The sequence below is a fragment of the Erythrolamprus reginae genome, chromosome 3 (genome assembly GCF_031021105.1).
Source record: "Erythrolamprus reginae isolate rEryReg1 chromosome 3, rEryReg1.hap1, whole genome shotgun sequence".
NCBI classification, from domain to species: domain Eukaryota; kingdom Metazoa; phylum Chordata; class Lepidosauria; order Squamata; family Dipsadidae; genus Erythrolamprus; species Erythrolamprus reginae.
This window is the reverse complement of record NC_091952.1, coordinates 22562191-22634279: the sequence shown is the minus strand read 5'-3', so window position 1 is coordinate 22634279 and position 72089 is coordinate 22562191.

Sequence of the window (72089 nt, the reverse complement as noted above, 5' to 3'; positions counted from 1 at the left end):
AGTTGGTTCCAGAGAGTCGGGGCCGCCACAGAGAAGGCTCTTCCCCTGGGGCCCGCCAACCGAAATTGTTTAGTTGACGGGACCCGGAGAAGGCCCACTCTGTGGGACCTAATCGGTCGCTGGGATTCGTGCGGCAGGAGGCGGTCTCGGAGGTATTCTGGTCCAATGCCATGAAGGGCTTTAAAGGTCATAACCAACACTTTGAATTGTGACCGGAAATTGATCGGCAACCAGTCTTGCAGATGTCTATGTTAGCTCCTATACTGCTTTATAATATGATAATTCTATTTAACAATAAACCTATTGGTGGTTCTATTTAACAATGAGGATATTTTAAAATAATACATTTTGTGGCAATGAACTATGAATAAAATGTTTGTGTCAGCTCTAAAGAAATTACAAATTAATACACAGTGGTACCTCTACTTACAAACTTAATTTGTTCCCTGACCAGGTTCTTAAGTAGAAAAGTTTGTAAGAAAAAGCAATTGGGGCCTTGTTTCCTCCCAGGAGATTCCTAGAGAAGCCCCACAGAGGCTTCTCCCCACCTTTTCTGGCCATGTTTCCACCCAGGAGATTCCTAGAGAGGCCCTACGGAGGCTTCTCCTTGCCTTTTCTGGTTACAGTTTCAGAGAGTCGGATTTGTAAGTGGAAAATGGTTCTCAAGATGAGGCAAAAAAATCTTAAACACCCTGTTCTTATCAAGAAAGGTTCATAAGTAGAGGCATTCTTAGGTAGAGGCATCACTGTATTGGATGGATTCCCCCAGACTCCTACCTGATAGCTGCTCTACATTGGCAAAGATGGTCACAATTTGGGCAAGGAAGTACAAGATCTATTTTCCTATTTCCGACTCAGAAATTTTCCAGAATTGTTTGTGATGAAAAGGGAGGGGAAAACCTTCTCTGTGTTAAATGTATTTCTGGTGAAAGTGTCCTGGGTATTTATTTATGTTTATATTTAAGATTTTCCCTATTAAACAAAATCAATTTATAATTAACTATTTTAACATGTAACAAAATTATATAAGTATATCTGAAGAGCTAAAAAAAAAAACACCATTATCATCAAAGTCCTCTTCCTAACAGTTTTTTATCTTCCATCAGAAAATAGGAACTGGTCTATGTTGATAACACCTTTTTTGTCCTTTTGGCATACCAAATGTGTGTTACAGCATTGATCCCCTCTCTTGAAATGTCACTTGCAGTGCTAAACGTTCACACATATCTCAAACAAATTGCCTATGGTTATAATAGACAGATTGAATACACATGGAAAAGGAATGCACTTCTGGTAGTCTTTTATAAAGCCCACCAGTTTACATTGTTTTACCCCCTCCCATGCACACACAGACTCTTATATTCATTTCTTAAAACTGCATGTCTGTGGTATGTGTGTGAGTAGGAGAAGGAAGGAAGGAAGGAAGGAAGGAAGGAAGGAAGGAAGGAAGGAAGGAAGGAAGGATGAAGGTGGTGCCGTGGATATTGCCTGTCTGGAAGGAAGGAGGGAGGGAGGGAGAAGAGGGAGGGAGGGAAGGAAGGAGATGGAAGAGGGAAGAAGGGAAGGAAGGAAGGGTAAAGGAGAAGGAGAAGGAGTGAAGAGGGAAAAGGAAGGAAGGAAGGAAGGAAGGAAGGAAGGTGGAAGAAGGAAGGAAGGAGCTGGTCCCATGGATATTGCATATCTGGGAGGAAGGAGGGAGGGAGAGAGGGAGGGAGGGAAGGAAGGAAGGAAGGAGATGGAAGAGGGAAGAAGGGAAGGAAGGAAGGGTAAAGGAGAAGGAAAAGGAGTGAAGAAGGAAAAGGAAGGAAGGAAGGAAAGAGAGGGGAATGGAGGGAATGGTCTAGGAAATAGATCTTGTGTCTTTTTTTAATCAATATACAGAGAACCATTTGGTCCAGCAGGGTGCTGCTTTGGTCAATCTGTTCTCAGACTGTTTTTCCTAGTGGTGATGATATTGGTACAGTCTTTTTGCCCTCTATTAAGTCTCCCTGCCCTTACTTGCCCACCAAGGGCTGCTACAGAGACACTGGATGCTCTATTCAAACTCCAGTTCCCCTCCCTCCCTGGAACAAAAGCACCTGCTTTCCTGGCAGCGACCTCATCATCTCTATCTCTGCAACCCACCTCCCTACCCACCCACCCACCCCCACCGGCTTCTTCCATTTCCAATCTTTCCCTTTCAGGAAAACAAATGGTCAGCTGAAAACTGCCGCAGCTGATCACTGGCTGGGGTGGGGTGGAGAGTGAGAAAAAAAGGGGGGGCAGTCTGCTTTAGGCAACGACAACAACAAAAAATGCTTCTCCTAATGCCAACAAATAGTCTCCGCTTTTTAAAAAATGAGCTTCACATTTCGAGTGGCACTTCTTCTGTCATCACCACAGCTGCCTTCAACTTTTGAACTCTTGTCAGCAGCTGCATTTGCAGCTCTGGGGTTGGGTGGGAGGGAGGGGTGTCGTGGGAAGGGGAGAAAAGAGAGGGGCGGGCAGAACCGCGGAGAGAGCAGCGCACCCCTTTTGCCGGTGGTGGAGAAAGAAATAAACAAACCCCCAGATCCACACACACACACCACAAAGAAAAAGAGAGGGGAGTAATGAAGTGGTTAGCATCCTCACAAGGACAAGTCACCACCGTTGGGCCCTGCTGCAGTCCTACTTTATGCTTTGCCACAGCTCCCGAGCCCTGCATCGTCGCAGCATCACGGTGACAGAAGCAGGAACATGTGCCGTAATTAGGACAGTTGTTTTGTCATGTGTAACCATCTGAGCAGGGGAAAGGGGGAAAAAAGAGTCGAATGTGCATTAATCTGCACATCTGCAGCATCAGGAAGACAAACTAGGTGCAAGGGCGGAGGGAGTGGGTGGGAAAGAGAGAGAGAAATCCACAGAACAACTCAGAAGGATTCCCCCCCCCTCCAGAAGATGCATAAATGCCTGCTAAAGTGGAACCAGTTGTATATGACTAAAGGTGATTATTTTTTTCTTCTTCTCTTCCCCTCCCCTCCCCTCCCCCTCCCTTCCCCTTCTGCTTCCACTTCCTCCTCCTCCTCCTCTTCCTCCTTGAAATGATACAAGGAAATCTTTGGGCAAAGTTGATCCTCAGAAAAAGGCAGAACACACCTCCACCAAAATAAATATCCCCCCTCTGCTGTGCCAATTTCCTCCTGGTTTGATTGTGAGAATTCTCTTGTGGAATGCAAAGTTTCCAAAGAGGCCCCTCGATTTTCGCAGATTCAAACTTCGCAAATAGCCTATACCACTGTTTTTTTTAAAAAATATTAATTAAAAAATACTTCATGGTTTTTTTCTATACCACGGTTTTTCCCGCCCAATGACGTCATACATCATCGCCAAACTTTCGCCTCCCATTGCTGGTTGGCAGAAATCTCAGGCAACCAGCATTGTTATTGCAAAAAAAATAATTATTGTTAATAAATAATTATGTTTATAAATATCAGGATTACTAAGTGTCTTATTCAATGGTAAGTACCAGTAATAATGGTGAGTAAATAGTTGTTAAGGGAATGGGAAATGGTAATTTAGGGGTTTAAAGTGTTAAGGGATGGCTTGTGACACTGTTCATAGCCAAAAATGGTGTATTTACTGCCATGTCTCTCCTTCGCGGAAATTCGACTTTCGTGGGTGGTCTCGGAACGCATCCCCCGCAAAAATCGAGGGAACACTGTACAAGGGAAGGGAAGGGAAGGAGTGAGACATCAACCTGGAGTGAGACTGCAGATTGCAGGCAACTGTCAAATTGCAGGCAACCGGCAGTCAATAGAAATAGCACTCTAACCACTATGCCACAGCAGAAGAGAAAGAGAAGAGAAAGAGAAGAGAAGAGAATTCTTTATTGGCCAAGTATGATTGGACACACAAGGAATTCATTTTTTGGTGCATATGCTCTCAGTATACATAAAAGAAAAGATATATTTGTCAAGAATCATGATGATGTGATGATTCTTGACAAATAATGATTGCCATAGAGTAAAAATAAACAATCATGAAACAATCAATATTAATATAAATCATAAGGATACAAGCAACAAGTTATAGTCATAAAGTCTAAAGTGAGAGGAGATGGGTGATAGGAACCATGAGAAGACTAATAATGCAGACTTAGTGAATAATTTGACAAGTGGTGAGATAATTATTTCTTTAGCAGAGTGATGGCATTTTGGAAAAAAAACTGTTCTTGTGTCTAGTCATCAAGAATGGAGTATATACTGTAAATAAGTATATCAATAAAGAAAATGGCACTTTAATATTCCTTGCTAACCAAAAGCAGACCAACAGCAGGTCCATCTGCTCTTGGCTGGTAATGATATTCTACCCAAGCCCCACACCACTGTGACATCACAACGCTGGCATAGAAAAAAAGAAAAGGTTTGCATGGTGATGTCACTACAGGACAAAGCTTAACCCTCCCTGATCACAGATGCACATATGGGCATTAATTCACCTTTAAGTAATTGGAAAGATAAGCTTGTTAAACACTCCTATTCCTGATTATTGCTTCTTCCCTGCTAATGGTAGCAGAGAAGCAATGATCCTCAGGAAATTCATGGGGAGGGATAGTCTAACTTCTCCACCCTGCTGCTCCCAACTGCTGTTTCTTTGTGGCTGATTGCAACATGGAAACTGCAATCTGTTGCAATCCATCAATCATTAGGTTGATGAGCGGACAGTCAGAAAAGAAACTCTTCTCCTTCTGAAGGCCAGAAGGATTAAAAAAAAAAACACTGTTAATTATTGTCCAATTTTTTTTAAAAAAATAACGTGATAATTCTCACCCAAACTCTTTTTCTTACATAATTTTTCTCTTTAAGAAAAAAATAAAACACATTTCTTTGATTCTCATGAACTCAAGATTTATAAATTATGAGTTCTGTCTTTCTAAGGATGGCTGGGGTGAGTCAGGGCCCCAAAGACAGGCTACAAAAATGGTGGAAGGTCTTAAGCTTAAAACTTATCAGGAAAGACTTAATGAACCCAATCTGTATACAGTGATCCCCCTAGTTTCGCGATCCCGATCATTGCGAATCGCTATATCGCGATTTTTCCACCCGATGATGTCACTCCCTTCCTTTCTCATCTTTCTTTCTCTCTCTCTTTCTCTATCTTGCTTCTTCCTCTCTCACACTCTCTTCCTCCCTCTCTCATCTCTTTCTTTCCTTCTCTCTCTTTCTCTATCTCTCCCCCTCTTGCTCTTGAGCGGCAAGTGAGCAGCCGGGCGGGCGAACGGGCAAGCGGCAAGCGGCAAGCGAGCAGCCGGGCGGGCGGGCGAACGGGCAAGCGGCAAGCGGCAAGCGATCTTGGGGTTTCCCCTTTGCCTGGGCGGCGGGAAGACCCAGGGAAGGTTCCTTCGGCCGCCCAACAGCTGATCTGCTCCGCAGCGCGGGAGCAGCGAGGAGCCAAAGATGGGGTTTCCCCGTTGCCTGGGCAACGGGGAAACCCCATCTTCGGCTCCTCGCTGCTGCTGCGCTGCGGAGCAGATCAGCTGTTGGGCGGCCGAAGGGTCTTCCCCGCCGCCCACACGCAAAGTCCACCATCTGCGCATGTGCGGCCATGGAAAAAGGCGCACGCATGCGCAGATGGTGTTTTTACTTCCGTGTCGCTACATCGCGAGTTATCGATTATCGTGAGGAGTCTTGGAACGGAACCCTCGCGATAATCGGGGGATCACTGTAGTCTGGAGGACAAAATGGAAAGGGGGGACGTGATCGAAACATTTAAATATGTTAAAGGGTTAAATAAGGTTCAAGAGGAAAGTGTTTTTAATAGGAAAGTGAACACAAGAACAAGGGGGCACAATCTGAAGTTAGTTGGGGGAAAGATCAGAAGCAATGTGAGAAAATATTATTTTACTGAAATAGTAGTAGATGCTTGGAACAAACTTCCAGCAGACTTGGTTGGTAAATTCACAGTAACTGAATTTAAACATGCCTGGGATACACGTATTTTATTTTATCCTAAGATAAAATATAAGAAATAGTATAAGGGCAGACTAGATGTACCATGAGGTCTTTTTCTGCCGTCAATCTTCTATGTTTCAATGTCATCTGAGAATTTGCAGGGACAATAAAGAAAGTGGGGACATGATGGCTCAGCAGCTAAGACACTTGTCGATCAGAAAGGTCGGCAGTTAGTTAGTTAGTTAGTTAGTTAGTTAGTTAGTTAGTTAGTTAGTTAGTTAGTTAGTTAGTTTGTTTGTTTGTTTGTTTCTTCATTCATTCATTCATTCATTCATTCATTCATTCATTCATTCATTCATTCATTTAGTCCAATACACAATGAGAGTTTTAGTGGGTATATATCTACTATACACATAGTAAAATACATTATGCTGGTTCTAATCAGTGATGGACTCCTATGGGTACAGTCAAGTACTCAGAATCAGTAGAAAAATTTTGTCTAGGTATGCAGAACTGGTAGAAAAAGTTTGTTCAGGTAGGCAGAACTGGTAGAAAAAAATTGAATTTTTTTCCTTTTTTTCCCTTCTGGGCTTTGGGTATGTTTTTTCCCATCAAAGTAAATGAGATTGAAGGTGTATAATTTTAGAAGAGCTGTGCGTACAAGTGTGTACATACATTTTATATAGTAGATAATGTGTATTTTTGTCTGCCTGTGTGTAATATGTATGTACACACATGGCCTATATACATCGAATTAAATAGTATATTTTGGATGTTCAGTAATAGTAAAGAAAATTGTATCTCTTTGAGGCGAGGAGAGGGCAGGTACCCTAACCCTAACGTAACCCGAACCCTTGACGTGAGTGACATCAAGTTGGCCACCTTTAAACCAGTTATGTGACCCTGATCATCATGATAATCAAGCCACTACCACCTGGTCACCACACCCACAAAATAAGCCACGCCCACAGTGTGGTAGTAAAAAAAATTCAGCCCCTCATTGGTTCAAATCTCTATCATCATATAATGGAGTGAGCTCCCGTTACTTGTCCCAGCTTCTGCCAACCTATCAGTTTGAAAGCATGTAAAAAATGCAAGTAGAAAAACAGGGACCGTCTTGGTGGGAAGGTAACAGTGTTCCGTGCATCTTCAGCATTTAGTCACACTGGCCACATGACCACAGAATCATCATCAGACAGCACTGGCTCTTTGGCTTAGAAGCAGAGATAAGCACTGCCCCCTAGAGTCGGGAACGACTAGCACATATGTGCAAAGGAAACCTTTACATTTTACAAAGAAAGTAATTGATTCTCATGTACGATCTATGGACTTTTTTCCTGTTACATTAAAAACTGTTTTTAAACAAAAAAGCAACATTTTTATATGATGAAGTGTATCTCTGTCTGATTCCCAAAAGTAAGCCAGCAAAATTAGCAATACAGTGGCACCTCTACATACAAACGCCTCTACTTATGAACTTTTCTAGATAAGAACAGGGTGTTCAAGGGGTTTTTTTTTGCCTCTTCTCAAAAATCATTTTCCACTTACAAACCCGAGCCTCCAAAACTGTAACCGGAAAAGGCAGGGAGAAGCCTCCGTGGGGCCTCTCTAGGAATCTTCTGGGGGGAAACAGGGCCCAAAAAGGTGGGGAGAAGCCTCTGTGGGGCCTCTCTAGGAATCTCCTGGGAGGAAACAGGGCCGGAAAATGCAGGGGAAAGCCTCTATGGGGCTTCTCTAGGAATCTCCTGGGAGGAAACAGGGCCTCCACCCTCCGTATGGTTTTTCCAATTGCACACATTATTTGCTTTTACATTGATTCCTATGGGAAAAATTGCTTCTTCTTACAAACTTTTCTACTTAATAACCTGATCACGGAACAAATTAAGTTTGTAAGTAGAGGTGCCACTGTATTCATTTAGGAAATGTTTAAGAGGGTTAAATTCAAACTTCACTCATACTATGAAGTGCCTATCCTATTTTACCATGTTTTTCCCCTCCACCCCAGGCTTTTTTCTTTCACTTTTTCTTCTTTCAACAGGGACTAGAAAGCTGTATTTTGACTCCTGTCTGTGAGCTGTCTGTATATTCCATTTTACAGGCATTGCTACTGATTTAACAGTACCTTGTAAAGAATCCAAAGATCACCTTTTGAGAGAACGGAAAGCTTGCAAAGCAACAATAGCATAGCAATTTGCTTTGCTTGTAGCAAATGGATGTTTTTGTGGAACAGAAAGACTTGCAATAAATAAGACTAGAAAGACTTCCAAATGCTATTGTGCACCATAATACCACTGTGATCTGCATTGACTTTTGAATGGTGGAGGTCTAAAAAAACAGAGTCCCATAAAAACCTACACTTCAAACAGAACAATGAATGACAAAGATAGCTTTCTGAGTGGTCTTGAGCCAGAATCAAGAGTGCCTGCATTAAAAGGAGGGGGAGCTTTGTGACTGTTGACAAGAGAGGTTGCGAGATTGGCTGCTGAAATTGAGTTAAAATGTGAACTGCAGGCAAAAGACGGCAATTTCTAATTTGTTTCCTGAAAAAGAATCTTGCAAGCCTTGAATTAAAAAAGGTTCAAAAGATTATTCTTCTTCTTTTCTTTTTTTTTTTGCATGAAGGTCTGGCCTTACCTTGCTTGCGATCTAAAACAACATCTTGATCTGGACTCACAATAATTTCCTAAACTCCACCAGGAGCTTGAATTTCTTTGCTTTGTAGTAAATTATTCATTTCTTCCAGAAACTCAATTGCTTATATAGCACTCCTTCCTCCAATCTTTCTCAATATCCCTGGAGGCTAGGAAGGCTCAAACTCATCATCATCATCATCATCATCATCATCATCATCATCATCATTATTATTTTACCCACCTCAGAAGGATCGAAGGCTGACTCAACTTTGAGCCGGTGATGAGATTTGAACCGCTGACCTACAGATCTACAATCAGCTTCCGTGGCCTGCAGTACAGCACTCTACCTGCTGCGCCACCCCGGTACTTTCCCAATAGATGTGCAAGGGTGCAGTACATAGTATATGCCTGTGATGCATGCAGATGTGGGGCACTGACATGGGAACACAGAACATACATTCACAGCAACACCAAGGCAACCACTATTCCCATCACTGCTGCTGGCTTTTAAGCAAATCAGTGATGAATAACACATTATGGATAATTATACTACTATCAATATTTCAGTGCCCCACTTCTGCTTATCTACCATCCTCCTTAATGATAACAACTTTGAACAATCTTCTCCATAAGGTTATGCTGTACAAGCTCTCACTCTTGCTGTACAAGTGTCACTCTTGCTGAGGACAATGAGAATTGTTGCCCTGGTCAAAACTTGGAATACATTTTACGAATGGTTAGAAACAAGAAAAGAACAAAATTAATATATAATTATGAATTAAATATAAAATAAAAAGGATAACTATTTAACTAATAACACTTCAAAGATTAATTTTGAGCCATTTGATTTGTATGAATAGAGACATTGTAATATTTATTGATCTAAGGCAGTTAAAAGCAAAACAATCATGTGTATAAATCAAATAACCGGAATTAGTTTTGGTTTTTTTTTTTTCAATATTATCATCTGTAATAGACGTAAAATGACTAAGAAGATATTGTGTTTAATGGACGTTAATAATTTAATTGAATATTCTTTTTTCCCTCTTTTTTTGTGTGTATAATTGTATGTCTTAACTGTTTATATGTTTTGTTTTTAAAGTACAGTAGTACCTCTTCCTAAGGATGCCTCTACTTAAGAACTTTTCTAGATAAGAACCTGGTGTTCAAGATTTTTTTGCCTCTTCTTAAGAATCATTTTCTACTTAAGAGCCCAGAAAAATTTCCCAGGAAATTTGAGAGCGGCACAAAGGTCCAGCCACTTTCCTGTCATTCTCCCTTTAATCCCGCCCATCTCGGGTTTTTCTGGGCTGCCAGAGGAGCCTTTCGGTGGTGCTTAATGAGGCTTTGGCAATCCAGAGCGAATGAAGTATTTTCCTTTCTCTGGGTGCTTGGAGAGGGAATAAACCTCTGCCAGCGTCCAGAGAAAAGAAACGCTCCCTTCGCTCTGGACAGCGACAGTCCCCATCCTCTTCTTCCTCCTCCTCCCACCCAAATTCTGAGCTTTTATTTCTTTCCTAATGGGTTTGCACACATTATTTGCTTTTACATTGAATCCTATGGGAAAAATTGCTTCTACTTTGTTGTGGTTAGCTCTGGCCCAGCTCCTGCCCCAAGGAATGTGCAGGTGGGTGTGGGGAAAACATCCACATTCTGCAGGCTTGTTTTGCTCCTGATGGAATCTCCCGCGAAGCCTCCTCTGACCAAGGAAGCGTGAGTGATAGGGAAGAGGGGAGTTTGGCAGACAGCCCAGGAGAAGATCAATCATCTGTATCATCCTTGGATTCTGAACAATAATTAAAGACACATCCACGCATGTGTAGAGTGATGCATAGGAGACAACAACTGAAGGATTATTACAAGAGAAAATGAGGCCACCTGTGGTTGGGTGGGGCTGCTGTAATTAGTGCTACAGATAAAAGTGCAGCTTGGTGTTTTAGCTTCATGGCAGTTTATCTGATTCATTGTTTCATCAAGGTTGTGGTTTTTGTGCTGTTCAAGATTGTGTGTGGACTCTCTGGACTTTAGAATTGGACTCAATTTCCCAGTTATTGGGTGAGCAATTGGATTGTATTTAACCTGTGCCTTGTGTGTACCAGAGAATCCCTTTGACATTTAAAAAGGGAGCTGTTTCTGTTTTTTTGTTTATAAAAATTTTTGGGTTTTCCTTTTATCGTGTGGTGTGTGTCTTCCTGGACTAATTACCCTGTAATTACGGGCAGTTGAAACACGCCGGCAGAACATACTTACAAACTTTTCTACTTAAGAATCTGGTCATGGAATGAATTACGTTCTTATGTAGAGGTACCACTGTATATATTTCAATAAAAAATATTTTTTAAAAAAAATAGAGAGAGAGAATTGTTGCCCTGGTCCAACACATCTGGAGAATGCCAAGGAGGGAAAGATTGCTGTGGTAGAATGTACCAGCAGAATATGCTGGCTTCCTTGAATTATATGTTTGCAGCCATACTTCTTGACAACAAGGGCAAAGCGCCATCATAAGCCGCAGCTCAGTACAACGAATATCCCTGAATATTTCTTGGCGTGACTATGTAAGGCTAATGTGATGGAGTGTGGCGTTGTGCTCGTGTTAATTTTGCTCTTGTTTTTCTCCATTTCTCTTCTTGTTTCTTCTTCAATGAAAGCAACATCCAATTAACAAATGGATTTATCCCATTCTTCTCTCCTTCGCCTGCCCTAATCACATTTTTAATGTACAGTATCTAGGTGTAGCAGCTGGAAGGAAGAGGATGCCACATGGCCTCCCTCATTCTCTGCTGCCTGATTACCCAGTGAAAAAAAATTGTTTGCTGTAAAATAGACAGTGTTGGATACTCTTCCAGAGGAACAATAAGATAATTGCACTTGCTCAGTTAAACTATTTTCTTTCTATATCATTGACTTTCTCTTATTATTTCTATTTTATTTTAATATTAGCAAACCATAGAAAGGCATTGACCTTTTTTGCATTATAACTAGTCAACATATATGTTCAGGGAATTGGACTAAATTTCCAAGGTCCTTTCCAACTGTGTTATTCTGTTAACAGTTGATATAAGACTTTACCAAACATAGATTTCTCATTTACTGGATGGGAAATCTCAGCACAAATGTCAGGAAAATAGGGGTGATTCAGTAGGAATTCCAGTGACTTGTTTTTCAGAATCCTCCAAAAATAAAGAGTTCAGCCAAGGGCTGTCAGAAAGACATTTTTCCATGTCAGGTTAAGGATGTTCAAAGAATTAAAAATTCCATCCACTTTACTCTCTTGCTCAGTAGGTCAATATTCCAGTAGGATTCACTGGAATATAAGAAAAGTTCCTATAGACTTTTTAACAAATCAGAGAAAACTTGATATGTTTGTTTATGTTTATGTTTATTAGATTTGTATGCCGCCCTTCTCCGTAGACTCGGGTCGGCTCACAACACAATAAAAAACAGTTTATAACAAATCTAATAAATTTACAATTTAAAATATTTTTTAAAAAACCATTATTAAGCAGACATACACACAAGCATACCATATATAAATTGTATAGGCCCAGGGGAGATATTTCAGTTCCCCCATGCCTGATGACAAAGGTAGGTTTTAAGGAGTTTACGAAAGGCCAGGAGGGTAGGGGCAGTTCTAATATCTGTGGGGAGCTGGTTCCAGAGAGTCGGGGCCGCCACAGAGAAGGCTCTTCCCCTGGGGCCCGCCAACCGACATTGTTTAGTTGACAGGACCAGGAGAAGGCCCACTCTGTGGGACCTAATCGGTCGCTGGGATTCGTGCGGCAGGAGGCGGTCTCAGAGATATTCTGGTCCAATGCCATGAAGGTCTTTAAAGGTCATAACCAACACTTGGTCAACACTTGATATTTATATGTATAATGAGAATCAGTGTTCATAACTGGTAAATTATCCAATAATCAATTTGCTTTTGACATCAACACTTCCATGATGCGGGTTTTTAAAATGCAGATTTCCCAAATTTTAATCTTTTATTTCCAATAGAACTGATGCTTTGCATGTAAGTTTTAATAGCATAGTTTAAAAAAAAAAAGTGGATGGATTTCAATCCAGGAAATACAGTGTTGAATAAGTACTGTTATCTGACTCACTACACAAACTAATGGGAGAGAAACATTCAAGCTAATTTCCCATCTATCTTGTGATGTTCTTCCTAACCATGAGTAATATTGAGCCAAATCTTTGCTTTCCAGAATATCCTCCCACTTCCCTGCTTTGAAAATGAGTGTTTACAACCTTCTTCCAGTCACTATTTATGACCTCATTTGTTACCAAAATCCTTCCCTTGTCCTTCGAATGCTAGAAAAGCAGCCATTCAAGAGTGAAACAGAATGCAACAAAGAAAACAAGATTAAGGGTTGATTAGACAAACCTCCATGATGAATTCTCTCTCCACCTCCCAAGTAATTTCTTAGCAATGAGGAAATATTCAACACTGCTTGATTAAGTTTACCTCAGGGTTTCTCAACCTTGGCAACCTGAAGAGGCGTGGACTTCAACTCCCAGAATTCTTCAGAACTCCAAATACGAACTGAATAATCAAATTATCACAGATAATCCCCACTCGGTTAAAGATCTTGGTATACTAGTAACAAAAGATTTAAGTGCCAAAGCCCACTGCAACAATATAGCCAAGAAGGCTTCAAGAGTTGTAAACCTAATCCTACGTAGCTTCTGCTCTGGCAATCTCACACTACTTACCAGAGCTTACAAAACTTTTGCCAGACCCATCCTCGAATACAGCTCATCTGTTTGGAACCCATATCGCATCTCAGACATTAACACCCTTGAAAATGTCCAAAAATACTTCACCAGAAGAGCCCTTCACTCCTCCACTCGAAATAGAATACCCTATGAGGCTAGGCTTTCAATCCTGGGTCTAGAAAGTTTAGAACTAAGACGCCTTAAACAAGATCTAAGTATTGCCCACAAGATCATATGCTGCAATGTCCTGCCTGTCGATGACTACTTCAGCTTCAACCACAACAACACAAGAGCACACAACAGATTTAAACTTAATATTAACCGCTCCAAACCTGACTGTAAAAAATATGACTTCAGTAACCGAGTTGTCGAAGTGTGGAACTCATTACCAGACTCCATAGTGTCATCCCCAAACCCCCAACACTTTACCCTTAGATTATCAACAGTTGACCTATCCAGATTCAGTAAGGGGCGAGTACAAGTGCACTAGAGTGCCTTCCGTCCCCTGTCCTATTGCTCTCCTATATTTCCTATACCTTTCTTCTATTCCTATATCACTTCTTCTATTCTTTCATTGATATGTTCTATTACTATATCTTCTTTTCTATTATTTCATAGATATATTTTACTATGAGTATCTCCTCTATAACCTTCATCATGTATTTCACTATGTGTATATAGATATATACCCACTAAAATCCTCATTGTGTATTGGACAAAATAAATAAAGAAAGAAAGAAAGAAAGAAAGAAAGAAAAATAAATAAAGTCAGGTTTTGACATGCTTAAACCAGCATTCTCCATTTCATTCATTTGTTTGTTCATTCAATTTCTTGGCCACTCACCTCACTAATACACAAAGTTTACAATATAATACAATTTATCAAAGATCATGGCCCATATAACACAAGATTATTCTGGGCAGTGTACGATGAAAATTTGGCGTCTCTATATTTACGGTCTCTACTTTGGTTCTGTAAACCAGAGTTATAAACTAGGACAATCCTAGTCAAACTGGAATGGGTGGTAAGCCTATCCTTGATTAATCAAAGGACTTTCTGGTCCTGCATTTGTTTTCACTGGAGTCAAACTGATGCTATAACCAGGAAATTGGATTCATATACAGTGATCCCTCGTTTTTCGCGGGGGATGCGTTCCAAGACCACCCATGAAAAATAAATTTCTGTGAAGTAGAGGAAAGATATTTTTTAATGTATTTAACGAGTATTTGGACTTTTAAAACCCACCCTTTGCATTAAACATTCATTCTATAATGTTACTCAGCTGGAACTACCTACATGTGATATCCTACCAGTTTCTTTAATAGAGTAATTAATGAATTTAATGGATTTAAATTTTTTAATGGATTTAATGGATTTAAGCCCCCTTTGAAAACCTGTGAAGTAACGAATCCGTGAAAGATGAACCACGAAATAGCGAGGGATTACTGTATATCTTACCTTCCTTACAACTGGAGTAGAATTTGAAAACATAATGATTTTATAAATCCACATTAACCTTGACTTTGTCATGGCACAAATATCTATGGCACCTAAATCTCATGTCCCAAAATCTTCTATTTCTCAGCAACATCCACTCTTCCATCCAAATTAAACAGAAAGCTGCAAAATTCAATTTCAAATCAGGTAGACCCTATCCTCCGCTTTCTTTTGCATTCTGTAACACATTCTGTTCCTTTCCCTGCCACACAAATTTAGGTGTATCTTTTTGTCACTGTTTAAACGATTCATCAGTTGTCAAAACAGCTATTGTCTCCAACAAAAACATCATTCTAAGTAAGACATTCATTTTTTACTACAGAAATTCTCCCCAGCAATGACAATTGTAGTTCCTCCCATCTTAACACATCTTTTAAAACTTAATTCCATGTCTTAGCACAGTATTTGAAATAACATACAATTCTTGTTTGTCATAGTGATACCCAGATATTTTACTTTCTTCTTAACCTTAAAACTCTTTTTGTTCATCAATTGTTTTTCGATCTTCTATTTTCATGTTTTTGTTAACGTTTCATCTTCTGCTTGTTGCCTTGAAACCTGCTGGTGCACCAAAATATTTTAGTTTTCCCATTAACATTTCCCTTTAAAGGGTTTTAAAAATAACAGAGTTGGAAGGGATCTTGGAAGTCTTCTATCCAGCCCCCTGTTTACGCAGGAAACCTACACCATTTCAAATGGTTATCCAACATATACCTGGAATTCAGCAAAGCATTTGACAAAGTAGACCACAACCTACTTCTTCATGAGCTAGAAAAAAACAGAATAGACAGCTACACAACCTGATGGATTGACAACTGGCTAAAAAAGAGCCGGGGTGGCACAGCAGGTAGAGTGCTGTACTGCAGGCCACTGAAGCTGACTGTAGATCTGAAGGTCAGCGGTTCAAATCTCATCACCGGCTCAAGGTTGACTCAGCCTTCCATCCTTCCAAGGTGGGTAAAATGAGGACCCAGATTGTGGGGGCAATATGCTGGCTCCGTTAAAAAGTGCTATTGCTAACATATTGCTAACTATTGCAGATGATATCAAGTTGGCAGGAGTAGCAAACACCTCAGAGGACAGGGGTGGAATACAGTTCTACCAGGGGAGATGAAGATGTGTGCGCAGCTCCAGCTGATCGGCGGCTGTCACTTACCTACACTATATCATGAGATAAACAGAATCCTGCTTAAACAAATCCCACTCCATGCACAGGCATTGAATCAAACTTTTTTTCCCTGTTGCTGCTGCATCTGAACTCCTTGCTTTTTTCCTCTTTCCTCCTTCCTGGCCTTGGATAAGCTTCCCTCTCTCCTGCCCGGCTCCCCTCCAACCTCACGCGGCCACCTCCCACCTGAGGTGGGAGCAGAAGACATGGGTGGAAGCAGCGCTGGCAGCACTTATGCTTCTGGCAGCACCTGTTCACCTAGCTACCTAGTCTGAGGCAGGGGGGCGACCCAGGAAGGAGAGCACAGGAAACGCAAAGCAAATTGTCACCCCAATGAGCAATATTGGTAAGGTTGTAAGTCGAGGACTTAACAGTTCACTTGAACGATGATGATCATTCAAGCCATTCCCACCTGATCACATGGCCAGCAAGCCACTCCTGCCCAGTCACATGACCATTAATTCACACCCACAAAATAAGCCACACCCACAGTGTGGCAGTAAAAATTTTGGCTGCCCATTACTGTACATGTGTGTATGTGTATGTATATGTATATATATTCTAGTTCTAAAAAGAACAACTACTGTAAACTGGTTGTCAGTTCTTTTCTTCGGAGACTAGTTGGGGACATGGATGAAACTAGCACTCTCTTGTCATCAGTCTTTCTATTATACAAGGTATGAATTCTGCAGCATTAATCAATTCTATTTAATAACCTGCCTTTGTTTTTTTTTAAAAACCCTCTACAATCTGTCTATAAATAAAATTTCAACCACCGCAGTGTTACAGGGCCTTTAAAAAGGGATGTGTTCTTAAAGGGTCATTGTTCAAAGGCCCCTCTGATGATTTCAATGAAATTTGACAAGCTCGATCACCTCATAAAGGTCTAACAAGACTGTAAATTGTATACCATTCTGCCAAAGAAGAAGTTTATAGCCTATTGTGTTTTACCTACACTATATCATGAGATAAACAGAATCCTGCTTAAACAAATCCCACTCCACGTGCAGGCATTGAATCAAACTGCAGAATTTGTGGTTCAGTCCGAAGAGAATTGAGCCAGTCTCAAAATAATCTGGTTTGGAGTCCAAAGTAGAATCTTTTGGTCAGTCTGCATATAAACCTCAGTGCTGACATTTCTTCCTGCTATGAAATGTGGAAAATGGTGTTAATGTTGCATTTGAGAGGCAGAATTTCCAGGAAGTTTTGATAATGCTAAACTTCAAGAGGCAAGCAGCCTAAAGGGGGAGAAAATATAAAAACTGAATCATTAATGTTTGCATTAATGGTGAGTTAATCATTGCCTATACAAAATTGTTGCCTTGAGTTTAAGTAAGATCTCCTAACGATTCAACTCAAGTCTTTGTAACTTCAAGGATATGTCCATTCATTTTTTGTAATTGCATGGTGCTTTTACATCGGTTTCTTCAACCTTTGGATCTAGCATTCCTTCTTATACAAATCTAGCCAGGACTTATCTTTCCTACCTTCTGAGCCCAGGTAAAACCTAATCCTACATAGCTTCTGCTCTGGCAATCTCACACTACTTACCAGAGCTTACAAAACTTTTGCCAGACCCATCCCCGAATACAGCTCATCTGTTTGGAACCCATATCGCATCTCAGACATTAACACCCTTGAAAATGTCCAAAGATACTTCACCAGAAGAGCCCTTCACTCCTCCACTCGAAATAGAATACCCTACGAGACTAGACTTTCAATCCTGGGCCTAGAAAGTTTAGAACTAAGACGCCTTAAACAAGATCTAAGTATTGCCCACAAGATCATATGCTGCAACGTCCTGCCTGTCGACAACTACTTCAGCTTCAACCACAACAACACAAGAGCACACAACAGATTTAAACTTAATATTAACCGTTCAAAACTGACTGTAAAAAATATGACTTCAGTAACCGAGTCAAAGGGTGGAACTCATTACCGGACTCCATAGTGTCATCCCCAAACCCCCAACAATTTACCCTTAGATTATCTACAGTTCACCTATCCAGATTCCTAAGAGGTCAGTAAGGGGTGAGTACAAGTGCACTAGAGTGCCTTCCGTCCCCTGTCCTATTGCTCTCCTATATCTCCTATACTTTTCTTCTATTCCTATATCTCTTCTTCTATTCTTTCATTGATATGTTCTATTACTATACCTTCTTTTCTATTATTTCTTAGATATATTTTACTATGAGTATATCCTCTATAACCTTCATTATGTATTTTACTATGTGTGTATATATATATTAGTGGGTATATATGAAAATATGAACAAGCGGGATGATACCTCCCACCTACCAGACATCTGGAAACCAGCCCTCAAACGTAACCCAGCCATAAAAACTGAAACTAGACTCAGAACACACATTGCAAAACAATCAAGTAGCCTGCAAGCTCCAACTACTCAGGATATCACGCCTAATCAACAACCATTAACTAATCAGCATACTTCAGCTACATCAACGACCCCAGATGTTACCCCACTGACTCACCAGGAAGTTTCTACACAGCAGGCAATTGCTGAGCCATCAAACCACACCCAGCCACCAGTATTTATAGAAGGAAGGCAGCTCAGGTCTCGCAGTGTTCACCTTAGAACAAGGACAGAAACACCAGCCTGAAGATGATGAGTGGGACGTCGTCGAAACATCACCAGAAATTTTCAAATCCTACACGAGAAGAAACCCGAGTATACCAAGACCATCATATATATATATATATATATATATACCCACTAAAACCCTCATTGTGTATTGGAATAAATAAGTAAGTAAGTAAGTAAGTAAGTAAGTAAGTAAGTAAGTAAGTAAATAAATAAATAAATATTTGGATACTGTCACCTGCTGAGTCAATGCAATGTTTTAAAGTCCCATTTTTTCAGTTAATCCATACTATCACATTATGCAAATAAATGCCCAGTTCTGTCATTTGAGGAGATCTCCAATGACAGTTAGTCCTTATTTATGACTGAGATGGTTGTAAGTTGTGATGATCATCAAGTGACCAAGTGAATTTTACAAACTTTTAGGGGATGGTTTTTAAGCGAATGCCACATTTGTTATGCAAATACCATAGTTGTTTACAAGTTGTAAAGTAAAGGCCAGTTTCTGGCAAAGCCATCATATACCACAGTCAGTGGTCAGGGAGTGCAGCAAATAGATTTAAATGGGGCTAGTTCCCAAATGCAGAAAAAGAGGTCAAGAAGTCAGGGAGCAGTGTAAAAACTTTGAAACTGGGCCACAAAATAGCTTTTAAAGGGGGTCATTGTAACCTGGTATGAACTCTAAGCAATTGGTCATATATCCAGGTCTACCTGTAACATGCTTATTAGGAATTAGTTTTAATTAATTTAAATTTAATTAAGAGCCGAGGTGGCACAGCAGGTAGAGTGCTGTACTGCAGGCCACTGAAGCTGACTGTAGATCTGTAGGTCAGCAACTCAAATCTCATCACCGGTTCAAGGTTGACTCAGCCTTCCATCCTTCCGAGGTGGGTAAAATGCAGACCCGGATTGTGGGGGCAATATGCTGGCTCTGTAAAAAAGTGCTATTACTAACATGCTGTAAGCCGCACTGACTCTAAGGAGAAGGGCGGCATAAAGATTGAATAAATAAATAAATAAAATAAGTAATTCCTATCTTTCAAACAGAAACATATTTTTGTTCCAACATGCATTTGGTCAAAATGGTACGTTATTGGGAAAAGAAATCTTCATATTTTTTTCATTTGTCTTTTCATATTATTTTCAACTCTTATTTTATTTTTGTTTGTTTGTGTGTTTGTTTGTTTGTTTGTTTGTTTGTTTGTTTACTTACTTATTAGATTTGTACGCCGCCCTTCTCCGAGGACTTGGGGCAGCTCACAGCATATCATACAACAATACAGTACAACAACAAATCTAATTAAATTTAAAATTACAATCTAAAAATCCAATATTTAAAAACAATCATACCACTTCAATCATACAACATATATCTCATTTCATTGGCCAGGGGGCTGAGATCTAATTGCCCCAAGCCTGAAGACATAGTTGAGTCTTAAGACTCTTACAGAAGGCAATGAGGATGGGGGCAGTGCAAATCTCCAGGAGGAGCTGATTCCAGAGGGCCGGGCCCCCCACAGAGAAGGCTCTTTCCCTAGGCCCCGCCAAGCGACATTGTCTGGTTGACATGACCTGGAGAAGGCCAACTCTGTGGAACCTAATCTGTTGCTGGAACTCATATGGCAGAAGGTAGTCCTGCAAGTAATCTGGCTCGATGCCATGTAGGGCTTTATAGGTCATTACCAACACTTTGAATTGTGTCTGGAAACCAATCGACAATCAATGCTGTATATTAAAGTATATGTCATTAATATATTGTTACTCATCTGTTATGGGAAAGCTAAGTGGCAATTTGTGTGATGAACCTGGAAGTTTCTTTTTGCTCAGGGGTATTTCCCTACAATTAAACAACTGAACTATGAGATATTGGTTGAGTTTAATGAGCTTCTGTGACCAACAGTCTGAATAAACAGTTGGTATTTCAGGGACACAGATGGAGAGTAGTTTATATGGTCCCCATTCTTCTGGTAGATCAGCACATGTTACAAATGATAATAAGTGATATTTCAAACACATGTTCTTCACTACGTTGATGAATTACAAGCACCTGGCCCCAAGGAGATCACAGTATCTATTAATAGGCATCAGTGAGACATATGGGGCTGAGATGTACTAATAATTGTACATAAAGAACTTTAAAAAGTTGAATGTTTTTAACACACTGATCTGTTCCATCTGGAAAAGTTCATCTTCACCAGCTTTCTTCACATTTGTGGAAATGACATCAAACACATTTGTTCCTCTAGAGTAGCATTTCTCAACCTCAGCATCTTTAAGATGTGTGGGCTTTAACTCCTAGAATTCCCCCCGGGTCTTTCTGGCATTCTTGGAAATATCAAAAACTAACCTTGCGAACTTTCACTCGCAGAAGTGTTCTTCAGTAACTCTTCTTCTTTCTACCATGATGTATTGGATAGGACTATCCTACAGCTCTTTTCATCTTGAGATGCCTTTTTGCAATATTGTCAGATGGCTTCCGCATGAATCTCAGGTGTGCCAGCAAACAGATGGGTGGACAAAAGGAGAAGCAGAGAAAGCTGCAGCTGCCATGCCTCCTGTTTCAGCAAGAGGATTTAAAATAGGAAACTGGTAAAGTGATCCCTTGTTTATGTCGATTCATGAAAAGATTAGCCAATACTTTGAGAAAATACATGGAAGAAAATAGGTTTTAGGTTAGCCCCAACCTCTTAGAATCCAGGCCAATACGGATTCCAAACTGCTTCTGAAAAAGTGACAAAGCATTTATTATTATTTTATTTATTTATTCTTTGTCCAATATACAATACATATGGAAGAGAATAGACATTAAGTAATATATATAAAGATAGAAAGTAAAAAAGAAGAGAATATATATGATATAAGAGATACGGAGTGAATATATATGATAGATAGATAGATAGATAGATAGATAGATAGATAGATAGATAGATAGATAGATAAGGAGAGAATATATATGATATATGAGATAAAGAAAGACAATTGAACAGGGGACGATAGGCACATCAGTGCACTTATATACGCCCCTTACTGGCCTCTTAGGAACCTGGAGAGGTCAATCGTGGAGAGTCTAAGGGAGAAATGTTGGGGGTTGGGAGTTGACACTATTGAGTCTGGTAATGAGTTCCACGCTTCGACAACTCGATTGTTAAAGTCATAGTTTTTACAGTCAAGTATGGAGCGGTTAATATTAAGTTTGAATCTGTTGTGTGCTCTTGTGTGGTTGCGGTTGAAGCTGAAGTAGTCGTTGACCGGAAGGACATTGCAGCATATGATCTTGTGGGCAATACTTAAATTGTGTTTTAGGCGCCGTAGTTCTAAGCTTTCAAGACCCAGGATAGTTAGTCTATTTTCGTAGGATATTCTGTTTCGAGTGGAGGAGTGGAGGACTCTTCTGGTGAAATATCTTTGGACATTTTCGAGAGTGTTGATGTCTGAGATGTGGTGTGGGTTCAAGACAGATGAGCTGTATTCGAGAATGGGTCTGGCATAAGTTTTGTAGGCTCTAGTCAGTAGTGTGAGATTGCCAGAGCAGAAGCTACGTTTGTTGATAAGCTCCTGGATAATTTTGCAACAGAAGGGTAAACTTTGTTTTTAGTGCAACCTAAGCACTTTTCCCATGTCACATGATAATAATCTCAACACCACCATCACCCCTCTCTCTTTTCAACCCAACTCCAATGAAAACAGTTTTGACAATGCCGTAAATTGGCTCCATCCCCTACTGCTTTGCTGGCGTATCCATGATTTTACAAGAATCCATTACATTGCCAAGGGATTCCAAAGGCCTTGCAACTTTGCTCTTCATCTGTAAGGAAGAAACATTTGCCTGCACTATGTTTTCAGGCATGGATTTTATAAAAGCGAAAATAAAGCAAGGAAAAGCTCATTAAAAGCAGTGACATTTTCCATTCCAGGGAAATGGCTTCTCCAGCTTGCCATAGTTCTGAATATCATTGCTACACTCACAATGTAGAGGAACAGGGGAGAAGAATGGGTAAACCCCAATGCTGGGTTTTTAGTTTCTATATGAAATTGCCTTTGTGCAAAGCAAAACGCTGAGCTGCTTACCAATGCACCCAAGGCTGTGAGTTGATTGAGATGTAAATGTTCTTCTGCCCATTTTTCTACCAGATCTAGTTTAGTTGAATGACGGAGATTTTACTTTTAAGGTTCTGTCAAAGGAGAAGAGGAATGGGTTTGAACAGTTTTCCTCTCAAGCTCAGCAGCTTTAAGGCACACAAACTTCATTTCCCAGAATTCCCCAGGCAGCATGCTGTCTAGGGAATTCTGGGAATTGAGATTTGCACACCTCAAAGCTGCTAAGGTTGAGAAAGAGTGGAATAGAGCACTCTTGTGCTTATGAAATGAGCAGAAGTCATTCCAGTGATGTCTATAGCATTGATGGCGAAACTATGCCACGCAGTCCCATATCTGTTGGCACTCAAGCCATTGCCCTAGTTCAGCTCCAACATCCATTTGTGTGTAGTGATGGGCAGACAGAACTCGCACAATTTGGGTCCATACCGAATTTTGCGGTGTTCGATATGCCGAACCCGAACCCGAAATTTTTTCAAACTTTGGGCAAAGTTTGGGGTCGTGTTCGGCGTTCGGAGCTTTGACGTCACCGGCAGGTTGCTAAGGATGCCAAGGTGATCACTTCCTAGATTCCATGGAATCCAGGAAGTGATCACCTTGTTTGTCCTTAGCAACCTGCCGGTGACGTCAAAGCTCCACCCCCGGAATCTCTTCATGGGAGGGATTCCCTGTTCGGGTTCGAATTCGGATCCGGTTCAGGTTCGGCCAAATTTTGCGTAAAGTTCATCCGAACTTGCCAAATCCAAACACCGTTGGGTTCACCCATCACTCTTTGTGTGCTGGCCATCTGATTTTTGGGTTGCACAGAGTCTCTGGGAGGGCATTTTTGACTTCCAGAGAGCCTCCAGGGGAATTGGGGAAGACATTTTTACCTTTCTACGGCTCCAGGGAAGCCTTTGGAGCCTGGGGAGGGTGAAACACGAAGCTACTGGGCCCATCAGAAGTTCAGAAACAAGCCATTTCTGACCTCCAGAGGGCCTCCAGAGGTGGGGGAAGCTATTTTCTCCATCCCCAGGCATTAGCATGTGCGCACACTCTTTCGGCACCCGAGGGAAAAAAGGTCTGCCGTCACTGGTTTATAGCGTCCCAGCAGTGGTGTGTAATCCACAGGAAGTGAGGAGAGGAGCGATAAAAGGTACAAATTGTAGTGAAGACACCGGACAGCCACAGCAGATACAACTCAACTTTATTTAACAACAGAACTGAGGTAACTAACATAATTGACAGGATATTTATACTCCCCAATTAACCAATGAGAACACTAGAACAATCCCGCCAAATGTCTTTCCCTGCTGTTAGCCTAGGACATGACACCCCTTTCCCCTAGGGGGTGCATACAAAATCCTCCAGATATGCCGGCCTTCATCTGATGCGCCCTGAACAATGGGGCGAGCTCTTGTAACCGATGGTTGAGCTTGGAGACTCTTGAGCCCCACCTCTATCCTCCTCCTCATTGGGCAAAACATTGGCTTCTACTGTCGGATCATTTGGGACAACTGCTTTGGGTGAGTATGGGGCCCTGCAGATGCTGCCCGTAGGCAACTGGGGAGGGACCATGTGTAACTCATTATCTCTGTGGCCAGTTAGCTCAAGGCAAGGAAGGTCTTCCGGACAAACAGGGTCTTTTTCCTCCCCCCTGGGGTCTGGTGAGTCGGCCGACCTGGCCCTTAGTTGATCCACATGACGATGCCACTCTCTGCCATCAGGCAACACCACTGTATATGCCCGGGGCCCTCGGGAACCACTAACAGTACCTGCCACCCATCGAGGTGAACCCATGAAATTTTGGGCAAAAACCAGGTCCCCGCTTCTAAAATTTCAAGCAACCTCAATTTCTCATTCCGGTTCGGCGTACAAGGGATGTAGTCTGTCTAATACGATCCTCAATTTCTGTCCCATTAAGAGTTCTGAGGGGGCCTTAGAGGTGGTGGTGCAAGGGGTGGTATGTTGTGCCAATAATAGTTCATCTACTCTCTCCTGCAGAGTGCCATGGTTTATTTTAGAGAGCATATTCTTTGTGCTGCGCACCATTCTCTCAGCCAGACCATTGCTGGCAGGGTGCAAAGGGGCAGTTCTAGCGTGTCATACACCTAACCCTGCTAGGTAGGCCTCAAAACCCCCAGAAACGAATTGCGGACCGTTATCTGATACGATAATGTCTGGGTATCCATGGGTTGAGAACAGAGCTGATAACCCCCTGATTATGTCCCTTGTCGTTGTAGATGACATGATTTTAACCTCCAACCACTTCGAATAAGCATCTACCACTATTAATAGCATTTTTCCATCAACTGGACCCGCGAGGTCAATGTGTAACCTGGACCATGGCATATTGGGGTTTTCCCAATGTAAAGGGGCGGCTGCAGGAGGGGCTGCGTGGTTTTGTTGACAAGGTTGACAATTTGCGACCTTCCGCTCCACTGCCCTGTCTAACCCCGGCCACCAAATGTAGCCCCTAGCCAATGCTTTCATCCGGACTATTCCGGGATGTCCGATGTGTACCAACTCCAAGACATTAAGGAAACAGACGATCCCGTGTCGACTTCCATGGAACACAATGATCCTCCAATTCACACATACACTGAGATCTTTGATGACTTTGACAGCTTCCCCTGCTGTGCTGACAGCGGTGTGGATTGGTGAATGTTGATTGGAGGAGTCGGTGATAGATTTTGGGGCAAACAGGGAGAGGGAGGTCTCCAACATCTCAGTCCCACAAAAACTTAAGAAATACGCTCGTTTCCTGTCTCCTGAGAGATCTTTGTAATCGTTTGATATAAGAAAACACTCAAAACGGGCGAGATATGCCTCCCACGATTCCCCTTGAGGATTGAATGGGGGAAAAACTATCTGAGTCGACATCTCTATTTACCGAGTCCTTGTTCCCAGGACGGCAGATACTAATGTGGATTCTGATCCAGCTTTCCTTCGTCGCCAGTGTAGTGAAGACACCGGACAGCCACAGCAGATACAACTCAACTTTATTTAACAACAGAACTGAGGTAACTAACATAATTGACAGGATATTTATACTCCCCAATTAACCAATGAGAACACTAGAACAATCCCACCAAATGTCTCCCCCTGCTGTTAGCCTAGGACATGACACAAATAGTTAAGCAGAAGTTCCACCTCTTTTTCATTTGTATGATACCAGCACGCCCAGTACCCTAAGGACATTGTGTCACTGGCATTCCTAGGCCATATGGACTGATGGAATCGTCTCTCCATTGATGTGAAGTTGTGCATGTTTAGATTCAGAAGGAGGGGTGATGCTAGCACCCCCGAAGGTTTGGCACCCTAGGCTTATATCTAACCAAGTGAAAACCATTCAATTCTTGTGCAACAATTACAGACAAAAGGCTGCAATTCAAAAGGGTAAGTATAGAGTGGCCGAAGAGCAAGAAAGAAGCAAGCATAGGCATTCAATTCTGTTTGAGCATTCCCTTTTGAATTGCAGCCTGTGTGGGTGTGTAGAGGACACAGGAAATGGCCCTGAAGGTGTTATGTTTGCAAGTTGTTAAAATAAATGTGATCGCTGATTGGAGCAGGCGCGACCAATAAGAAGCCCGCAAGCGCAACCAATGGGAAGCCGAGGTGCGACCAATAAGGAACCTCCGGGCACAACCAATAGGAAGCCTCGGCACGAAGCCTGAAACATTGTCACCAATCCCCAGCGCTGGTAACAAAGTATAAAAGGTGCGGCTTCGGCCGCTTTTCCTCTAAGTCACTACCTGCCTGCGAGCTGGTCACTTTTAATGTTTCTGATTACTAAATAAAGAGCTGTTACCCTCTTCCTCAGCCTCCAGCCTCTGATTTAACAGAAGGGCAGAGGGAAGATCCATTACCAAGGCCACACATAGAGTACTGTATCCACACTACAAAAAAAGACATTGACACTTACGTGGTGTTGGTTTCTTAAATTGGTCTAACGGACTCTAACCTTATAAGACTGGCATTTTCATAGAAAGCAGGCTTTAGTTTGATGATGGCTCCCATACAGTAATGGGCAGCCAAAATTTTTACTGCCACACTGCAGGTATGGCTTATCTTGTGGGTGTGGCTTGATGGTCATGGGACTGGGTACGAGTGGCTTGCCAGCCATGTGACCAAGTGGGAATGGCTTGAACGATCATCATCATGCAACTGAACTGTTAAATCCTCAAATTACAACCTCACCAGTGTCACTCTCTAGAGTGACAATTTTCTTCATGTTTCCTGTGCTCACCATCCTGGATCGGCCCCTGCCTAAGGCTGGTTAGCTAGGTGAATCGGTGCCGATCAGCTGTTGAGAAAAGAGGGGGAAGGAAATGGGCCTCCCTGCCCGTGCTGGTCTGCCTGCCGCTTTCCGAGGAGGGGGAGGATATCAAATGACCTAAGGGCTAAAGCCCACTGCAACAATATCGTCAAAATGGCTTCCAGAGTTGTTAACCTGATCCTACGTAGCTTCTGCTCTGGCAATCTCACACTACTGACTAGAGCCTACAAAACCTATGCCAGACCCATTCTCGAATACAGCTCATCTGTCTGGAACCCATACCACATCTCGGACATCAACACCCTTGAAAACGTCCAAAGATATTTCACCAGAAGAGCCCTTCACTCCTCCACTCGAAACAGAATACCCTACGAAAATAGACTAACTATCCTGGATCTTGAAAGCTTAGAACTGCGGCGCCTAAAACACAATTTAAGTATTGCCCACAAGATCATATGCTGCAACGTCCTTCCGGTCAATGACTACTTCAGCTTCAACCGCAACAACACAAGAGCACACAACAGATTCAAACTTAATATTAACCGCTCCAAACTTGACTGTAAAAAATATGACTTTAACAATCAAGTTGTCGAAGCGTAGAACTCATTACCAGACTCAATAGTGTCAACTCCCAACCCCCAACATTTCTCCCTTAGACTCTCCATGATTGACCTCTCCAGGTTCCTAAGAGGCCAGTAAGGGGAGTGCATAAGTGCACTGATGTGCCTATCGTCCCCTGTCCAATTGTCTTTCCTTATCTCATATATCATATATATTCTCTCCCTCCCATCTACTTCTCTTCTCTTCTTTTTTTAACTTTCTATCTTTATATATATTACTTAATGTCTATTCTCTTCCATATGTATTGTATATTGGACAAATAATAAATAAATAAATAAATAAATAAATAAATAATAAACAAATAAACAAACAATAAACAAACAAACAAACAAACAAACAGGAGGGGGAGATAATCAACTGGAGCTGAGCACACAGCTTAATTTCCACTGGTGAAACTGGGTTCCACCCCGTCCTGCCTGCTGCCCACTCCTGCTCCTATAATAAGTGATTTTGGTATCAGAAGACAAGAAATTAGCCACGGAGGTAGAAGCAACAGGATTGACACTTTCTCTTACACTTTCTCTTAAGCATCAGTTTTCCTTTGTGTAATATGAGTTATGCATTTCGGTTTATTTTTGTTCTGAACAAATGAATTGCACCTTGCCATAAAAGATAACTTCCTTTGCCCAGTATCCAATGTCAAGTGAGTATCTGCTTTTGTTTTACAAAGAGGATTTTTCAAGAATGTTGAGAAAGACAGTTGAACAGGTGTGAAGACGAGACTATATAATAAATACATCTTCTTCTTTTTGCTCAAATTACTTCAAACAGCTAAGGAAGACTCACAACAGTAAAACGTATATGGACAATGCTTCCCTTAGATTTTCTCTTTTGAATTCTACTGATAATTATTACCCTAAATGCTCAAAAATTATGGCTGCTTATCCAGATTAATGCAAACACTCATAGTTAAACATAACCTAGCTACAAATTAAGGCTGGATTTGCATGACAACAAAAATACCCCCTCCAAATCTGCAGCCTACATTTTAATTTAGACTATTGCTCATCTATGATTCAGTGTGTAATGCACACTCAGAAATGGATAGCTTTGGAATATGATTGAAAGAACTGGGGGTAAATATATTGAAGGAAGATACCCATAACAGACTTTCAATCATTTCTCAAAAGGATTTTACAAATATTCCAGGATTTGTAATAAGAAATCCCCACTGTGCAAGCAATTTTTTTTAAAATGACTCTCTTCAAGACTTGCTACTCTGAAATTAACTATTTGAATTTAACTGGAACCCATAATGACCTGTCTCCTTGTCCCCAGCCCCCTGAATAAAATGATAATCTTCTTCTTCTAACCCAATTACAGAACTCTTAGAGCAGGGATGGCGAACCTTTTTAGGCTCGGGTGCTAAAAGGGTGCATGCAGTGAAGGGTTGCAAAAAAATTTACTACTACACTGTGGGCGTGGCTTATTTTGTGGGTGTGACTTGCCAACAATGTGACCGGGGTGGCTTAATGGTCATGTGACTGGCTTGAAAGTGGCCAATAGTGATGGGAGAGCCGAACTCGCACAATTCGGGTCCGTACCGAATTTTGCGGTGTTCGGTATGCCGAACAGGAACCCAACATTTTTTTGAAACTTCGGGCAAACTTCAGGGTCGCGTTTGGCGTTTGGAGCTTTGACGTCACTGGCAAGTTGCTAAGGACGCCAAGGTGATCACTTCCTGGATTCCATGGAATCCAGGAAGTGATCACCTTGGCGTCCTTAGCAACCTGCCGGTATACATGATGTCAAAGTTCCGCCCCTGGAATCTCTTGGTGGGATTCCCCGTTCGGGTTCGGGTTAGGTTTGGGTTCAGCCGAATTTTGCGTGAAGTTCATCCGAACTTGCCGAACCCGAACACCGTTGGGTTTGCCCATCACTAGTGGCCAACTTGATGTCACTCACATCAAGGGTTTGGGTTTAGGGGCCTGGCCTCTCCTTGCCTCAAAGCGATACAATTCCCTTATCTATTTACTATTACTGAACATTTATTTTATTTATTTATTTATTATTTGGATTTGTATGCCGCCCCTCTCCGAAAACTCGGGGCGGCTCACAACAAGTGAAAAGACAATCCAATACATTAATCCAATTAATTAAAATATTATAAATTTAAGAAAAACCCCTATACTAACATACACACACACAAGCATACCATATATAAATTCAACGTGCCCAGGGGAAGACGGCAAAGGTCATCCAAAATATACTATTGAATTCTATGTATATATGCCATATGTGTACATACCCCGAGCACCCAAATATATATATTATCTACTATTTAAACTGTATATGTATGTACACACAGAGAGAGAGAGAGAGAGAGAGCTCTTCTAATATTATTTATTTATTTATTTATTATTTATTTATTTATTATTTGGATTTGTATGCCGCCCCTCTCCGAAGACTCGGGGCGGCTCACAACAAGTGAAAAACAATCCAATACAATCCAATTAATTAAAATATTATAAGTCTAAGAAAATCCCCTATACTAACATACACACATACAGGCATACCATATATAACTTCAACGTGCCCAGGGGGAGATGTTTAGTTTCCCCATGCCTGACGGCAAAGGTGGGTTTTGAGGAGTTTACGGAAGGCAGGAAGAGTAGGGGCAGTTCTGATCTCCGGGGGGAGTTGGTTCCAGAGGGCCGGTGCCGCCACAGAGAAGGCTCTCCCCCTGGGGCCCGCCAACCGGCATTGTTTAGTTGACGGGACCCGGAGGAGGCCCACTCTGTGGGACCGAATCGGTCGCTGGGATTCGTGCGGCAGAAGGCGGTCTCGGAGATATTCTGGTCCAGTGCCATGAAGGGCTTTAAAGGTCATAACCAACACTTTGAATTGTGACCGGAAACTGATCGGCAGCCAATGCAGACTGCGGAGTGATGGTGAAACATGGGCATACCTGGGTAAGCCCATGACTGCTCTCGCAGCTGCATTCTGCACGATCTGAAGTTTCCGAACACTTTTCAAAGGTAGCCCCATGTAGAGAGCATTACAGTAGTCGAGCCTCGAGGTGATGAGGGCATGAGTGACTGTGAGCAATGAGTCCCGGTCCAGATAGGGCCGCAACTGGTGCACCAGGCGAACCTGGGCAAACGCCCCCCTCGCCACAGCTGAAAGGTGGTTCTCTAATGTGAGCTGTGGATCGAGGAGGACGCCCAAGTTGCGGACCCTCTCTGAGGGGGTCAATGATTCCCCCCCCAGGGTAATGGACGGACAGATGGAATTGTCCTTGGGAGGCAAAACCCACAGCCACTCCGTCTTATCCGGGTTGAGCTTGAGTCTGTTGACACCCATCCAGGCCCCAACAGCCTCCAGGCACCGGCACATCACTTCCACCGCTTCGTTGACTGGGCATGGGGTGGAGATGTAAAGCTGGGTATCATCGGCATATTGATGATACCTCACCCCATGTCCTTGGATGATCTCACCCAGCGGTTTCATGTAGATGTTAAATAGCAAGGGGGAGAGGACCGACCCCTGGGGTACTCCACAAGGGAGAGACCTTGGAGTCGACCTCTGACCCCCCACTAACACCGACTGCGACCGGCCAGAGAGGTAGGAGGAGAACCACTGAAGCACAGTGCCTCCCACCCCCAACCCCTCCAACCGGTGCAGAAGGATACCATGGTCGATGGTATCGAAAGCCGCTGAGAGATCGAGGAGCACCAGGACAGAGGATAAACCCCTGTCCCGGGCCCGCCAGAGATCATCCATCAACGCGACCAAAGCGGTTTCCGTGCTGTAACCGGGCCTGAAGCCCGACTGCTGGGGACCTAGATAATCGGCTTCTTCCAAGGACCGCTGGAGTGCCACCACCTTCTCGACAACCTTCCCCATGAAGGGAAGGTTGGAGACTGGACGATAGTTGTTAGGTACTGCTGGGTCCAGGGAAGGCTTCTTGAGGAGGGGGCGCACAAGCGCTTCTTTATAGAGTGATGGAAAAACTCCCCTCCCCAAGGAAGCGTTGGTAATCTCCTGGGCCCAGCTCCGTGTCACCTCCCTGCTGGCCGAGACCAACCAGGAGGGACACGGATCCAGTAAACAGGTGGCGGAACTCACAGCTCCAATGGCCTTGTCCACTTCATCAGGTGTCACCAGATCAAACTCTTCCCAGACAGGTGGACAAGTACGTGCCCCAGTCACCTCGACTGACTCGTTGTCAGTCGACTCTGTTTTACAATTGGAGTCGAGGTCGGCCCGGATCTGAGCGACTTTATCAGCGAAAAACGTGTTAAACTCCTCGGCACTACTCTGCAAGGGCTCCCCAACTCCCCCCTGGTTAAGAAGGGAGCGGGTCACCCTAAACAGAGCGGCCGGGCGGGATTCCGCTGATGCAATTAAGGCGGCATGGTACGCGCATCTTGCCGCCTTGAGCGCCACTTTGTAAGTCTTAATAAAAGCTCTTACAAGTGTTCGATCAGATTCAGACCTACTCTTCCTCCATCGCTTCTCTAGACGTCTCTTTTGGCGTTTCAACTCCCGGAGCTCCTCGTTGAACCATGGGGCTCTACGGGGTCTAGCGCCACGGAGAGGTCGCAAAGGCGCAATCCGGTCGAGAGCCTCCGCAGCAGCCGTATTCCAGGCCTCCGCAAGAGACTCCGCCGAACTGTGGATGAGTGCCTCTGGAATAACCCCAAGCGCCGTCTGGAAACCCTCTGGATCCATTAGGCATCTGGGGCGGAACATCTTCATTGGTTCCGCCTCCCTGCGGGGAAGGATTGGAGCCAGGAAGTCAAGCCGTAGTAGAAAATGGTCTGACCATGACAAAGGCACTGCTTCTAAGCCCCTTATCAGACCATTGCTCAATTGCTCGGAAAGGAATACCATGTCAGGTGCGTGCCCCCCCTCATGAGTCGGACCCCGTACTACTTGAGTCAGGTCCATGGCTGTCATGGTGGCCATGAACTCCTGTGCCAACCCCGAGGTTTCGCCGAGTGACGGCAGGTTGAAGTCCCCCAAGACAATAAGTCTGGGGAACTCCACCGCCAACCCGGCTACCTCCTCGAGTAGCACAGGCAGGGCTTTTGACACGCAGCTGGGAGGCAGGTACGTGAGAAATAAGCCCACCTGAACCCCTAAGTCCAACCTCATCAAGAGTGACTCGCAACCCGCGATTTCCGGAGCAATGAGTCCACGTAGGCAAAGGCTCTCCCTGGCTATAATAGCCACTCCTCCCCCCCTTCCCTGGGGTCGAGGTTGATGCCATATCTGAAACCCAGCTGGGCAAATTTCAGAGAGAGGAACACCTCCCTCTGGGCCCAGCCAGGTTTCAGTGATACATGCCAGGTCGGCCTCCTCATCCAGGATCAAATCCCGGATGAGGAGAGCTTTATTTACCACCGACCTGGCATTGAGCAGCAGCAACCTGAGTCCAGGGCCAGAGTTACACTCATCACCAGTACCCAAGCTTGGGCTCACAGAGTTGGAACAAGGGACCGTTATTAAGCAACGGTCTCTCGTTCCCCTGGAACGGCTAACTCTGTGACCCCCGCCATATCTGCCTCTCCCCAGCAACACAGGGATATTCCGGCCCTCTGCCACCCCTCTGCCACATTCAACCACATTTACTGCGATAGGAAAAACATACCCAGAGCCTAGAAGGGGGGGGGGAATTTTCTTCTACCGATTCTGTGTACCTGAACAAAATTTTTCTACCAGTTCTGTGCACCTGACCATACCCTTAGGAGACCATCACCGGGTATGCGTGCTTGCAATAGCACACACATGCCCACGCCCATAATGCAATGCCCTTCACCCCTGGGTATGCACAAAACCCCCTCCTGCTTCCCCTCCCCCCCAGTGTATACGCAGAGACATCTCTGAAGCCTCAGGACTTCTATTAGGCCTGTTGGGCCATTTTTCACTCTCCCCAGTCTTCAGGGAGGCTTCTGATCCCTGGGGGTGGCAAAAAATGGTCCAATGGGCCAACCAGAAGTTCATTTCCAAATTTCCGGTTGGTAGGCTGCTTTTTGCCATTCCCAAGGTTCAGGAGATTAGATTAGATTAGATTTATTGGATTTATATGCTGCCCCTCTCCGCAGACTCGGAGACTTTCCTGAAGTCTGGGGAGAGCAAAAATGGCCAAAAAGAAGGAAGAAAAATCAGCTGGCATGCTGGAGTTGACATAGAACAATGCCTCACATACCATAGGTTTGTCATCTTTGGATGACTGGGAACCATATTTAATAGCCTTAAGACAAGGAAGAGAATGGAAATTGGAAGTCTTAAGTTTTGCTCTTTGCAGAAGCATTCTTTGCTTTTGCCATTTGTTAAATGAAACCTATTTTAGGGTCCTTTTACAACTTGCAATTGATTTCCTCTTCCCAATGAGGGAGATCAAAATTCAGCAGTGAAGTTGGGCAGGCTCCAGGATGTACAGACAGCCTTGTGGAAATGAAGGTTACCTGGAAAATGAGTCCTCCAAACACATCTATGGTAGGTTAACCATCATGCAGACCTTATAATAAAGATATTTTTGTTTTGCAAAACAAAGCTAATTGATGAGGCTTTGCAGACCTTTTCCCCAAATTGAGGCTGGCATTGAAATGATTCGGACCCTGAAAAAATCATCATATTCTGTCAGGTGTTCACCTCCATCCCATTCAAATCTTTGTTCTGACTTAATTCAGTGGCTTATAGCCCCCATTTTCTCCACTCAGCTACACAAAACTCAAAGGCGCACATTTGGAACTTCTGTGATTGGACACAAGCCAACCAATAAAATGCTGCCACAATCATTAAAATGGATGGTGTGGTAGATGATAAACCCTTAAAACCCACCTCTGTCGTCAAGCGTGGGAGAACTGAGACATCTCCCCCTGCCTATGTAGGGTTTTTTTGCATGATATGACTGTATTTATGTTTTTCTATATTGGGGTTCCTTGTTTTTTTAGACTTTTTAAATGTACTATTGTTTTAGATTCAAACTATTAGATTTGTCATTATATATTGTTTTTATCACTGTTGTGAGCCGCTCTGAGTCTACGGAGAGGGGTGGCATACAAATCTAATAAATAATAATGTGTTCTGTCAGGCTCTCTGGTAGACTTCTCCCAAAAATTCACAGGTACAAATTTCAGACACACACACGTTTGAAAATTCAAAACAATGTCCTTTATAATGAAAAGTCACTTAAACCAAGCCCACTTTTGGTATAGCAAAGAGCACTCGTCTCCAAACAAACTGGTAATTTGTACAAGTCCCTTATCAGTTCTGGGATACTTAGCTTGCAGCTGTGAGGCGATTCACAGTCCTTCTTCTTTCACAAAGTGAAACACACTTTGCTCTGGTTTAGTTTCAAAGCGGGGGGAAATCAGCACACAAAAGGTCAAAATCAGTAAAGCAGTCACGAAACACAATGATCAGATAATCCTCCACAATGGCCAAACCCACAGGCTGCTATTTATAGCAGCCTCACTAATTACCACAGCCCCACCCAACCACAGGTGGCCTCATTTTCTTTGATAATAATCTCTCAGTTGTTGTTGCCTATGCATCGCTCTCCGCATGCGTGGCTGTATCATTAACTCTTGTTCTGAATCCAAGGAGGAGCTAGATAATTGATCTCCTTCTGAGCTGTCTGCCACACTCTCCTCCTCCCTGTCACTCCTGTCTTCTTGGTCAGAGGAGCCTTCATCAGCAGATTCCACCAGGGGCAAAACAGGCCTGCAGCATGTGGATGTCTCCCCCACATCCACAGTCCTTGGGGCAGGAGCTGGGCCAGAGCTAACCACAACACTATGATGATAATAATAATAATAATAATAATAATAATAATAATAATAATAATAATAATAAACAATCAATTGCAGTGTACTTTGCAGGCTTACCCCCCAAAACAATCACAGTGCTTTTCTTGCCTTACTGTTTCTCCATAGGCTTCATCCCAGACTGAATGACGTGTGTGGAGAAATCATGCAAAATAATCCCTACAAATTAAGGTTTTGTCAAAAGAAGGTTTCGCAATCTTTACTCTAACCCGCCACCCTAATTTGCTACTGATAATAGCTTCCAGCCAGATCCAAAATAAAACAGATTCCTATTTTCCCCCCCTCCTCCTCCTCCTCCTCCTCCTCCTCCTCCTCCTCCTCCTTCTTCTCCTCCTCCTCCTCCCTTCTCTCTTTTGTCCAGCCTTCATTCCTTCAGCAGCTCAGGCTTTTATTTTTACACAAGGAGTCCTGCTTGTGCAGGCATGCTATACTGATACACCTGCGAAGGTTGTTTTTTTCCTTCCCCTGTCTCACTATCAATTGGGGAGGGCCCTCTTTGAAGACCCCTGGGGACCACCCGGGGCTGGCGATGACAAACCTGGTCCGTGAGATCTGAGAACCCCACCAGAGTTGAGAAGGAAGTCTCGGTTGCCCACAAACGGTTAATGGATGAATACTTTACCAAAAAAGTCAAGACAGACTTGTGATTCTTGATGTTAATGAAGGTGTCACACATTGTCTACAGAAAGTTGTGCCTGGCAATCTTCCTTTTTTCGGATGCCTACACCACTGACATTTCATCTCACATTCAAAGAGCACTACCTTAATGAAATGCATAATTAACATATTCTAATTGTGCTGAGCGCTGTGATGATTTTGACAGAACTCACTTTCCATGTCTAATTTGATGCTAATTTAATCTGTTCCTCTCCCGCTGACATGACCTTTCTTGATTGAGTTTCACTGAGGAAAAAAAAAATAATATTTTTTTTTTCTTTTGATGGATTGATTTATCAGCACTGCGGAGACAACAAAGGCTCAGGGTTCATAACAGAAAATGGGATGGGAATGCCCCTCCGAGCCCGCATGCTCGAACTTTCCATAGACTGTTTGTCTGATCTTCTGATGGAATTTGTGAAATGTGACATCTGTGTCGAGGTTTGATCTCAAATACCTTATCGTGCCTGTGAAACCTTTCAAAGGCAAGCTTCTTTCATTCTTTCCCTCTTTTGTTCTCCAGTAAACTCGGCAATTGGGTGTTGAAAATAAATACACACGATCTACATCTGATGGGGGTGTAGATTTCTCACCAGCTGCCTTGGTGCTCCGTGTGAGGTTTATTTTGGACTGTGCTAACAAAACATAAAGGAGTCGTGCCTTGGTAGTGGTTACATCCTGTTCTGTCTGGGTCACTCCAGAAGCCAATACCAACCCAAAAAGAGAAGCCAGACACACTGGTAAAAGGCAAATGCAGTTTTATAAAAGTCAAGAAAAACACAGGTAACAGAAAATGTCCTTACAAACAGGAAAATGCTGTATCTTCAGATATATCCATGAAGGCAAAAGTCCATGCAGCAATACAGAATTCTTGCTGCCAAGCCGAGGCTGTAGATAGCAGACCTACACCTCCCACGGGTCTTCCAAAGCTGCTGGGCCACAAGCCAGGAACAGAGACGCCGGGAAACAAGACAGGATAACGCAACTCCAAACTGATAACACTCCACATGGCTTCAAAGGCTTGCCTGACTTTTAAACCCTGCTAAAGAGGACCATACCCAAACCCAGCTGTTCCTAATTTAGTGCTGATAATACTTCTTTAATTGCTCCTTTCTTTGATCTGACCCGTCTCTGTTGCATATCAATTTATTTATTATTTATTTATTTATTTAGATTTGTATGCCGCCCCTCTCCGCAGACTCGGAGACGGCTTGAGCTTCATCACCTAATGACTCCAAACTACTGGCTGGGGAGAGCCCCCCCCCCCGGGGCTCTCATGCTGTTCTCCATCCCATTCCTGATTTTCCTCTCCCCCGTCCGACTGTTCAGCCCCCTCCTCTTCACTGTCCTCCTCCTCTGGGCATGGAGCCAGCAGAGACACAGCCCATCCCTGAGCAGCCTCAGGCTGAACCACAACACATCCTCAGGTGTGACGTGGCAATACAGTAGATGTCGAAAGACGCACAAGGCAACAAAAATCTTGTAGCAGATTGCACAATCCTAAGCTGCATCAACTGGGGAATACACTCCAAGACCAGGGAAGTGTTAATACCACTCTACTACGCCCTGGTCTGACCACACCTGGAGTACTGTATTCAGTTCTGGTCACCACACTTCAAAAGAGACATTGAAACTCTGGAGAAGGTGCGAAAAAGAGCAACCAAGATGATTAAGGGATTGGAAACCAAGACTTACGAAGAGAGACTGAGGGAACTGGGCATGGATAGCCTAGAGAAAAGGAGGACCAAAGCGGACATGATAGCAGTCTACAAGTATACAAGGGGATGTCACAGAGAGGAGGGGATCACTTTATTCTCCAGGGCACCAGAGGGCCGGACGAGGAACAACGGCTGGAAGCTGACCAAGGAGAGATTCAACATGGAGATAAGGAGGAACTTCCTGATGGTCAGAGCGATCAACCAATGGAACAACCTACCAGCAGACGTTGTGAACTCCAACACTCTGGACATTTTTAAGAGAAGATTGAACTGCCACTTGAGTGGTGTACTATAGGGTTCCTGCTTGGGCAGGGGGTTGAACTCGATGGCCTTCATGGTCCCTGTCAACTCTAACAATAAATAAAATAAATAAATTATGAATCCCAGGGACTAGTTAGGTCCCACAGAGTTGGCCTCCTCCCGGTCCCTTCGGCCAGACAATTTAGTATCTTCTTGATCGTTTAATCTTCTTGTCATCATGTCCATTTCAGCGCAATCTAATATTTTGGCTATAACCTCTTCTTCCTTGGGGATTTCCTCCCCTTTCCAATTTTGCGCATATATTATTCTAGCCGCGGTTAATATGTGTATAATTAAATAAAGAATTTCTTTCTTGTAGGTCTGATTTGTAACACCTAGTAAGTAAAATTCCGGGGTATTATCTATATCTTGCTTTATTATTTCTTTTAATATTTTCTCAATCATCTTCCAATATATTTTAGCTTTACCACATGTCCACCATTGATGGTAATAGGTTCCTATATCCTTCTTACATTTCCAGCATACTGGAGATGTTTTGGGAAACATTTTTGCTATCCTATTTGGTGGGAGGTGCCATCTATAGAACATTTTAATTTGATTTTCTTTTAATGAAACTGATTTAGTCATTTTCCAGTTATTAATCCACACTTTCTCCCATGTATCTATGTCTATTTCCTTGCCAATATTTCTACACCATCTTATCATAGTGTCTTTTAAAGTCAACTCTATATTTTTATGAGCGATGAGTAGTTTATATATTTTCCCTATCATTTTTATTGAATTGGTGGTAATTAAAGTACTTAAAGGATTCTTACTTTTATTAAAAATGTAAAGAGTTTTATCCTTCTGGTATCTAGATCGGATCTGGGCGTAGTGCCACCAGTCTATTATTATCCCTTCTTCTTGTAGTTCAATTCTAGATTTAAGCTTCATCTGATCATTTAGTAATTCTTTATATCTATGAGTTATTTTCTTGTCCTTTATAGACTTTGGATGCGTTATTGCTTCTAAAGGAGCTAGCCATTCTGGGATATTTAGAAAGTGATTTTTCTTTATGTCTTTCCAGACTTCTAATAGATATTTCCTTAATGTGTGCCTTTTAAAATATGAATGGTTTTTGTCCTTATCATACCATAAAAATGCGTGCCATCCAAGCATTAAATCGTGTCCTTCTAAGTTAAGTATTCTTTTGTTATCTAGGATTATCCACTCTCTAAGCCATGTTAATGCAGCAGCCTGATAGTATAGTTTCCAATTTGGAAGGCCAAATCCTCCTCTTTCTTCAATATCTTCTAAGCAATTCATTTTTATCCTTGCTTTTTTCCCTTGCCATATGAATTTTTTAACTAGGTTTGTTAAAGTTTTTAAAAAGATTCCCCCTGGATTTATTGGTATTACCTGGAAAAGAAATAAAACCTTGGGTAAAATATTCATCTTAATTGTTGCAATTCTTCCTAAAAAAGATATTTTCAGATTATTCCACATTGCTAAATCTTTTTTAATTTCTGCTAATAATTTTATATAATTATCATTTTTTAATGTTATTGTTTTCGCTGTTAAGTTTATTCCTAAGTATTTTACTTTTTTTACAGTCTTTATTCCAGAGATACTTTCTAATTTAGTTTCTTGTGTTTTATTCATATTTTTGGTCAAAAAATGTGTTTTGCTTTTATTTATCTTTAAACCTGCTACCTTTCCATATTGTTCAATAGCTTGCAGTAAAGTAGGAACTGTTGTTGTCGGTTCTTCAATTATGAACATTAGATCATCTACAAAGGCCTGGACTTTATAAGTTTTGTCTCCTACAGTTAAACCTTTTATTTTAGGGTCCGCTCTTATTTTAATTAATAAGGTTTCAAGAGTCATGATAAATAACAATGGTGATATAGGGCAACCTTGACGAACTCCCTTATTTATATCAAGTGTTGGTAATTGATTGTTATTCAATATTATGTTCGTTGTTTGTTTTGAGTATATAGTATCTATTAGGTTAACAAATTTTGGGCCAAATCTCATTTTATTTAATTGCATTTTTATGAATATCCAATTAACATTATCAAAGGCCTTTTGAGCATCTAGAAACATTAAAGATGCCATCTTGTCTGAGTATTGTTCATAATACTCTAGTGTATTTATTACGGTTCTAAGATTATTTTTAATTTGTCTCCCTGGTAGAAACCCATTTTGGTCTTGGTGTATTATTCCATTTATAACTCTTTTGAGTCTCTCTGCATAAATGGCAATAAATATCTTATAGTCTACATTTAATAATGATATAGGCCTATAGTTTTTAATTTTTTCTGGATCTGTGCCCTGTTTATGTATTAAAGTTGTCAGTGATTCTGACCAAGATTTGGGGATTTTACCCTCAAGTCTGCATAAGTTAAAGGTTTCTAACATGTGGTTTCTTATTGTTTCATTCTCTATCTTGTACCATTCTGCAGGTATGGCATCTGGGCCTGTGGCCTTGTTGCTTTTCTGTTTTTTAATTGTTGTTAGGAGTTCTTCCATTGTTATTGGTCCATCCATGGTGGCCTGTTGGTCTTCTGTTATTTGTGGTAATTTTGAAGCTTTTAAATAGTTAAAAACTTCATCTTCGGTAACATGATCTTTAGCATATAGCTCTTTATAAAAATTATACACAATGTCTGCCTTACCTTCTGTATCATATTTTATTATACCGTCTTTGTCTTCTAATTTTTGGATTAATTTTGATTGGCTCTGTTTTCTAAGTTTATATGCTAGCCATCTGCCGGGTTTATTTGCGTATTCAAAATATTGTTGCTTTGCTCTTTTGATCTTTTCAGTTAATTGGTTTTGTTCTATGACTCTAATTTTATGTTTAATTACATTTATTTCTGTCTTTAAATCTCTGTTCTTAATGTGTTGCTGCGATAAGGATTCTAATTGTTTTAATTCATTTATTAATTGTAGATACTCTAATTTCTTTTCCTTGTTATATTTTGCTGTATAAGATATTGTTAAGCCTCTTATATACGCTTTAACTGTGTCCCATAAATTCTGTGGAGTAGTGTCTGAGGTTTTATTAATTTCAAAAAATATTTTTAGTTCCTTTTCAATCCAATCCTTGTATTTCTTATCATTTAATATATATCTATTCATCCGCCAGTTGTTCTGTTTATTATTCATCGTCATAGAGACCACTATTGGGTTGTGATCAGCCCATGTATTAACATCTATCTCGACCTCTCTTATTTGTTCTGCAACCGTTTTTGGTGCCCATAACATGTCAATTCTCGTCCAAATTTTATGAGGATTGGAGTAGAAGGTATATTGTCTTTTGTGAGGGTGTCTTTCCCTCCAAATGTCACTTAGTAATAATTCCGCTTTCATTTTTTGGAAAGTACTAGGTAGCAAATTCCTTCTTGTTTTTTTACCTTTTTCCCTTTTTTTATTACCTCCCCCTCCTGAATGGTCTAATTGTCTATTCGCAATAGCATTGAAGTCACCTATTATCAATACATTGTCAATAGCTAAATCTATTATTATTTGATGCAAATTTTTATAAAATGTCGTTTGGTCTTCATTAGGGGCATAGATAGAAACAACCACTAGAGGTCTAGGTTCAATATCAACTTGTACAATCAATATCCTACCCTCTTTATCCTTATATATTTGTTTGGAATTTATAGAATTCTTAACATACATCACTACACCTCTTTTTTTTTTGGTCTGCTAATGCAGCGTACATTTTTCCAATTTTGGGATTCAACAGTAATTTTTGGTTATTTTTTTTAATATGAACTTCTTGTAATATTGCAATCTGAACATTTTGATTTCTAATTTTAGAAAAGATTTGTTTCCTTTTTCTTGGTTCATTAAGTCCATTAACATTTACGGAAAAGATTTTTAAATCTTTATTTGTTGTCATTTAGTGGGTTTTTTGGTTTCTCGCTGAGGTTGAACTCTTCTAGCACCTTGGTCCTGCTCTATTACTTGAGCAGTAGCCCCCAGATCTTCTTCTTGCTGAGTTGGTAATTTTTCCCCTGGTTGCTGTTGAGCTGGTTGTAGTTGGACCACTTGTTGCTTACTTGTGTGATCAAAGTGGCTGATGCCACTCTTTTCAAGAAAGTACATAGCTTGTTCTACGTTTTCCAGTTTGTACCTTGTAGAACGCCATGTCAGAGAAAGTCCTTGTGGGATAAGCCAACGGTAAGTGATGTTTTCTTTGATCAAAATTTTAGTTAAAAAGTGATAGTCTCTTCTGTTTTCTCTGACGCTTCTTGGAACTTGTTTTAGTATCTTTATGTCTACTCCATGATGTTGAGGCTGGGAATTTCTTGAATAATGGAGTATCTCATCTCGCAACGCTTTTCTTGTAAACTTAATGTGTATCTCTCTTGGGAGGTTGTGTCGACGGATATAGCTATTCGAGATTCTGTATACTTCATCGATTTCTTTCAGTAAAGCTGTAGGATCCTCTTGGAGTATACCTCCAATAGTTTCCGCCATAGTCATTTTTAAATCTTCATCTTTTTCCTCTTTTATGTTCTGAAATCGAAGTCCGTACGAAGCTCGTTGCATCTCCAGCTGAATAATTGATTCATCATATCTTCTGTATCTTTCATCAGCTCTCCCTTCAAGGTAGTCCATTCTTTTCTGATTTTTATCAGATTGCTCTTCAACTTTTTTGACTCGTTCATCGCTTTCTTGGAGTGTTTGTTGAATCTGCTTTATCTGGTCTTTCATCTCACCCATGTCAGCTTTCAATTGGGCCATCTCCACTTTGAATTCTGCCAAGTCGGCTTTTATGGCTTCTCTTTGTTGTGTTGCATCCTCTTTTATGGCCTCTCTTTGTTGAGTGGCGTCTTCTTGTGATTTAAACATAAAGTCCTTCAAAGTATTTAAAGTCTCATGTAAAGTTGCAAAATTAGACTGCATTATTTTGTCTTTGTCTTTATCTTTGGTGGACATGGTTAACACCTGGTGCGAGGGGGAAGAATGCGGTGACACTTGTGGAGAGAGAGTAGTTGGTGTAGTTTGTTTTTTTTGCTGTTTTAACAAGGGTTGAGGTACTGGACATTGTCAAATTAGAATCCACTATTTCAAATTTAGATTAGTTTCAATTTATATGTAGTAAAAAAGAAAAGAATTGCTATAAATTCCAAATCTGTTCAATGTATTTTGTTAAAAAAAAAATTCCCTTATAATATAGCTATACCAATTCAGTACCAATTCAATTAATAACAGAATTCAAAAAGTATTATTTTTTTTTTAAAAAAATTAAAATATTCAATGCCACAGAAAGAGAAAACAAGTATTAACTTTTGCGGATAAGAGAGAAGTAAAAGTTAAAAATAAGTAATGTGATGGAAAGGCAAGAAATAGAGAAAGGAAAAAAATATCAGCTATATATAGAAAACAGAAAGAAAAGCATGGGAGGAAAAACTTTGAGAGGAGGGAAGGAAGGGGAGAGAAGAAAAAAGTAAAAGTTATTAAAAAAAAGTGAAAGGAATTGTTCAAAGGGGAAAGAAAGAAAAAGAGGAGGTAATGTTTTAATTCAACTAATTAGAATAGAGCAGGAACCCAAGGCTTGTTAACAATGCATATGGTTCAAGCTAAACTTCTTTTAATAATAACAATACACAAGGAATAGAGGAAAAAAAGAAAGTCAAAGGAAAGTCAGGGGAAAAAAATAGTTATTCAAAAGACACAATAACAATATTATATACTTATATTCTTCTTATAGATCCTGTAATTTTGCTAGGGAGTAAAGATGAAAATCCAAGTCTCAGAGGATGAAGTTATATTTAATTTCAATTCCAAGTTCAAAGGGAAGGACAAATCAAAACCTTTCTTGTATTCAAAATGAAGTCAGTTTATTTTCCGAGTTCAAGGCAGGAACAAAGAAACAAATCCCAAGATGGAGTCAAGTTAAGTTCCGTGCAGCAGGGCAGATGTTAAAAAAAATTCTCAACAAATAATCCAAAAGGAGTCAGCAGATAATCCAAAAAGGCTCAGCAAGTAATCCAAATAGGTTAATCCAATAGTAGGTAATCCAAAAAAGAAATGATTTCAATCTCTTCTAAATTCCATTTATTTCATAGTTATTGAATTATTTCATGTTGTGAAAAAGAGCAACAAGAAAGGAAAAAAGGCAGCAAGACTGTGTTCCTCCGCTTTCAAGATTTAAGCCCAGAACATTATGATTTTAACAGTCTATCAAAAACAAATTCTAATCATCACTAGTAATTTCCTTTAGCAGTTAGGATTTTCTAAATAGTCATATCAAATTTAAGTTATTTTATTAAACCATAAAGTCAAGAAATTATTTTGTAGGTTCCAAAGTTCAAGTTCAAAATGGAAAAGTAAAAGTGAAAAAATTAGATCCGGCTGTTGTTTGCGGATGAGTTCAAACAGGGAAAAACTTTCACTTTCGCCCTGAAGAAAAAAAACTTTTACTTAAAGCTTTCACGATCTTTTGCTTTTAAACACGAAACACAATGGAAATTTTTTACCTTAGGTCCTTTCTCTGCTGTATTCTTTCTCAATCAAAATAGTTTATACTTTCACTTCTTAGATTTTTTTCTTCTTCCCGGGGAGAAAGCGCTGGCCGGTCCTCTTAAGCAAAGAGGAGCGGTTCTCCCGTCTCCGAAGCTGCGGGGCGAACCGCTGCCTCCGGAGTCCTGGCGATGGGTCCTCGGGCAGAGGGGAGCCCCCTGTTCTTGGATCGGGCCATCCGAGCCCGATCTGATCGCAAATGCGACCTTCGGAGGGGGTAGAAGGGATCGCTTGGCAGAGCCCTGCCAGAAACGTCCCGCCGCGATCTCCTCCAAACCGGAAGTCTGAGATGTGTTTCTCTCTGTTATTGTGGTTATACTTGCTAATGCTTGCTATTGCTCTATTGCTCTTGCTAACGCTAACTTCCTGATCTCACTCTCTGCTAGTTTTATCTGTATGACTATACTATAGACTTGCTGTCTGTTAAATATTGGTCTATGTATTATTATTATTATTATTATTATTATTATTATTATTATTATTATTATTAATTAGATTTGTATGCCACCCCTCTCCGCAGACTCGGGGCGGCTCACAGCAATATTAAAAAAACAATGTACATGTGATATGTAAGTAATACTTATGGCATTATATAAAACTGTGTGTTCTGCAAGAGAGGAATATTGTAGAATTATATATGTATATAGATTGGGTATGCCGCACCTCTCCGCAGACTCGGAGCGGGCTCACAGCAATATTAAAAAACAATGTACATGTGATATGTAAGTAATACTTATGGCATTATATAAAACTGTGTGTTCTGCAAGATAGGAATATTGTAGAATTATATATGTATATAGAACTATGTGTTCTGAATATTATTGGTTAGCTGCTGTATATACACAGGTTAGAACTGTGTATTCTGTTATCTGGCTTATATATGATTGCTTGACTTGGATATGTATGTAGTTGACTGTTTACTGATTATTGTATACATTATAAATAATATTTATACTCTACTTATATTAGTCTGGGTTATTGGCTGAACAGCCACCACATAGAAACATAGAAGATTGATGGCAGAAAAAGACCTCATGGTCCATCTAGTCTGCCCTTGTAATATTTCCTGTATTTTATCTTAAAATAATATTTTCTCACCTTGCTTCTGATCTTTCCCCCAACTCACTTCAGATTGTGCCCCCTTGTTCTTGTGTTCACTTTCCTATTAAAAACACTTCCCTCCTGAACCTTATTTAACCCTTTAAAACATTTAAATGTTTCGATCATGTCCCCCCTTTCCCTTCTATCCTCCAGACTATACAGATTGAGTTCATTAAGTCCTTCCTGATAAGTCTTATGCTTAAGACATTTCATCATTTTTGTAGCCTGTCTTTGGACCCATTCAGTTTTATCAATATCTTTTTGTAGGCGAGGTCTCCAGAACTGAATACAGTATTCCAAATGTGGTCTCACCAGATCTCTATATAACGGGATCACAATCTCTCTCTTCCTGCTTGTTATACCTCTAGCTATGCAGCCAAGCATTCTACTTGCTTTCTGCTGGGTCCGCATAGTAACAGCCGGCTGTCAGAGCTGCGCTCACTCGTCCCTCTCCAGGGTGCTGATTGGGCGCGTAAGCCCCAGTTACAATGTAAGCGGGAACTTTCCACTGTTTGGATTGGTAGCTGCCTCAGGCAGCAAGCTGTATAAAAGCCTGTGTATTCATGATTGTTTTAAGCCTGTACCTGCCTCTGCTGGCACGTTGTTTAATAAACTGCAATGTTATAATAAGGCCTTTGGTTACTATACTTTCCTTACCACCTGACTGCACTGTTCCCCCATTTTGAGACTTTCAGAAATCACTACCCCTAAATCCTTCTCTTCACTGCCACATATGTGGCACTCATCACTGCCACATATACTTTGTTTTTCAATTTAGGATTCTATCATTGGTTATAAGCCAATGGAGGAGAACCATTAATATAGGTTCTCCTGCTTAAGCAGTGTGCTGGACTTGAAGACCTCTAAGGTCCCTTCCAGCTCTTCTATTGTAAGTAATTCTGATTCCTCCTGGAGCTAGGTAATCAGATCTAAAAGGAGCTTTTGCCCTCATTCAGTTGAGGACAAGTAGAGATCTTTTTGCAGTTACTCATCCTGAGGCTAGATTTCTCCATCAGAAGATACATCCTAGAAATCCAAGTTTGTGTCATTTCTGATAATGCTTTTCGTCCATCAGAAGTTTCTATACACTTGACATATTGAGTTGGAGTCAGCAGCAGAGTTCATTGAATGACATCCTTATACAGTAGTTGCTTTTCCCTTACTATTTAGATAACTGTGGGGTTTTTTTAAAAAAAAACATTTAAATTCTATTGAAAGCTTGTCAGAGTGATACATTTGTATATGGAGAATAAAATACGGAAACAACGTGAGAAGTACTTCCTCCCATGTTGTTATGGTTAGCTCTGGCACAGCTTCTGCCAAAAGGAATGTGCAGGTGGATGTGGGGGAAACATCCACATGCCGCAGGCCTGTTTTGCTCCCGATGGAATCTGCCGACGAAGCCTCCTCTGACCAAGGAAGCGTGAGTGACAGGGAAGAGGGGAGTTTGGCAGACAGCCCAGGAGGAGATCAATAATCTGCATCATCCCTGGATTCTGAACAAGAATTAATGACACATCTACGCATGCGTAGAGTGATGCATAGGAGACAACAACTGAAGGATTATTACAAGAGAAAATGAGGCCACCTGTGGTTGGGTGGGTCTGCTGTAATTAGTGCGACAGATAAAAGTGTAGCTTGGTGTTTTAGCCTCATGGCAGTTTATCTGATTCATTGCTTCATCAAGATTGTGGTTTTTGTGCTGTTCAAGATTGTGGGGGGGACGGGACTCTCTGGACTTTAGAATTGGACTCAATTTCCCAGTTATTGGGTGAGCAATTGGATTGTACTTAACCTGTGCCTTGTGTGTACCAGAAAATCCCTTTACAAAGGGAGCTGTTTCTGTTTTTCTGTTTATAAAAACTTTTGGCTTTTCCTTTTATCGTGTGGTGTGTGTCTTCCTGGACTAATTACCCTGTAATGATGGGTGGTTGAAACACGCCGGCAGAACACATGTCATGCTAGAACCATCCCTAATTACCGTATTTTTCAGAGTATAAGATGCACCTTAGTTTTATGGGAGGAAAATAGGGGGGGGAGGGAATCTACCGACCAGGTATTCATCTGGCTAGCATCCTTAGTCTGTTTTGCCTCAGCACATTATTTTATCTCCTGGTTAGGGCTTTAAAAACATTATTTAGAGGGAGTAACAATTAAAAAGCCTGCAAGCTAGTAAAAGCAGGGAGGATCATTAACACCTCATTAGGGCTGGGAAAAAAAGCTTCTAAAAAGCTACATTTGGAGTGTGATTGATTGTTTTTATTTATTTACTAACGTTTTAATTGTATTTATTATCTACTGTGTTTATTTTTATCATTGCATCCTTAGTCTGGTCAGCTTCAGCATATTATTTTATCCCCTGTTTGGGGCTAAAAAAAAACTTTTTCAGAGGGAGTAGCAATGAAAGCAAGCCTGCAAAGACTTAGGTCTGGAAAAAATACTTCTTTGGAGCAATGACTTTGGCCAAGAAGTTGACCTCCCTTAACTAAGTCTGAATGAGGTTTCTTTTTTGTTTCTGGACAAGATGAAAATCATGTCATTCCTACTTTCATTCTCTAAGCAAAAAGTTTGCAGTTTGCTTTGTGTTTTACGTTGTTTCATGACTGCGATAAATAACCTGGATTCAATTCAATTCAATTCAATTCAATTTATTAGAGTTGTATGCCGCCCCTCTCCGTAGACTCAGGGCAGCCCACAATAATAATAACACAATATATAACAAATCTAATAATTAAAAGTCATTAAAAACCCCTTATTAAAAAGAAAACATACACACAAACATACCATGCATAAACTGTATAGGCCCGGGGGAGATGTCTCAGTTCCCCCATGCCTGGCGGCAGAGGTGGGTTTTAAGAAGTTTATGAAAAACAAGGAGGGTGGGGGCAATTCTAATCTCCGGGGGGAGCTGGATCCAGAGGGTCAGGGCCACCACAGGGAAGGCTCTTCCCCTGGGTCCCGCCAGATGACATTGCTTAGTCGTTGGGACCCTGAAAAGGCCAACTCTGTGGGACCTAACCAGTTGCTGGGATTCGTGCGGCAGAAGGCGGTCTTGAAGATATTCTGGCCCTATGCCATGAAGGGCTTTATAGGTCATGACCAACACTTTGAATTGTGACCAGAAACTGATCCGCAACCAATGCAGACTGCGGAGTGTTGGTGTGACATGGGCATACCTAGGGAAGCCCATGATTGCTCTAGCAGCTGCATTTTGCATGGTCTGAAGTTTCCGAACACTCTTCAAAGGTAGCCCCATGTAGAGAGTGTTACAGTAGTCGAAACTTGAGGTGATGAGGGTATGGGTGACTGTGAGCAGTTACTCCCGGTCCAAATAGGGCCGCAATTGGTACACCAGGCGAACCTGGGCAAACGCCCCCCTCGCTACAGCTGAAAGATGGTTTTTTAATGTTAGCTGTGGATCGAGGAGGACGCCCAAGTTGAAAACCCTCTCTGAGGGGGTCAATAATTTCCCCCTCCCCAGGGTGATGGATGGACAGATAGGATTGTCCTTGTGAGGAAAAACCCACAGCCACTCCGTCTTATCAGGGTTGAGTTTGAATCTGTTGACACCCATCCAGACCCTAACAGCCTCTAGGTACCGGCACATCACTTCCACTGCTTCACTGACTGGACGTGGGGTGGAGATGTAAAGCTGGGTATCATCAGCATACTGATGATACCTCATCCCATGCCCTTGGATGATCTGATGATTGGCATTAGAAGTTGGCTTATTGTGTGCAATTGGCAGTATAGGACTCGACGCTGGTTCTTGGGTGACATCTCCAGTGCGACTTAGAAATGGAAGGGACTGTTCTATATTATTTTGATGTTTCTGCCAACTTATTCCCTTAACCAAGTTTATATTTTGTCTTGGCTTTTTTTCAAGGTCTCTCATTTCTTCTGCATTTTCCACAAATATGTTTTCTTTACCAATTCCAAAGGTCTGAACATTTTTGCTTAAAAATCAAATCCTTCCCTGATTTTTCTCAGTATCAAATCCATATCAAGTATAAATATATCTCAAGACATTTGTTAATAAGGAGCTTTGAGGGCCATTGCTCAAAAGATTCTTACCTATCCATCCTTTTCTCTGCCTTGATGGCTACTTGGATGAATGTAATCCTTCCTTCCTTCCCTCCCTCCCTCCCTCCTTCCTTCCTTCCTTCGTCCCTCCCTTCCTTCCAGTTATGGGCTGCTGCCCCCTATTGGGGGCGGAGACACAATGGGGGTAGTAGATTTATGTACTATTTATTGAATACTTAATAGTTTTTATTGTCCTTCCTTCTCTAGTACCTTAATATGATCCTTAATTACTTTTAATATAGGAAATAATTAAATAGTAGGTTTTTACCCATAAACGCTTTAATCATTTTAATCATTATCTAGAATGAACAATTATAGCAATTCAAGAAAATTGAGCTACTTGCCTAATCTGTTATCATACTGAACTTTTTGGGTTCAGTACAAAACCTTAAAATGTTACTGTGCTCCTCAACAAATAATGCTGTGTAGCATTTCTCCTTTCTGTGGCAATTCAAATAATGTGACTTAATCAACTGAAAAAGAGTCCAGGCACCTATTTGAAAACTTATCTTGGTCGGTAAGCCACTTCTACCCAGTCACATGACCATCAAGCCACACCCACACAATAAGCCACACCCATAGTGTGGTAGTAAAAATTTTTGTAGCCCTTCACTGGTTCTTTCTCTTCTTTTTCTAGTTAAAGCTTTCAAGCCGTCTTCCACTAACTCTTATAGACAGCGAAAAGTCATATGGGGCTACCTTTGAAAAGTGTTCGGAAACTTCAGATGGTGCAGAATGCAGCTGCGAGAGCTATCATGGGCTTTCCTAAATATGCCCATGTCACACCAACACTCCGCAGTCTGCACTGGTTGCCGATCAGTTTCCAGTCACAATTCAAAGTGTTGGTTATGACCTATAAAGCCCTTCATGGCACCGGACCAGAATATCTCCGGGACCGCCTTCTGCCACACGGATCCCAGCGACCAGTTAGGTCCCACAGAGTTGGCCTTCTCCGGGTCCCGTCAACTAAACAATGTCGTTTGGCGGGACCCAGGGGAAGAGCCTTCTCTGTGGTGGCCCCGACCCTTTGGAACCAACTCCCCCCAGATATCAGAGTTGCCCCCACCCTCCTAGCCTTTCGTAAGCTCCTTAAAACCCACCTCTGTCATCAGGCATGGGGGAATTGACATTTTCCCTCCCCCTAGGCTTATAAAATGTATGCATGGTATGCTAGTATGTATGATTGGTTTCTAAATTGGGTTTTTTTTAAAATTAACTTGAATATTGGATTTGTTTACATTGTATTATTGTTGCTGTGAGCCGCCCCGAGTCTGCGGAGAGGGGTGGCATACAAATCTGATTAATAAATAAATAAATAAAATACCAAATCCAAATTTACCTACCTACTGGGTGATTTTCAACTAAGCCGTCACTGTGGGAAAATCATTCATCCCATCCCAATTTATATCCAGTCTTTTCCCCAGAAGCATATGGTAACATAGATAGCCTCTCTTCTTCCATTTTTCCCCCTGTGACAATACAATGGCAGAACAAAATAGCCCATGTACCATGCACCTACATTTCTGCATGTTCGCGAGGCTGTAGTTTAGGGTGGATCATGATGAGGTCACATCGAGATCTTTTGGGATAATTTCTGCACTGCCTGATTGTGTGGATGATTACAGCTATTTTCCTGTTTTACTCAATTGGAGTGATGAGGATTGGAATTGAATTTGCAGTCATGCTTGTTCGTCAAATGTTCTTTTTCATTAGAACAGTTCACTTCAATGAAATCCTGGGCACTTTTGATAAGACAGCCGGCAAGGAATAAAGCTGTTTAGGAAATGACTTGCTCATAAGTTCTAGCAATAATTTTTGGCCTTTAGTACACTCCTTGGTGTTTTTCATTGTCATTCGAAAATGAAAATGTATCATTTTGATTGTTGTCCCATTAGAGGAGAAGCAAGACACGCCACTCTTTTGTGGTTGATATATAAATTGCTGCAGAATAAATCTGTGAACTTCTGATCCTCCTGGATTTGTAGAGGTTGAGTGTGTGTGTGTGTTTGTGTGTGTTTGTGTGTGTGCGACTGTAATAACATTCCAAGCAAATGGCTATTAATTTGAATGATAGAATATTCAGCAAGAAGGTTTTTCTTATCAAGCTTTCTACAGGAGGGAAAGTGAAAATTAGTAGGGAAAATGCTGAGTACCAACAAAACTTGAAACCAAAAAGCTAGCACAATTTGTAAGAAAAGCTGGCTGGAACAGCAAATATTTTGTGCTAATAAGCCAGCAGCTTCTTCCCTATTTAGAGAGAATATCAGTTAATTTGCACAGCCATTTTTTCCCCAGTAAAAGTTACCATCACATTAATATTCTGGGAATAAGGAGGATTCATATATTCTAAATAAATATTTTATATATTTTAAATAAATTTTCTATTTATTGAAAACTTTTGTAGCCTACTCACTATCCACAGGGTTTTGGGGGGTTTCCAGTCAATGTGGTACGGCATTGATTAAAACAGGAAAAGAGAAGAAATAATGCTTGATAAAGCATTATCTCACAATTAAATGTTTCTTTGGAAAATGTTCCTAGATTTAACAGGCTTGCACAATGTTCAAGGAATGACTGTGAATGTTGTCATGTAATGTGCAGCTTTCTTCTCTCCTTGTACATTTATTGGAATTACAATAGATTTTAAATTTGCCCCGGAAGCGGAGTAAAGACGCTGAGACATATTGTGGATTAAATAAGGGTCATTTTATTAAATTAGCATTAATTTAAATAACGTAACTTTAAATACATAAATTTAAATATTTAAATTCAACATAACTAAGGACCTGCAGAGGCCAAAACTAACGGGGCGGAAATTCCTACCAGAAACTTCCTTGGCAACATTGGGCAAAAACTCCTTGCTGAACCAGGTGAAGGTATCCACCTTCACCTGGATCCAAGCCACGCCCCTTAGTCGTGTGGGAGGAGCTCACCCTCCAATCCCCATGGGAAATTGGATCTGGTGATTCCCATGGACATCCTCTTTCCAATCTCTGAAGTTGTTCCAACCTCTAGTTCCAGGAGAGAGGCGGTCCATCACTCTTTAAAGGATGCCCAAAGGAGCATGCGCTGTCGCTTCTAATTGCCCATTTCTGCCCCTAACCTGCCAAACCCCAATGACCAGAGGGAGGCCTATACTGACATCTAAGTGCGCCACACCCCCTAACCAATCCAGTCCATACCGTCAGTGTGGAATAGGCGAAAAAACGGCCGCCTCTAAAGGGGAGGCCGCAAAAAATTCCTATTCGGCCCCGAGGCGACCTCCTTAGGACACACTGTTAATAGCGGAGGGTGGGCGGGTGTTCGCTTCCAGAAAGCTGCAGGCAAGGAGGAGGTCCTGCTCAGATCGCCCTTAAATAGGGCAATCCAGGACCTCCCCTGTCTCCCAGGAGGCAGTGCGCCGACCTGGCATGCTGCCAAAAGCCAAACTTCTGGGCTTTTTGGAACCCGGAAGTTCAGGGCTCAATGGACGCGCACAGCATCCCCCTTGCTCCCGGGACAATTTTGGCCAGCGGTTTAAGCTGCCGGTCGTGCATTTATGGGGCCTAATCTTACATTTAACAGAATAACAGAATTGGAAGGGACCTCGGAATTCCAGTCCAACTCCCTGCTCAGCCAAAAGACCCTATGCTAGTGATGGGTAACCTTTTCTGGACTGAGTACCCAAAACATGTGTGCACATGCGCTAATGTGTACACATGTGCCAGAACCCCCAAAATGCAATGTGGACACATCCTCAGCACATGCGCCCTGCCCCATGTATGTATGCATTCCTCCACCCATACACCTTACATGCACACCCCTTGCATGCTTGCCTGCCCTCCATGCATGTGTGAGTGGTCCCTTGCACATGCCCTGCCCCGTTCATGCATATGTGAGGCCCTCCTACAGGCATCCCTCTCCACACAATGTGCGGAAAAGACCCAAAGACCAGCTGGCTGATGGGAGGCAAGCACACATGTACAGCAGACTGAACTGGGGCAACACTCATGTGCCCACTTGTAAGCCATGACCAGGTCTTTTCCTTATCCACTTTGCCTTCAATCTTCCCCAAGAACCGACCATGCAATGATTTGTTCCACCAACTGTCCATACGACATTGAGTTACAGTTTTTCTGTACTGGTCCTTAGTTTGCTTCACCTTGAGAAGCTTCCTATTGTTGACCTCCATCAATGCTGACTCTTTGCTCTCCTTCACATAGTCAGCTAATGCATGCTTCTCTTCTTCCACTGTCTGCTTCACTTGCAGTCCTCTGCCGCCTATTTTCCTTGGTAAATACAGCCTGTCAATGTCACTGTGGGGGTGTAGTGCATCATGGATTGTCATTAATTTTCTGGTTTTCCTGTCCAGGTTGTCCAGCTCTGCTTGAGTCCAGTTCACTATGCCAGCTGTGTATCTAATGACAGGTATGGCCAACGTATTTAAAACCTTGATAGTGTTGCCACCATTCAGTTTGCTCTTCAAAAATTTTCTGGTCCTCTGGATGTACTCTTTGCTGATCACAGTTTTCACATGCCCATGCTTGATATTATTCAGTTGCAAGATGCCCAAGTATCTGTAGGCTTCTGGCTGGTGGCACTTGATGGTTTGACCATTTGGCATTTCACTTTCAGTGATTTTCCCCAATAATAATAATAATAATAATAATAATAATAATAATAATAATAATTATTATTATTATTATTATTATTATTATTATTTATTAGAATTGTATGCTGTCCCTCTCCAAGGACTCAGACATAGATGGGTCTTAAGTCTCTTGTGAAAGGCGAGGAGGGTGTGGGCAGTGCGAATCTCCGGAGGGAGCTGATTCCAGAAGGCTGGGGCCACCACAGAGAAGGCTCTTCCCCTAGGCCCCACCAGACAACATTGTCTGGTCGACGGGACCTGGAGAAGGTCAACTCTGTGGGACCTTATCAGCCACTGGGATTTGTGCGGCAGAAGGCGGTCCCATAAGTAATCAACAGGGAGGAGGAGAGTGTGGCAGACAGCTCAGAAGGAGATCAATTATCTAGCTCCTCCTTGGATTCAGAACAAGAGTTAATGATACAGCCACGCATGCAGAAAGCGATGCATAGGCAACAACAACTGAGAGATTATTATCAAAGAAAATGAGGCCACCTGTGGTTGGGTGGGGCTGTGGTAATTAGCGAGGCTGCTATAAATAGCAGCCTGTGGGTTTGGCCATTGTGGAGGATTATCTGATCATTGTGTTTCGTGACTGCTTTACTGACCTTTTGTGTGCTGATTTTTCCCCGCTTTGAAACTAAACCAGGACAAAGTGTGTTTCACTTTGTGAAAAAAGAAGGACTGTGAAGTGCCTCACAGCTGCAAGCTAAGTATCACAGAACTGATAAGGGACTTGTACAAATTACCAGTTTGTTTGGAGAAGAGTGCTCTTTGCTATCCCAAAAGAGGGCTTGGTTTAAGTGAATTTTCATTATAAAGAACATTGTTTTGAATTTTCAAACGTGTGTGTGTCTGAAATTTGTACCTGTGAATTTTTGGGAGGATTCTACCAGAGAGCCCGACAGAACAATTCATAGTACCTGAAGTCAATGGAGGAACAGATTTTTAGCCTCCTTTGCAGAAGAGAAGAAGCACACTTTTATATTTCTCTCTGTGTTTTTTTAGCCAAAAGGGAAGCTAAATTGTATCACCCACGTGACATTCCATGAAAAATCTGCATGTGGTCACTGACAGGTTACCCACAAGGCTCCCCACAGATATCATGTTTTCCTCTTCAGCAGGAAATGTGTTCAATATATTTTTAATGCCTCTAGCATCAAGGCCAGTCCCTGAAGATCCTATGAACAGAAAATCTACCTGCTGTGATTGCTACTTGGTCTTCCTGGTGAATTTTCATCCCATCCCAAACTCACCCACGCATGGAAATTGAGTAACCCACCCACCCACTCCCCAAAAACGAACAATTACCAATGCTCTTTATCCACAGAAGATAATTCCCAGAACCGCAACAAATATATTCATATTTTCATCATTAGTTTTACAAATTGCGTAAGTAAAGGTTTCTAAAAGGGAGTGCAGAACATATTCCCTGCCGTGAGAATGCAGCATGGGAGAAAAAAAAACATTTTTTACAACTTCAGTTAAATACATTTCATTCGGTAATAGGACAAGAAGTCAATCTGATAAATTGCATGTTGTGTTAATCAACAATGAAAAAGAGTGACAAGAAATGCCTTTAAGGAATTAGTGGACTTCATATGGCCTCAGATGGATTCATATGGTTAAGAGTAATAATTACAAAGGATTGGCACCAATTAAATAATTAATTGAATGATTATGGCCTTCTTTAGTGAAAGAACAAAACAGCATAGTACAATATCTTTTTATTCCAGTTTAGCCATACAAATCTAATAAACAAACAAATAAACAAACAAACAAATAAATAAACATTTCTTTGAGTACTTTGTTCCTATTCATACATTGTCCATTTTTATCTCTATTACGAGGTTCCCAACCCTTGTGCCAAAGATATTTCACCAGAAGAGCCCTTCACTCCTCCACTCGAAACAGAATACCCTATGAAAATAGACTAACTATCCTTGGTCTTGAAAGTTTAGAACTGCGGCGCCTAAAATACGATTTAAGTATTGCCCACAAGATCATATGCTGCAACGTCCTTCCGGCCAACGACTACTTCAGCTTCAACCGCAACAACACAAGAGCATGCAACAGATTCAAACTTAATATTAACCGCTCCAAACTTGACTGTAAAAAACATGACTTTAACAATCGAGTTGTCGAAGCGTGGAACTCATTACCGGACTCAATAGTGTCAACTCCCAACCCCCAACATTTTTCCCTTAGACTCTCCACGATTGACCTCTCCAGGTTCCTAAGAGGCCAATAAGGGGCGTATATAAGTGCACTGATGTGCCTATTGTCCCCTGTCCAATTGTCTTTCCTTATCTCATATATCATATATATTCTTTCCTTATCTCCCTCTCTCTCTCTCTCTATATATATATATATATATATATATATATATATATATATATATATAAATATATACAGTAATACCTCATGATACGAACTTAATTGGTGCAAAGAGGAGGTTTGTAAGACGAAAGGTTCGTAAGACGAAACATTGTTTCCCATAGGAAACAATGTAAAGTCAATTAATCCGTGCAACCAAAAAACGGCTTTCGGCGACTGCTGGGAAGCCGCGCGGTTGTTTTAAACGGTGACAGCCGGCCTGGGGGGCTTCCCAGCACCCCCCGAACCCGGATTCGGGGTTCGGGGGTGCTGGGAAGCCCCCAGGCCGGCTGCGACCTTTTAAAACAGCCGCGCGGCTTTCCAGCTGTCTCCAACGCCGAACGTGGAATTTCAGCTTTGGCGTTCGGCTTCAGGAGACAGCTGGGAAGCGGCACGGCTGTTTTAAAAGGTCGTAGCAGGCAATTGCTGAGCCATCAAACCACACCCAGCCACCAGTATTTATAAAAGGAATGCAGCTCAGGTCTCGCAGTGTTCGCCTGAGAAGAAGGACAGAAACACCAGCCTGAAGATGACTAGTGATACCTCATCGAAACGTCACCAGAAATTTCCAAATCCTACACGGGAAGAAACCCGAATATACCAAGACCGTCATACCTGTACCCGTGAAAATCTACGAAAACACACACACACACACACACACACACACACACACACACACACACACACATATATATATATATATATATATATATATATATATATATATATATATATAACCCTTTAAACCCTTTACAAAAACTAAATTACTTTCCAAAACAGAAAATTTATATAGAAGAATTACTATGGAAGCTATAGAGATTGAGAAACACCCCCTCTGCATGAACAAAAGAGATGATACGTCCCGCCTACCAGAGATTTGGAAACCAGCCTTAAACAAAAAAACATTTCATAATAATCACCATGTTAATCCTTCAAGTAATTGTGATTCCACCAACCAATCAAATCACTAAAACATAGTCACCCAATCTATTTGCTACATTCAAACCAAATCTCTACCCCTAACACTATATATAAGGAAGAAATGGCAGTTGCAAACATTCCATATTTACAACAGCACGAAGCTTAAAACTTCAGCCTGATGATGTTGAATGTGATTTCACCGAAACGTCACATAGACACTCAAAATATTACACGGGGCAAAACCCGAACTCAAAAAACATATAGCCCCTCCCTGGTACAGAGCTGGAGGGATCAAGGTCTGGTGGCTCAACTGCTAACTCTCTGCCTTACAGAGGCTGCCAGATCGAATCCCAGTAAGGAAGGGTGTGGTTAGCTGATGAGGCCAGAACAAGGCCGAAATGGTACCATCCTAGTCTCCCTTAATTTTAAAATTTCAGCTAAAAACATTTAATACATATATATATATATATATCATATATATTCTCTCCTTATCTCTTATATCATATATATTCTCTCCCTCCCATCTACTTCTCTTCTTTTTTACTTTCTATCTTTATATATATTACTTAATGTCTATTCTCTTCCATATGTATTGGATATTGGACAAAGAATAAATAAATAAAAAATAAATCGGTTTGCCCAGGTTCAGGTTGGTTGTCGTGAAAGGCATGGCCCATCCCATCCTCCAGCTCCATTGCACATATGGAATGAGTATTCCGTGATAGCCAATCTGACCCTGGGCCAGTGATGGGCCCCACCCAGTTTGGATGGGATCAGTGATCCGTTAGCACTATTTTGATGAGTTCCAGAGGCCGGGCCGGCCACATGCACACCCAACATGTGTGTACATGCCCCTTTTTTGCTTCTGTGCATGCATCCTGTATCGGTAGGAAAAAGTAAGTGGAGCTTATTTGTTCAGATCTCAGAAACATCCAATTAATACGATAAACTGGGACAGAGTCACGGCATGTTAGTAACGTAATACCATTCCTTCACTATATTAATATATTTCTATCTACTATATTTAAATAATATTTTAGAAGTTTCTACCAAAAAGAAATTCTGGTCCCCACTGCATCCCTTCCTCTTACCCGACACATAAATTTGAACAGTGTACCTGATGAGAAAATAGAGGACTTTAAAAGATTAAACATGTGGTTATTGGTGATAAATTCCCCTGTCTTGGAAATTATTTTGCAGAAGAATTGTTAATAAGTTCAAACTTGGTTTGAAGTACAACAAATTTAAAAGTCCCTTTTAAATATTAACACATTATCTGGTTTTATTTGTATGTTCAATATATCATCTTTTTCCATATTGTTCTTGTAATTTTTCAGATTCAAATCCACATTCAAATAAATTTCAATCTTACTAGTGTGTCTAATTCCTCTTCTGTGAACTCACTGACACTATGTATGGTGTCAGACATTCTTAAAATTGATTTCTGAGTCCATTGTTTAAAAATATATTTAAAACATCTACCGTTGTAAAGTATTTTTGCTCCATTCTTTAACAAGTGAAATTCAAGTAATTGTCTGCTTTCACTGTAATCTTTAATTTCTTTAAGTACCCTCATGTGTCCAACTTTCAAAGTCCCATTTTACCATGTTTTTCTTTTCAAAAACTCAAAAACTCTTTTGATAAATTTAATAATCTATTTAAGCTTATAATATTTTAAGAATCAAAAACATTATCTAAAGGAAGAATAGTGAATATCAATACCATTTAAGACTTTTAAAACATATCTTCACAATTATACAAAACTCTTGCATTAAATGCAGTAGGTTTTTAAAAAGTTTTTAAAAATTATGAGAAGTCTCGATGACCTAATTTAGAACTCTTCACAGCTTAAACTTCTATATCCATCTTGGCATATCATCAAAACTTCACTATGACAGGAGTTGTGGGAAGATATTACACACTTTTAAATTTTAAACCACGTTTTATTAGATTATATTGGATTGTGTTGCATTTGTATGTGTCACATTAATACATGTATCTCTGATGGCAATGCTATTTAGTTATTCATTATGATTGACAAGATTTTTTAAGAAACTGGAAAAATTACACAACAGCCTTTAATTAATGTTATTGATGCAGTATTGTTCACTGATCTTATAACACACCTGCCAAATACATTTTGGCATAGAAATTTTAAACAGGGATTCAAATTCTAAGATGTTCATTGATAGGATACCAAGTGGATGACAATATTGTCCAAGAGTTATTTGTGTATGTCTTACCTTTTCCAGTCCACTTTACAGGTTTTCCTAACTTAAAATGAGCCTCATGATCAGAGACCATACATAGCCAGTGTGGTTGCAAGGTGATAGAATGATATAGAAGAGAAATAAATAATGACCATCTTACAACAACATAGTAAGCTCCAAGCACACATACAAAGAGCATCAAATGGATGGGACAGAAACATAGAAACATAGAAGATTGGCGGCAGAAAAAGACCTCATGGTCCATCTGGTCTGCCCTTATACTATTTCCTGTATTTTATTTTAGGATGGATATATATTTTATCCCAGGCATGTTTAAATTCAGTTACTGTGTATTTACCAACCATATAAGAACATAAGAAGAGCCATCCTGAATCAGGCCAAAGCCCATCGAGTCCAGCATTCTGTGTCACACAGTGGCCGACCAATTGTCCATGGGGATCTTGAGCAGATCCTGACCCCCAACAAATGGTATTCTAGGGAATCCTGCCTGCCTCAAACATAGAGGTGGCACATGGACATCCGTTTCAATAACCACTGATACACTTGGCATCCATGAATCTGTCTAATCATGCCTTGAAGATATCAAGGCTGTCACGACCTCTTCTGGAAGTGAATTCCATAAACCAATGACCCTCTGGGTGAAGAAATATTTCCCTTGATTTGTCCTCACTTTCTTACCTATGAGCTTTAGGGAGTGCCCCCTTGTCCTAGTATTGTGTGATAGAGAAAACTTGCTTGTAGGAAAATACGGAATTTTGCCATGTAGGACGTCCACGGTTCTGTGTCCAGATTGTAGAACGCCGGTGCTTGAGCCATGACAGAGCTCATAGTTGCTTCAGCGGGAGTTCGACCTCCTTGTCGCCACTGTTAAATCAGTGCTCGGAGACTGCTTCAATCCAACAGGTGTCTTTATTTATCATGGTCATACGGAAACGCTCTCTACAATAACCAACTCCCAACAAGGGCAACGGCTAATCCGTTGCCCTATTTATACATTTCTTTTAGGCGGGAACATTCTCAGACAGCAGTTTATTTTTGGAGGTTCTTTTAATTCAAGCCGTGTTTTAACCAATCAGCGAATTTACTGATTATTTCTTTTAGAACATAACATACCCCTTGCATGATTTTATACACTTCGATCAAGTCACCCCTTAAACGCTGTTTTTCAAGGCTGAAGAGAACAAGGCGCTGCAACCTGGTTTCATAAGGGAGATGCTCCATTCCCTTGATCATTCTTGTTGCCCTTTTTTTGCACCTTTTCCAGTTCCATTATATCCTTCTTATATCCACATCTGCTGGAAGTTTGTTCCAAGCATCTACTACTCTTTCAGTAAAATAATATTTCCGCATGTTGCTTCTGATCTTTCCCCCAGTTAACCTCAGATTGTGCCCCCTTGTTCTTGTGTTCACTTTCCTATTAAAAACACTTCCCTCCTGGACCTTATTTAACCCTTTAACATATTTAAATGTTTTGATCATGTCCCTCTCTTCCCTTCTGTCCTCCAGACTACACAGATTGAGTTCATTAAGTCTTTCCTGATACGTTTTATGCTTAAGACTGTGCACCCTTTTTGTAACCCGTCTTTGGACCCGTTCAATTTTATCAATATCTTTTTGTAGGTGAGGTCTCCAGAACTGAACACAGTATTCCAAATGTGGTCTCACCAGCACTCTATCCTAAAGCTCTATACAGAAGATAGAAAAACAGGAGCTGCCTATGGAATTAAAGAAAACTTTGGATAGACCACAGCAGAGATTTCAGGCCAACGTCATAGATGCACCATCTAATGCGGTCTTGTTTTTATTTTAACTTTATCGTCTTTTTCATCTGATCTCCTCTTGCAGCTGGTGGAAGAGAGGCTGGATGTGATTTTCAGAAGCCACCTCCTGAGTGACCAATCAAGGATTTTATGCCTCAGTGATTTCTCTGTTAATCAGCACACTCTTCACACAGCTGACCATCAAATGGTCCTAACGATTCTCTTTCGGTGGATTGTTTCTTGCCAGCTTCTGGGTTTATTTATTTTTTTGGAAAGGGTTTATTCATCTTGTACATCTCTGAGTGGTGTGAGGGGAGGCACAAACAAAATTGACCTCAGTTTCGCTATCCAAGGCTTTGGCCTTCTCTTTCTAAGTACACTGCCTTTGCCTTGGACACATTGCTGTGTTTACTGGCCCCTTCATAACACTGTCAACTGCCAGCAAGTTGGTAAAAAAGAAAAGTCATCTTTAAGGCTGTCAGAATCCTCTGCACTGTTGCACTCCTCCAGATGATATGTTAACTCTGCTACCATTTTACTGGCAAGCTTGAGTTGAGATGATGGGTCAAGCCTGAATGTCATTCATGTCATTCCTCCAGTGGGCTGTTTCCTTCAGGAGAGAGAAGTTCATTTTCTCATTCTTTCATTCCATTATTCCATCATGAACCAAAGTATTTTGCCCATCTCTCTCTCTCTCTCTCTCACACACACACACACACATACACACACACACACAGAGAGAGAGACTTTTTTTCATTTGAAGGACAACTGGCACAAGTTTCTCCTTCCTTAGGTTTCCTTCATGCTGTCTTCTCATAGAAACATAGAAACATAGAAGACTGATAGCAGAAAAAGACCTCATGGTCCATCTAGTCTGCCCTTATACTATTTCCTGTATTTTATCTTAGGATGGATATATGTTTATCCCAGGCATGTTTAAATTCAATTACTGTGGATTTATCTACCACGTCTGCTGGAAGTTTGTTCCAAGGATCTACTACTCTTTCAGAAAAATAATATTTTCTCGTGTTGCTTTTGATCTTTTCCCCAACTAACTTCAGATTGTGCCCCCTTGTTCTTGTGTTCACTTTCCTATTAAAAACACTTCCCTCCTGGACCTTATTTAACCCTTTAACATATTTAAATGTTTCAATCATGTCCCCCCTTTTCCTTCTGTCCTCCAGACTATACAGATTGAGTTCATTAAGTCTTTCCTGATACATTTTATGCTTAAGACCTTCCCCCATTCTTGTAGCCCGTCTTTGGACCCGTTCAATTTTGTCACTATCTTTTTGTAGGTGAGGTCTCCAGAACTGAACACAGTATTCCAAATGTGGTCTCACCAGCTCCCTTCTTTTTTTGATCTTGAGCATGTTAAAGACCCACTGACTATAGTAAGCAAGTTAAGCACAAGCTAAATAAGTTCTGGATAGTAACTAGGCGCCCTTCCATTTTTGTTGATGATTAATTGAGCCCAGGGTTGTTTTAATAAGTTTATTAAGTTTAAGTTTAATAAGTTCTTTCTTTCCCCAGCCTTGGCACTGAGTTGTTAATCCAAGAGAAAAAAAAATCCAAGACTGATCAGTAAAATTTTTGAGTGTCAAAAATTCCAGCAAATGCCTTTTATTTAAATGAGGCTTTGTTATATATTTTGTTGTGGTTTTCTACGGCAGGAATCTCCAACCTTGGCAACTTTAAGACGTGGACTTCAACTCCCAGAATTCCTCACCCAACAAAGCTGGTTGAGGGATTTTGGGAGTTGAAGTCTACAAGTCTGCATATCCAATAGGTCTAAAAAGAAGGGTAAAAGCTTCTCAAATATTTATAGAAACATAGAAACATAGAAGACTGACGGCAGAAAAAGACCTCATGGTCCATCTAGTCTGCCCTTATACTATTTCCTGTATTTTATCTTACAATGGATATATGTTATCCACGATTTATTTCAAAAATAGAAGGATTTTTAATTTATCTTTCAAGTTCTTATATTCAGCCCCTGATGAAGTCATAAAGTTTGCTGGGTCATGCCACAGCAATAGGCCCACTCACAGTTACCTCAGTAGCCAAGACTAAGATAAAAGCTATGTTATCTAAAAAAAATTCCTGTGAATTAAAATTCAGCTTTGTAACTGGAAACCTTTGTTGCTGTTCCCAGAAATGCACTTCTCTCAATACCAAAGTCTTGCAATAGTTCCTAGCCAAGCTTCTGTTATTTGAAACCACAATCCAATCCTTCTGGATGTATGTGTTCATTTATTTTATTTTATTTTATTTTATTATTTATTTGATTTTAATGGTCACCCATCTCAATAAGTGACTCTGGGTGGTGTTTTGGTTCCACCTTCTGGTCTCATAAAAAGGATCAATCCTATCCAAACAAAAAATTATTTATACAGGCCTGCCAATTTTTGCAGATAAAGAATTAACTTAAATGGATAGTAAACTCATAGGGATCTGCCAATTGCCATACCATAGAGGCATCACAGTAGGTATTGAAAAATACATCTAATCATTAAAAAAATTACACATTTTAAAAAGAAATGCCAATTTGAAACTACTGGTAGTTCTTCTTTAAAAGTTTTTGTTTTAACATTTTCATTCTTGTTCTATCCCTAAACTCTTGAGGCTTTTGTTTCTATTTCTCCTAATCACTTAAAAAATAATTTTCTCTTGTGCTGAAACTCAGAGTCCAATTGCTTTTGTGATTTTTTTTGTTTCTTTGCTCTTTTACTCTCTCTTGCTCTCTCTTAATCTCTCTCTCTTTCTCTATGTGTAGATAGGTGGGTCAGTAGGTACTGTATGTAAGTTGGGACAGGAGATAGATGATAGATAGGATAGATAGATAGATAGATAGATAGATAGATAGATAGATAGATAGATAGATGTTTTCTTCCTCTTCCTCTTCCTCTTCCTCTTCTTCTTCTTCTCCTACTCCTACTCCTACTCCCTGATATAAGTGCTTGGCCTTATTGCCATGCACTCAAAGGGCTGATTGGGCTTATTATCAAGGGATGTCTTATTTTGGAGGAAACAAGGTAGATTATACATAGGTAATAGATGGGCAGATTCCTTTTATGTACTTATTCTCTATATATTCTCTATATAAAAACATTGATACCCTGAACTAACAAAGGCATGTTTTCACCTGGTAGAATCAGAAGACAGTCTTCTTGGAAAATGGAAACTTGTAAAATACAATAAAACCCAATGTCAGGGTTCCAAGTAACACATCCCCCAAAAGCAGAACTCCATGGCAGGTAGAGGCCTCAAAGAACATGTTTATTGGATACATCGTATCGGCACAGCCAGTGAAAACCACAACTAAAGTTCCCACAGTTTTCCCCTAATTAAAAGAGCAAATATTTCCCTGCCCAGGTGTCATAGGTCACACTATCCAATGAAAGTAGCTGGGAGGCTACTTAAAATCAAAACTATGCTAGAACAAATTACTTCCCAGATCATCCATGCAAAACCTGAACTATTTTTATTAGGAATCATAAGACAAAACTTTAGTAAAGAAAACAGATATATTATAATTCACATTATTACAGCCGCAAGGATTTTATATGCACAATTCTGGAAACAAGAAAAAAGCCCAACCGTTCTATCCCTTTTGATTAAAATAATGGAATGTGCAGAAATGTCCAAGCTAACAATGGAATTGCAAAACAAGGATGAGACAGATTTCTACAAAGCATGAGACAAATGGTACCATTGATTAAAAAAAGAAATTACTTAAAAATTATTCCTCAAGAAAAATATCCAACAAAAACAACTTGTAAAACTAGCAACCTACGTCACAAATCATAACATCAAATTGAAACAACAAACTGTAAACATCGATCGACACGAACTTTAAATTACAAAGAAAAAAAACCCTTAAACCACTGATACGTATTGGCACTAACAATTACATCAAAAACATATGGATAAAACTTTAGGGAAATCTACACCACTATGTGCTTAAACCACAGGCCGCAAAGCATGAAAGCCCCAGCTCTAACGCTGGCCTTCTACACTCTTCTTACTACTCCTCTTTTGCTCCAATTTCCTATCCCTCTTCCCCTTATATCTCTTTCCCTTCTTCCCCAACCCCCTACCTTTCTTCTGTTCTCTTTCCCCACCTACATGTACTTATATAAGTAAATTATAAATGTTAGAATGTACATTATATATATCCCCTTTGCTTTTCTGTACCCTGTTTTTAATGTATATAGTCAATAAAAATATTTTTTTTAAAAGAAAGAAAGTAGCTGGGAGGCTGTTTGGTCACTCTTCTCCGCCTTCTCTTGCCACCTGTTAGGATGACCTTGGTTCCCACAAGAAAGCTTTTTGTTTTGACTGGTAGCCCGTCTGTCTACTTTCCCCTTCCTTTTTCCCATTCAAAGTTTATGGCAACTATGAGGCAGGAAAAGATGGCTTCAACTCTAAAAGTTCGCTTTAGAGTTGACACCCACTTTATATGAAAAGGATACTGCATCATAATTAAATATAGAGAATAGCCCAACAGAATCAGCTTTATGAAAGCCAACGTTATTTTAGCATTGTGATAGGTTTGGGGTCAACTTGGACAAAGCCTGGTGATGGCTTTTCCTTATTGTTGCTGCCATTCTCTGTTCAGCCTTCATCTTCTGATTCTAATATGTATTATCACCCAGAAGAATGTGAAAATGACTGCTTCCCCTCCTTTCTGCTTGCTAATTTGGAAGTTCCAGTGATGAGTAGTGGACCTGGATCATGCCATGGGCCTTAGTACATATTAATATGGTCCATACTAGCCCCAATCTTGACTGCTACAACAATGTCTGAAGTACAGCCTGTTTTCTGCTAACCTTTGTGTTCTCTCTTCTCCCCCAGATCTGGGTTGAAAACAGTTCATCCCTCTTCATTACATCATTTATTACAAGTATAGAATCTGACACCAGACGTATTGCCCATTTATCTAGCTTGCAAAATCCAGCGCCGTTGAAAAAAAAACCTGTATACACAATTAAATAATTAAATATTTAACAGCTGTTGAGAAATATGTCATCTCCTGAAGACACACTTTTAATTATGTTCCTAAAACGGAACCACTTTTAAAAAGATGTAACCTTGGCTCAGATCCTAGAAACCTTCAAAAGAAGATAGTCTGATTTATCTCTTGGTGGAGGTCATTCCTACATTCATGACAAGCACTGCACAGGTACTGCTTCAAGTTATTGATTTTTCTCTGTAGGTGAACATGGCTTGAATCCTTGGCTACATATGTTCTGTTGTTCACACAAACAGTCTGCTACCTTAAATTCCTTCCTTGTTAGGGTACCAAATCTGGGCTTCCAAAATGTAGTCAACTTCTAGATTGAACAGAAGAGTTAGGGTTTATTTTAATATTGTATATTTTTCTGTCATCTAGTGGTCATCCAAAATTATTTTTCCCTGTAGATTCTTTCCTTTGAGAAATAAAAATTGATTGCTTCTGTTTTGTGAGTTTAATATAGTTCCACCTATTCCAATTTTCTACTCATAATCTGCACACCTCTGGAAAGGGAGAATGACCTCTTTGTGGAGGTCATTCCTACATTCATGACAAGCACTGCACAGGTACTGCTTCAAGTACACCTCTGGAAAGGGAGAACAAGAATATATTGGGAAAGGCTTCTTTCTCCTACTGGTGAATAATATCTGACCTTTAGATACATTTCTATACGGAAATAGACTACCACTGTTAAGCCATGGCTAAAACCTTGAAAAAGCATCTCACTTAACGTCTAACATCTCAGTTAAAGTAGAATAGAATAGAATTCTTTATTGGCCAAGTGTGATTGGACACACAAGGAACTTGTCTTGGTGCATATGCTCTCAGTAGCCATCAATATAACTCATGAGAGTGACTTATACAACTTATGTGTTATATATTCAACTTTTCATCCCAAGCTTTCCTTCATAAGATGTTTAAGATGTGAAATTCCTAATATAATATTGATTGATTGATTGATTGAGTGAGTGAGTGAGTGAGTGAGTGATAGCCAGAGCCCCATAATGGTGCAGTGCCTCCAGAAGTTGTAAATGCTCCAACACCGGAAGTTTTTAAAGAAGAGATTAGATAACCATTTGTCTGAATTGGTGTAGGGTTTCCTGCCTAAGCAAGGGGTTGGACTATAAGGCCTCCAAGGTCCCTCACAACTCTGTTTTTCTATTCTATTCTATTCCATTCCATTCCATTCCATTTCACTCCATTCCATTCCACTCCACTCTACTCCACTCCACTCCACTCCACTCTATTCTATTCAGTGGTTAGAATACAGTAGTGCTAACTCTGCTCACATTGCCAGGGGTTCGATTCCCTCAATCCTGACCAGTTCAAGCTTGACTCAGTCTTCCATTCTTCTGAGGTCTGCAAAATGAGGAAAAATGGGGGGAAATATGTTGACTCTGTTTAGAGCAGCGATGGCGAACCTTTTTTTCCTTGGGTGCCGAAAGAGTGTGAGTGCACGCTATCACGCATGTGCAAGTGCCCACACCCATAATTCAATGCCTGGGGAGAGCGAAAACAGCTTCCCCGCCCCACTGGAGGCCCTCTGGAGGCTGGAAATGGTCTGTTTCTCAACTTCTGGTTGGTCCAGTAGGTTCATTTTTCACCCTCCCCAGGCTCCAAAGGCTTCCCTGAAGCTGGGGAGGGTAAAAATGCCGTATCCCATCTGAGATTCTCTGGAAGCCAAAAATGCCCTCCCAGAGCCTCTGTGCGAGCCAAAAATCAGCTGGCTGACACACACATACACATTGGAGCTAACTAGGGCAACGGCTCGCATGCCAGCAGATATGGCTTCGCATACCACCTGTGGCACCTGTGCCATAGGTTCGCCATCACTGGTTTAGAGAGTGCTGTAAAGCATTGTGAAGTGGTATATAAATCTAAGTGCTAATGCTATTACTGTCAAGTCATTTTCAACTCCTAATGGATACATAGATTTTTTTCTCCATGATAATCTATCCCAACCATGTTTTTCAGGTGCGTTCATTGTACCTGAGCCCATCAACCTTGCTACTGGTCATCCTCTTCCTCTCTTTCCTTCTAGCTTTCCCAGCATTAGAACCTTTTCTAGAGATCTGGGTCTATACTAGATCGTTAGTGGATTAATTTGACTTTGTAAGTGAAAGCTAGTTGATTTGTTTGATAATCTATTTCCCACGTTCTATGCAAATCAAAACATCAATTGCTCACATACTATTTTAAAAAATAAGGGCAAGAAAAACAAGCCTTTCACCAATGACAACAACAAAAGGACACAACATGTCCTTTGTTGCATGAAACACACCAGAGAGCAAAATCTTTTGTGGATTGGAAGGTACTTATTCTAAAAGGAAAACAATGGAAGCTTTGAAGAAGCTGAAACGGATCTTGCAAATCTGCCTTATATAATGAATTTGAGTTATAATGTTACTATATTTTCTCCAAGGGCAACATTAAACAACATCTTCAGATTATTGAATAAGGGCAGCATGCAGAGGTTAATCCAGCCATGTTTTCACTCTGCCTATTGTTCACAGGCTCACAATTCTAATCCTTCAAATTATGTATAGAGATGCTGTTAGAATTTTATACCTCTTGAAAATTATAGCATCATCTTTTAAGCACTCAAACTGCACTTACTTTCTCTCACATGAATTCAAAAAGCAAAAATAGGATATATCTTTTTCTAGGGGATAATAATGGGGTGGTGGTGGTGATGATGATGATGATTTACTGACCCTGCAAAAAGAAAAGAAAAAGCAAAGTTTATTTCATCCTGTTGCTTAACAAATTGCTCTTAGAAATGTGCTGCCTTAATCACAGGAGAATCATTTTCATATGAATGGTAAAGTGTGAATAATAAATTCATTCTTATGAAAATGATTGTCAAGAGTGTGGAAAATCATTCAATTACAAGAAGGGCTGAATGTTCTTAATTTCAGCTAAGTTTTTTTTCCCCCTGAGAAAGATGTTGGTTATCCTTCCTTCCAAGATCAGCTTCCAAAATCTACCAACTTTGAGGAGGCAATTCTCTCAACTGGAATTGAAGGAAGTGTTCAGATATTTGATTCCTGCTGCGTCTCCCCTGCATTTAATGTGTTCCTTCTAATAACATTACATTAGGTTTTGTAATGAGCAGGTATACAGGGAGGTTTTTTTAAAAAAGCAAATGCCTTTTTTTTTATCACTGAGCAAGATGGAACACTAAAGAAAGACTCCGCTACCTGGTATCCAAATGATGATTTTGTAGGAAGCAATTGTCTTTTTGCATTTCAGTTTGGATAATGACATCCCATTTGTACTGGCTGCATCAAGGACTAACAGCAATATTAAAGAGAGAAGGCAAATGAAAAAAAGGCTCAAATTGACTGCGGTTTCTACCTTTAACTGTTTACAAGTTTAACATTTAAACTTAAAATGATGACGGCTGTAAACTCATGTACAATTGTGTTGCAGCTCTATACCCGGTGCCCTGTTGAATGTTTCTTTTAAAAAAAATAATAATCTGAAATATATTGCTTTTCTCCAAGTGGTGTGCATTGATTAAACAGCTGGTGCTGCAACTGTAGCCAAGGAGATAAATTGCAGTTTAAACAAGGCAGTGGTTTGTCTCTTTTACAGTTGCAACCAGCAGGGCAAACAACCCAAATCTTTAGTACAGAGGGGCAGAGGAATTGGCTGTTTCCATCCGAGGTGCCGTGGGTGGGATGGAGAGTTGGCAGGTTTGAAGAACCCCTCTCCCTGCATCTTGTCTGCTGCTAAAAGCAGCCAGGTTATCAGCTTTGTGAAAGAGCAATTTTCAGCTACTAACATGGCCCACAGACAAGCCGTTTTGGAAAGGTTAATGCTTCGGTTCAGTCTGCCGAAACGGAAAGTTCACACTTCCTTGAGAAGTAACACTAGCAATTCCCTGATCTTTTCAGCTGATGTGGCCTTGGCAGCCGGCTAAGCTGACGAGCTCACGTATTTGTATAACAAGCCGTGCTAAGTAGTATTTCCTGGGCTTAATGTTTTTTGTTTTTTTTTAAAAAAAAAAAACAGGCAGAGGGAGGGCTGGTGAAGAAATTAATAAATATGGAAATCAAATGTAAAAACTTCTCGCGCTGGTAACGCGGGGTTCCCTGGAGGGAATTCTTTTTCCCTTCTGTTCTCCCCTTCTTCCTTCCACTCAGCAAAATGACTGCCAGTCATTAAGCGGAGCCGTAAGGAGCTTACTGTACAGTAATTGAACACCAATGGGCTCCCCTTCATTTGCATTTCCCATTTTTTGATTGGCAGCTGTACATGAGATGCCATATCAGTTGAAAGTATGTTGTGAGCTGGCACTAATGATCCGGCAGCTCCAGGGAAACCTGCCATATTGTAATTTGGCTATCAGGCATGAAAGAAATAATTCTAAGTGCCAGCAACGTGAAGCCGAATAAATGTTTCAGTGCTGTGGGTTGCCAAGGGTGACACTTCTGATTTACTATAAACGAATGCCCTGTTGCCTTGGGGCTTTAGGGAGGGGGGGTTGCATTGTATCTGAGATGTGTATATAAAACATTAGTATTAGAAAATGGCTTCTGTTCAGAATGGGGAAACAGAGGCCTAATCCCAGAAGGCAGCACAGTGTTTATGGCAAATGGCTGGATGAAAGGATTTTGACGCTCCCTGAACTTTCTCCTGTTGCAGAGACGGGAAGGAAAATAGGATTTGCGTTCCTCTTTTCCTTCTCTAGCAGGTGAAAAATAAAGAGTATTAATCCACCTTCCCTTGCTCTTCCCCCAGACAAAATGTCATTAATTTTGCAAAGAGAAAAACCTCAGGGACCTTTGTTTTAGGGATTGTAGGTGACTCATTAGGGAACAAAAATCTATTTATTTTTAAAAAGGAGCTTAGATTTCCTCTCCCCAAAATAATTTAATTTTAAAATAGGAGAGTGTCATTTTAGTTTTGCCTATTTCCCTCCCATTCTCCTACCTAATTATCCCTTCAGCGAATGATCGTCTTAAAGTCAGGATTGTTTTCCTTTTGGGTAGATGTTTATAATTTACCCTGTATTAATAGGGTGGAACACGAGAGGGAAGAAAATTAAAACAAAACAGCAAAACAAATCCATGCGAAGCACAATTGAGAACAAGCAGTGGTCTGTGTCATGGGTTCGCTTTTAAACTTTACTCAATTAGGTTGACCCAGAATCAAAAGAGCTACAAAAGCACTGGACCCTGAATATGTAGAGGGTTTTTGTATTATTAATAGATCCCTTTAAGAATTGTGGAAATATTTTATTTTAGGGAGGGAAAACCAAGATATAAAAGCAAAATGTGAGAGCTTTCTATTGTCTGTATCCTATATTCTATTCCTATTATTTCTATACTACTATTCTGCTACTCTATTGCATTGCACTGGCATCCTTCAGTCTTGAAAGAACATGGTATCCTGCTATGGATACCCCAGAGCATGAAGCTTGAGTAGGTTAGTGTTCTGCCAACTCTCTGTACGAGCCTCTAATTAAATGCTAAGGTAGCCAAAACAGACACACACACGTGAAAAGTCAAGAATACTTTCTTTAT